Genomic DNA, 72089 nt, shown 5'->3' on the forward strand with positions numbered 1-72089 from the left:
TGGCTAAATGAGCTTTCAACCTGATTAGGTTCAACGTGTCTTTCAATCTGTTGTCTACACAGGTGTGCTGGTATTACAAGAATCTGCCTTCAGCCAGCTGTCTGCTAACACTGAAATTACTAGCCAACCACTGATCAACAGCTGGAAAACACATCAATTTTATAGATGACAAACACTGAAAACAATTAGCAATTCAATTGGGCTTTGCCCCATCTTTTTATTTATTTTTGTATAGAAAATGTTACAAATACAGCATTGGGTACCAACCCAGGTTGTGTATACAATGTTAATATCATTCCAAGAAGCTTGTTCCAGTTCATACATCTTGTATCATTCAGTGTACATTGAATAGTTAATGCTGTGATAAAAACATTTTAAGTCACCACGTCTAGCGTTCTTAGTCTATAAGGGGTATATATGATTTGGACTCTTTATTTCTGCAATGAAAAAAACTTACTTAACAAAATTTTATATATCTTTATTTCATCTTCATGTTTCAGTCAAGGCTCAGATGATAGTGTGCTCTGAAAATATTTTCTCAGGGCCTACATATCAAGAATAATTCTGTTCCTTTTGAAAAGGTGCTTAGCCGTGGTAGAGACAGACATGAAATTCTCTAATATGTTTATTTAATTCCCCTTGCAGTATAATTTAATGGGTGATTCTTAAGTAATTAAGTCAGGTAAGGGAAAAAAAAAGCTGCTTGCTTGCTTGCTCACAGGCATATGCTGATAAAATTTCCTGAGATGAGGATGTAAAGTGATTGTTCTGCTCTGTTTTATGAGGTCAAAGAGACAGATATTAATATCATTCACATTGTATAACAATAAAAGAATTCAATATCCTATTTTTCTTCTGTTTTTGTTTTATTATATTTCAGCCCCTAATTATATCTTCTATATAACTTGCCTGGTGTTGAAATAGCAAACTGAATTACAGGTTTGTAAGGGATTGGATTTCTTTCTTATTACAAGATTAAGCTATAAGCTGTATCAGCTGAACACATTTCTAAAATGAAGTGTTTGCTGGGTTGTTGGTTTTTTTGGGGGTGTTTTTTTTTTAACATAAAAATTTGTATATGAATGTAGTTAAACTATAGAATTAAGTTACACTATAATTTTCCTTATGCTTTTAATTTCCATCATTTCATTAGAATCGTACATTTACAATAAGACCTAATTCGTTTCTTGAAAAAATGTCTATTGCAGTAACAGATGGCAAGAAGAAAAAGAACAACAATATCCTGTTTTGAATATCATCCAATTTGACAAAGAACCAGCTGCTATAATAAGTAGTGTCAACAACGAAGATGTCCTTTAAAATGAAACTCACTTATATCCAATAAATGGGAAATACTTTAAGCAAAATTCATTGCTAATAATAAAAGTTCATGGTATAATCTCTTACATTTGTTCTCCCTATTAATATCTATATTACCTAATGATTGTTAACATTTGCAATGCCAGTGAGGGCAGATAGATGCACAGAAATGCAATTGCTTTTTCCTAACAAAAGAAGATGCCTTTACTGTATGTAATGTAGATGAATATAACCAAAACGATAAACAAATAGTTCCATTTTTCTACAAGCTAATCAGAAGTCATGATACAGCTGCTTTAATAACCAAAACATGAGCATTGCTTTGCATCACAGCAAATGACCTCTCTGAAGTTAGCACTCAAAATTTAAAATTTTGTTGTTATTTCTAATGTATTGTATTATGCTCACTGATACAAGTCTTATTTTCATTAAGGGAAGCTAATGCACATAGTATATTGTTTTTGGATTTACACTGGAGCCCGCTTGCCTGATGAAGCAGATTGCTCTGTTTCTGTTAGGCTTCATTTTGACATTCTTGGGCTCTGTCAGGATGCTGAGAAGTTTGGCCAGAGGGAAATTACATTCATTTTAAAACCAAGAATTATATTATGCCCTTTAAAATACAGCTACACATTGGGAGTTCTGTCCCAGAGGAAGCTCAGGAGTCATAAAAGGCCTCTAATCAAAAAGCAAAAAAGAAAAGAGAAAAAGCTCTGCCTAAGCCCAGGAGAAAGATGGCATTGTTCTGCATAGCAACCTGTCACAGGGCAGAAATGGGAGATCGCTGACAAATACACAAAGATAGACAAACTCCAAACACACTGTGTTGCCCTTTGCAGAAAGAATCACAAATTCACACAGCAGGTCAGCGACAGATTTAGAAAGACAGATCTATTGATTCCCAATTTTAGGAACCGTACGGCATTGATGCTTTTATTTCTCCTTGCTTTTTTTTTTTTTTTTTTTTTTTTTTTGGTAGCACGAGGATTTCATGTGTAAAGAAGGATGCCCTGTTTCCCTCATGCATGTACTGTGGAATGTGGCTTACCTTTAAATTTTTTAATATAAATTGACAACAGCACTCAAGTAAGCATGTCTCTGCTTTTGGATCTTATTAGCTGCCCTGACAGCTGAAGTCATAATCAGAGAGAAGTACTGCCTGAGTGTCCAGGCCCCATCTTCATGGAAAATTGGCAGCAGAATGGAAGCACTGTGTATAAAACAATGACCCCTTTTCCTCCAATCATAAAAATCAGTATCTGACAACATTTCCATAGCAGTTCTTCATAATTTCTTCCTTATATGTCAGTACCAACAGACTGTAATGTAACATCAGCACACTGTATATCATTGGTACAGATCTAGCTGGAAACTTCCAGAGTAATTCATTAAGGATAAAAAATATCGGATTTGGATTATTTTTAATTTAAATTATTCTTGGCAGCTCAGAAGTTGGGGTTTCTGCAGAAGCTCTTTGTCTCTGCTACCCCAAGATGGATACTGCTGTGATGGTTGTAGTGCATTGGCTGTGGGTAACCCTCCTGCCCAGCTACCTCAGCCAGAGACACACTCAGAGGACTCTATTTTCAAAAAATACCAGTCATTCCTGAGTGTTTTTTTTTTTTTTCCCAGATTTTGTTTCAGTCAGATTAAATTTGCATTAGTATTTCTAATGAATCATAATGATATGCACATTGTAATTTAAGAAGGCTAAAGTAGGTTCTTAAGGAGAAGAAAAATATCTCAAGTGTAATAATTGGAATAAAGAATTCAGAAATGGTATATCATGGATAATGCAAAGAATATCTATGTTAGGTTGTAGGACAAGAGAGTACACTGTGGAAAAAAATGGAGAGCACAGAAACTCCTGTGCTAATGCTATCTCGGGCAAGTCCACAGCACGTCCTCCTAAAACCCAAGCACAGTCATAACAGATTTTAACTACTGCTTGGAAATCTCACCCAGGGAAAGGGTGTAGCCAGTGCAGAACATCAGTGCCAGTTGAAAGATGTGCTGGCCACCTAGCAGGGTATCTGCCTGGCACAAGCAGGGAGCTTCGAGTAAACTGATCTTTAACTTCAGTAACAAGTGAGTATTATGGTTTTAACAACTTTCTTGTTTATATGAAATAAATTTCCAGAATGCTTATTTTTGATTTCTTTAATAGCTGTTCAAATTAAATTAAAATGCAGTGTTTCACCAAATCCACATACTCTTAACCAAAGTATTTAGCGTATCAGGTAAAACTAAAAGAAAAGAAAGGATTACTGCAGAACAGAAATAAGTGGTGAAAATTATACGTGAGAGGAAAAAAACCATAAAGTTCTCACTGCTCCGTCTTTTTAGCTGTGAACACAGCATCACCTTCCTTAAGTCTACTCTCAAATGCTCTTAAGTGGTATTACTGACTTTCCTGACAAGTAAGGCAGAAACAGAGGGATTCTTTTAAAGACATGAAATCTCTCTATCAGGGCACTTGGGGAATTCATTACAAAATCCGTGCCTTTCCCTTAATGACAGATTTCCTTCAGGGGAGGGAATCTTTAAGATTGTTGAAATTGTGGTGAGTGACAGATGCTCCATAGATGCCATTTACTCTGGGCCACTAACAGAAATGTACTTTAATCCTTTGTGTTAGTATATTACCACTACTCTTCTAGAGATGTTTTGGATCTCAAGTTAATATTTCAGTAATTATCATCTTCAGTGAAAAACTGGTCACAGTAAATTAATTACTTAAATCTTTACCTGCTGTACAGGAATACATAGAAGTCTCATCTTACTGTTTTCAGTAACAAGTCACAACAAGAAATATCTTTACCATGAATAAAGCACAATGGAAGTGTGCATTGAAAAGTCAGCTTATTATAGCAAATAAAGATTGTACAGAGGACAATTAAATCATCGTAATGCAGGCAGACCCAGTGCATCATCAGTAAGGGAGTGAAAACCACAGTCTTTATTCTGAAACCCCACACTTGTGATCTATCCCCCAGAGTCACAAATCTGTGTACCTTTCTTCAGAGAAATAAGCAGAGCTTTAACACCTCTCTTAATACCCATGTACCTGTTTCCTCCTTTCATGAAGTAGTGTTACAAAACACTGAGGAATTAAGAAACCTGGGAATAATTTCTTTGTTAGTCTGAAGGTACTTCAAATACATATTTACTAACCATATACTGCTCTGACTTCTGGGATGCAGTCTACACTGTCTGCAAGACTCCCTTCCTTTCAAGGTCTGTGCAAACATTCAAAATAAAAGGAATTTTAGAAAAAAAAGGATGATAAAAAAAAATTCTCTGGCTTTGCTACTGATTAATATGTTTATTTACAATTCAAATGAAGTTTTCTAACATGCCATCAATCTTGAAAACAAAAGGTAGATCAAGTCATAGCCACAGTTCTGGTGGCATAAAAATATTGACCATGAAGGCAGTCTGTCAAGCTGTCTCCTAAGTGGCTTTTGCAAGACACATTCTGTACTGGTATACAGAATATACATTATATATATATATATATATATATATATATATATATATATATATATAAAGAAATGCCAAAGTTTTACTTAGGAGGAACCTGATAATAAGCTATTATTAGTTATATTATTCATATATAATATGAACAGAGATGCAAGCTCAGGGTGCATGGGGAACCTGAAAGAAACTGGCAAGTTCTGAAATATTAGCACTCCAAGTCTTGGTCTTCAGTTGGACAGTAGTTTTGAATGAACACTTGTCAGGGAATATTCTGCTGTCTAAACTCATTAAGACCTTCTTTGGGCATGTAAATCTCTTAATGAGTTGACCTTCTCTGTGCTGCTCTGGTAGATCATAATACTACTAGTTCCTAATTTTTAGACAATCCGGAGGTAGGTTTGACAGGGCAGTGTTTTGCCATATTTGCCATATATTAGATTTTTTTTTTTTTTCTCTGCTTATGATGAGTTTTAGAATACTTATAAAAGCTGCTTTCCTAAGAAGTGTGAAAAGGAAATGCTTTACTAAAAGACTTGCTGTAATAAAAAGACATCAGTTTTCATATTCTTAGTATATTTTAAGTGATTCTTAAATCATTCAATGCCTGCTATCACCAGATACTTTGAAATAAATGTTTGTTTTGTTTTCTTTTGTTTTTAAGAGAGGAGCTAACTGTAAGTAGCATTTAAGAAATTAAACTACTCTAGTAAGTCTTGGTCAAATTTAATCAGTGCAACACACCTACATAAAATGATTCAGGTGAAACAAACACCAGACCACCAGACCTGTCTGGGCATAAGGATAAAAAAATGTCAGAAAATGTGTTAAAATACTATAAAAAGAGCAGTTTTATTTAGAACTGAAATGTACCTGAATCTTTCTTAACACATTTATCTTTCAATTCATTCCTTGTTTTTCTACTTTCACATCCATATCTGTATGAATTGCATCATTACAGAATGACCCAATATACTGTTTGTAAAGATGAAGTCTTATATGCTTATGTGTGTGAAAAATAAGTGATCTGTGTAAAGATGACACCCAGTGAAATTTCTATGATTGGATCAGTCTGGGTAGTTTATGTCTGCCTAAAGGACACCAGAAAACTTACAAATGATAGAAAGGAGAAAAAAAGTCCTTGAAGTTGTCAAAATACAAGCAGGCAAAATTCAGAAAAAAAATCATAAGAACAGTACAAGTTCAGAGCTTACAAAGCCAGTCTCAGTGTGACTAATCTACAGGAGTAGCTGACTGCCTTCTGGACCCTGGCTGAGCATCAGAGACTAGTTTTAGTGCCTCCAGCTACCCTCTGCTCTGTTCCTGTTCTGGCCACTCTGCAATCCCAGGTAAGGAAGTCTTAGAAGTAACAAATGTAGATATAGGGAGAGGAGATTAAATACTTGTTTACCATTAATTACAATCTTGAAATAAATAAATAATAAATTAAAAAAAAAAAAAAAGAAGAAAGAAAAAAAAGGAAGAAAGAAGACAACTCACAACTTTTAAGGACATCCATATTCTATAGATCTGTTTTATTAATGAAATTAATTATCATCCTTTCTGAACTGTCATTTTTCATGCAGAAAGTGAGAAAGTGGGCACCAGAGTCATTATCAAAGATCCTTTAATAACCTTACTTTACTAAATTTTTGGAGAAAATTTGCAGGGTAGCATCTTTTTTCCAAATAGAAATCCTTTACTCAGAGGTACAGCTTTTGTATATGAGTGGCTTCATAATGAACAAGACTCTTCTGAATGTTCTCTTCAACTTTCTACATCAGCTAGGCAGTGCTGAGAATTAATTACATCTAAACAAAGAATCATCCATTTTGATTGCAACACTAAAAACCATAAGTACAACAACCTTTAACCATCTGTTTTCACAAAAGTAAATGACTATTTACTATATTCTTTATAATTAATGAAGACCAAGTTACTTACTATGATGAATACCAATAAATACCATCTAATATACAAAAACTTTCCCATCATTTACATTTTAATGAGATTTGAAATGTTAATGAATGAAGGGAATCTACTAATTACCTCGGTGAATATTTCAAATACAACTGAACTTTGTTAAATGAATTAATATTAGTTCCTCATTAGGATGTTCTAATAGCTGCAAATAATTAATGTTTTAGTGAACATGTTGAAAATAAATATTTGTTTGTTTCACAGTTTGACAAATATTTTTAATGATAAAGAATGAACTCATCAGTAATACATGTGACCTTTCAAAGAGTTCCACATATACACCAGATAATTGGATTCCTATCTCACATCTTTTTGTATCATGTCTTTTTATTTTTTTATATTATTATTATTATTATTATTTAAGGAAAAGTTAATATTCATTTGCTTCTTATTTGTTTGCTTGACAGACACCAAACTGAGGCTGTTTACATTCTATTATTTTTATGTAAAGATAAAAAAATCAGTAAGCACAAATATTAACCTAATTATCTTTCTGAGACAGATCTAGTAAGGAAAATAATGCCCAGAATAGTTACCTGTTTTAATTAGCTTTTATTTATGTATTTATTTATTATTAAAATAAAATTTTTAAAAAATTACTTACTGCAGCACTACAGTCTTATCATTTCCACTATGTGGCAACACTGGGGCAATGCAGTCAACAATGGATTTTTTATACCATTCATCCTAGCTCTGGAAATTGAATTGGTAAATGAAAAATACATATTTTTGTTTGATACACTTCCCCCCTCCAAAGGAATTTTTGAAATAAAAAACAGCAGTTCACTATCAGAGAATATTGTTTAATAAACAAACAAACAAACAAAAAACCCCAAAACAAATGAAAAAGCCAAGCAGGTTTTAGTGTAAGCAGTGAATTTGAAGATGGTGGTAGGGTAGAATTTCCAGAACAGCACAAAGTAGTGAACTGAATTGTGGGGGACAGATGTCACAGGCTTTCCTTGTTTGTAAAGAATTTGGTAAAATCCCTATCAATTCCAGGAGCACTATTTCCTAAAGAAAGTTTAAAACACAAAGGTCACATTATGAATACATGAAAAACACACAATTCACTGCCGTATTGAAATAAAACTTCTATTCAGTCTTTTAACCATTTATCTTGGAATAACAGTATGTTTACAGCTAAATGGTATAAATATAAACTGTTCTCTCTACTTCCCCAAGTGAATAAATATGAAATATTTATTTATATTACATATATATTGCAGCAACTGTTGCTTGCAACATCCTATATAATTAATTCCCATAATTTCTCACTTAAAAAGATTTCTGATCCTGAAAATACAGAAATACATGTAGCTCCAAGGAATAGATTGATAGCCATATCTGTCATGTTCTGTCTCTGACCCACGGAAGTGAATCCAGTGGGCTTGTAAGATGTAAAATGCTCTGGAGCACTCAATCCCACTGGCAGTTAACAAATAGTTCCTTCTAAAACAGTTGTACAGAAAGGTCAAAGTATATCTTTCCTGCTTGCTACATTAACCTCATAACTTAGTTTGCTTCTGGTTATGGGAACAAGGAATATATATCATTGTCTCTGGCTGTTTTTCACACTTCAACATGATTAGATAGCTATGTGTAAATGTGTGTGTCCCACAACCAGTTTGATTATTGTACCTCAGGAGTCATAGAGGGCACTTTCAAATTCTGCCACTATGCCACCAAAACAGGTACATAAATCACAAATCTGACATTAAAATGTGCTTTCTCTAATAGGAAGTGTCTCCTGTTGAGTTTATGAAATTACTCAAATTACAGTCTCTGAAAGAAAATTTCTGCTAAAATCTGGCAAGACAGCACTGAAATTATAACAGCCTCAGAAGGATCTTCATATGGTGCTTCTCCAAAATAAATAAATAAAATAAATAAATAAATAATAAAACAGTTCAGGGACACTTTGTTCCTTTTTTCACCTCATGATAATTTACTCTGATCCTGCCCTTCCCAAAATGCCACATTTGCTCTGGAAATCATTCTGAACAGCTGAAACCACTCCAGTATGGCTGCAAATCAGTGTGACAGGCTTGCCTAGGTTTAATGAGTACCAGAAATTTCCAACAGGTAGCCTGTGAAAGTGGGGGCTCTTAACACCATGAGCACAACAGGGATCTGCAGTGCTGAACAAGCAGATGTAGTTGTGTGCATATTCTGCTCTCAAAGAAACAAAATTATTCCCGACAGGCTCTTGGCAATATAAGGCCAAGTGTTCACTGGTAGGCTAATATTCAGATGCAGAAAGAAGAGTTGAACTCCCCTGAGTGGAGAAGGGGCTCTCCAGCTATGCAACACCTCTCTAGAAGCAGGCAAAGTAAAAGACGTTCTCCTTTCAGTGGCTGGCCCTTATATTAGCGTAACCCTTATATTAGCCCACCCCTTCTGGTCACATGATGGAGCACAGGCAAACTTTTTGCAGCTGTACTCCATGGGCCAGCAGCATCCTTTCATCAGGTGCTCAATCACAAATTCAAGCTGAGATGTAGCTGTTCCCCTGCAGTGCAGTTCTCAAGATTTTTGGGAAGTCTGCAAATTGTGGACATTTTCCATCATTTCCATCAGAGGGCCCTGTTTCATGTAGCTACTATGGGCTAGGTGTTGTGATTCCCAGCAATGATTACTGGTGATAAATACTGAATAAACTATGAGCAAATAAGCAAGGGCCTGCTACAATGACAGAGCTTGCATTTTCCCTGCTTATCCTGTGGAAACATTGGTGTGGAACAGACAATTTGGATTGTACAAGAGTATCAAAACACTTCAAATCGTAACAATTGACATGATAATTGTATACTTTGATAATACTTTGGTGTTAAACCTCTTGACTAACTTTCATGTTGGATTCTTCGGAACTTCAAAAGAACCAAAATATGTTAATTCTAGTTAACTTTGGTTAATACAAAAGCTTCTTGACCATGAAGGAGACTAACCTTACATATAACAGTGGCCTGAGAATCAAGACTTCCTACTACCCCTACAAAACAAACAAACAGTCCATCGGCAACATATGCCAAAAAGATTTTGCAGTATTTAAATGAAATCAAACATGTAATCAACATTTACCACAATTTGAAAGAAAAAAAAAAAAAAAAAAAAAAGAAAAAAAAAATGACTGGATATGTAGTAATCATAACAATCACGACTATACTGAACTAAAAACTGTAATCTCTATCCAACTGCATCAGCTTATGATATTTTATGGGGAAAGATGCTTTGCTTTGTTTTGGCTTGAGCTTTAAGGAACATCACTGTGTTATTACTGATATGAAAAAGTGTGACTTGCACCAAATTTTCCACTATGGCTTTCCAACTTATTTATCTATGTTTTCATAAATGTAAAAAATATATGTGGATAACTATAAAAGTCATCTAAATGTTGCAGGGTCAGTCTTGATACATGCCCAGGTTGACTAGACTCTTTGCTACAAATGCAAATATGTAATAGGAATCTTTGAAGGCTTACATAACAAGTTAGCAGCACAATGATGACTTGGCTACTAAAAATAAAACAAAATAAAATAAAATAAAATAAAAATAAAAATCAATCTAGTTTGAAATGTATCACAAATTAGCAGCCTTTCACACACACAGTCACTCCTGTGGTTATATATATGACCTCCTGCATGACCAGAATAGAAAGATTCCCTTTTTTCTGTCTGTCTTTTGTTAAATGCAACATTCCTCCTTTTTCTTCCCTTCCATCTGCCCAACTCTCTGCCTTTCCACTGAGTGATGAAAAGTGTAAATCAAGGAAATTAACAACAGGAAAAGCATGACTAGGAAATATATGGTTCCCCACAGATCCTCCATTTTTTGTCCAAGTTCCTAGATTAACAGCTACTGAATAGAATGAAAAATGTCCACAGTAGAATTGAATGATATTTTGGTGTTGTTGCTTTTAAACTTTTTTCTTATGTGAAAAGTAAAGCAGGACAGTCCAGAAATTCAGGGCATGATCTTTCACATTATTTTATATGTGTCTATTTCCTAAAAGCATTGTATTTTTGCGAAAATCAAGCAATCATGTCCCTTCATTATATGAAATTAAAACAAAGTAATGGGGAAAAAAAAAATAAAAAAAATAATAAAAAAAATCTCTTCATTACTCTTATTTTTACTCACCTGGTTAAAGTGGTGAATAATTCATCTCATCAGTACCTTTCTGGAGACAAAATGTAAGGAGTTACATTCAAAATGTTCTTCATGTGATTGATACTTACAGTAGTCATCCATCTTCAGATAGAGCTGATCTACAGTGAAACAAAGGTAAAGACAGTTTTGATCAGTGGAGAGACACATTAAAACAGAGGTGAAAAGTAACATATATGATAAGGAAAATACATGTTTTTGAGGTTTGCAAAATAATGTATGCCTAAAGCCAGCTTTTGTATTTATTAAATTACAAACCATTTTTTAAATTCTATGAGTGATCTATAAAGATATTCAAATTTTGAACTTCTGAGCCATTCCAAAGCAGTAAAATGCTTTTTCTTCTGGATCTACCCTGCAGATTACATTGTAAATTCAATAATTTCTAGTATTATGTTCCAGAATGATCCATGAAGCATGCAAAAACTCTTTTATGTCTGTAAAAGTTGTTTGCATTTAGTTCCTTTTCCCTCCTCACCATTCTTGTTTACAAAATTCACTCAAACTTTGATTCATAGGACATTTTTTTCATGTCCTCCACTTCCATTAAAGCGGAGGAAGAGGAGAAGCGGAGGACAACATGTTGAGATTTACTGTGTTTACAGGAAACATTTTTTCCCTGCAGACTTGCAGTGACTGATGCTAGTGGGAGAGTAATTTCATTCCCAGTATTTATGTGGTTAGCATAGAAGTTTCTCTGTCAAATATGCTTTACCAAAGTGTGTAGAGAGATTGGAAGAGACAATAAATTCTGTCTTGATCGCTTGGGATTTTGAGTTGTTTTCAAACCCAGTGCAGTTCTTTCATTCTCTTTTTTTTGTCTGTTTGTTTGTTTTTGTTTTTTTTTTGTTTTGTTTTGTTTTTCTTCTTACTCATCTATTCATAAAAACCTTAGCATGTCCTTTTTTTGCATTTCCTAAGAAAATCTAGCACTCCTTCAAGACAAAAATGTCATACGTATGTGTGTATCTTTGTGAAACATGCAGATGTACACAGGTTCCCAACCATGAGAATGCAGTGTCTCTAAAGAAATACTGCCTCCTTTTAAGTTGCCCTTTTCATCTTTAAGTCTTGTCAAATTTGTATACCTATAGATGCTTGAAAGACCAACCAAGGAAATGCTCCTTTTATCAGCATGACTAATTCCACTTACTGAAAACTAATTTATTGAAGACAATAAAATTACCTATGGCTTAATATTTCTATAGTACATGCTATGTAACTGGAAGTTATAAAAATGGGATACAAATTACCAAGCCAAGCAGTTACCAAAATCTGCTGATATGAGATTCTGCATCCTACATATGCTGGCTAATGAAAGAAACATAATGCTACATATTTAGATAGTTCAGAATTAGATCCTAAATAAATATGCAACATATGAAGAATTAAAAGTCTTCCATGCACAGAGCCAGTAGGCATCTTTACACAGCATATAGCAAACCCTAAATTAACTGTGGATGTGCCCTCCAAAGCACTTCCTCAAATAAACTAAATGCTAATGTGACTTTAATAAGTTAAATATACTGACTTCCAACACAGAACAGTTTATTTTTATTTTTATTTTTTATCTTCGCTGTGCATAACCTAAAACGATAAGACAATCCCATTTGTTACAGCGAGTCCCTATTTCATTTCATTTGGGAAATGAAAATATTATCAGGAGCCCACTGACAAATAAGGAATTCTTTCCTATGTGACCAAGACACAAGAAGAAAGCGCAGCTAATTCTGATAAATATCAGAAATCGATAAATATTTCATCTGGAACTGTGATTTCATATATGTATAATTTTTGAGCAATGTAAATTCTCTACAAAGAGAAAGTGTATCTCAGAGAAATTACTTCACACATATTACACTATTTTAATTTCAAGTAGGGATATTAATTCTCTAATATGAAATATATATATATAAAAACCTGCATTTATTTTCAAAAAAACGTTGTTCTTCAAATGACTGAGAATGTTAGCTGTCAGCCAGCCAGTATTCTGGATGTTATACAGTATACAGTCTTCTATTTATTGGTCTTTTAGGTACTGCTTTAGACACTTAAATTAATTGCTAGAATTGTGTTTAGCTGGTGGCTATGCAGTCTGAACACTTCAATAGTGTCTGTAATGCTTTTCCAGATGCAACAGGTGATTAATTAGATTTATCACTTTGCTTTTATCTGTTAGATGATCATCTAGATGATGCTAGATAGATAATATTTATTTTAGAATTTGAAATTCTATATTCTATAATTCTATATTTTAGACTTTGAAATTCTATACCTCCAAATTTGTTGCAAAGCAATGCTATTTTGGTTTATGTTATATGTTAAAAAAGGAAGCTCTTTTACCCTTCCCTCAAATGTATTTTTTTGTAACTTATTTCCAAAATAACTTTACTTCTTCAAATGCAACAGTAAAAATTATTATAAGCAAAATAATAATTAAAAACAATATTTGAACATAAAGATGTTCCAGTTAATTGGAAATACTTTCCACATATTCCTCAACAAATGTCAGAAAAGATGGCATTATATTCAGTATGTATTCAATTTCTAATATTTGAAGACTCCATCAATATCACACAGGAAAGCTTCATTTTTAGCTATTTTCCATGCAGGCGATAACTCTGGAGACAACAACCTCATCACTAGTGGCATGTTGGTCAGCTGGTGATGTTAGCAATGTCTGAAAACAAGCTTTTAAAATTATTTGAAATGAGTCCTGATGTGCCTACAAACATAAAGAAAATCTTTGAAAGTGTGATCTTGTCATGTATCTACAGACCTTGTTAACAAATAAAGGTTCCCTTGCCAAGCCTGTGACAAAATTAAGACATCCTTACTAGATGACTCAGCATTACCTCCTGTCTTTTCTCCATGAGGAATGGGAGGGCTGCAGGAATAAAGCTTAGGAAGCACAAGATAGTATAATTCCAGTTCTGCATAAAAATTCAGAACAAAGTAGGTTCAAAGAATTCTTCAGCATGAAACAACATTTCTTATCTATTTGACCAATAGATCAAACCATCTTTGGCATTCATGTAGGTGGCACGTATTTGCAGTTTTTTCACAAAGATGGGATTCATTCATGATTTGACCTAATCTAACATAGTGGAAGTGTCTTTGTTTTACAAGAAAGAATATAGAAATTCCTCGATGACAGACTTCCTCTGCAGTCATACACAGTACTGCTCCTCTCTCCAACAAATTTAACTATATGAAAATATAATTCCACTGGAGTTATCTCCCAAAAGCAGGACCTCCAGGACAAAGGCCAATCAAAAATAAATGTCAAAATTAAACTGTCAAAATTATGCTACTTATGGGCATCAACCTGGAACCTTGATTCTGAGTTCATTTATAATTCAGCCTTCCCAAAAGACACGGCAGCTGTTCCGTCTTGAAAACTCATTTGCATCACTCTCCTACTCAAAGTCATGCTTCTTTCAGCAAAAATTTGAAGTCCATAGAGATCTGAAATCCAACATGGATGCTGACAATGTAATACTAATATTTCGGTGCAGTATTGCCTCAAATTTTAGGAGCTATGTGTTCCCACAAGTGCTACTGCACACAGCATCTGGCTACAAGAACCACAAAACTACATGCTAACAGTTGTTTTTGGACTAGCAGCATAAATGGGGCAAGCAAAATATCAGCTTAAAACTGCCTTAACATATCCAGAATTATAGTTAGGTTCTAAATGATACATGAAGAAGGGGAAGAAAGCCTTCAGATTTTCAGTAGGATGTCAAGAAAGCAATAGGTATGCTTTTCTTAATCCAATAACACTGTGACTTTTGAAGGAGGAATGTTCTAGTTGACATAATCTCTTGATTATTTATTCAGTTTCCCAGCTAAAGACTTTAAAGCTTTTTCAACATTTATTAACATGTGGTTTTGAGAACAAAGAAGCTAAAGCATTCTAATGTAAAAGGAATAATAATTTTTATTCAAATGTCTTCAAAGAATTGTCAGCTTACACTTTTAAATTTGAATTAATCATTGTTAAAGCACTGACAACTGCTCAACAGGCAGCCACAAGTACTGTGAAAGAGAAGTTGCATTTTCATTTTATTTATGCTGAAGAAGAATTAGAAGGCTTTTAAGATTAGTCTAACTTCCTTATTGAACATAATTACTTAACATATAATGAATGCTATTCGCAATTCTTAAGTTTAAAAACAGGACATAAATAGTATTTGTTTGAGATTATTTACTTTGCTTTAGAGAAAATATTGTAATACTGAGGGTTTCATTCATTATCAAAATTAAGCAGTATATTGGAAATAAATATTAAAGGATGCAAACAAACCTCCAATCATAATTTTCTTGAGATCGTATGCAGTTCTTAATGTATCTTGTATAGATGCTCACAAAGAGTAGAATTTGTTTATACTTCTCATGATATTTTTACAAATGAGATGCTTAATGATCCATTTTGCAGAATACCAACAGTACTGCTAGCACATCAGCCATGGTAGTGTACATTCAGTTAAGTGCTTATGTCGCTTTGTGAATTCCTACTGTCAACTTTACAGCCAATTTCACTGTTTGATGCTATTTGTGCTGGTTTGTATTATAAAATAACACCTATAAATTTGTGTAGGTGGAACTGATGGCTCGAACTAAATCCAAAAGTTATGCAGACACTTAAAGTCCTGTATTACATAATAAATTTTAAATATCAGAGAAGAAATAATGTTCTTGATTTGTAACAGAATATATTATTGAAATAGAATATCATATTTAAAGAAAATCTTCCAAGACACTAGTGACTGGTTCATCTACTTCTCACACTGGGGGAATATCATAATATCTGATAAAATTTTGGTTACTTTAGGTATGTATGTATCCTAGAGCTGTTTTCACCTTGTAGATCCTAGTTATAATCCAGCTAGTGCCAACTTGTGTAAACTGACCCTTTATTTGGCATAATTTAAGTATGTGAAAAGACAGAACAGAATGCACTAAAAAGATTTTTATACAGTTGCACAAGGGCTTCTCTGAAAATAATACCTCCTGGGTTGTTATGTTGGCCAACAACATCAGAGGCAGATGTTAGAACTTCAGCAGTAGAAGCTGAACCTTCAACCAATACTCGTTACATTTTGTTGCTGTGTGACAGATAGCAACAGAGGGGCAGCCTAACAGAATGGCACCTCACATGGAAGTGCAGATGAAGCAAATGGGGTGGAATTGAATTCCTTCATTCAGAAAACACTGCACCCATGGACAGCCATCAATGCTTGCTGAACATTTATACAGACCAAATAGAGGATCTGAGCACAATGAGTTGGTGCGAGGTGCATTTCAGTGACAGTGTGTCACTTCCACTAGTGCAGATTTATCTGAGTGCAGCACACAGGTTTTCATTCATCACTGGCAAAAATGCATAACTCATGATGATAACTATGCTGAAAAACAGTTATCTGTAGATAAGAATGTGCTCTATCAGATAATGCTATTGTGCAGTAGTGTCTTGCTCCAGTTTATAGGAGGGAGAGGAGATTCTTTGATCTATGTATACCTGGCGTGAGATTAAGAAACAACAGTTCAAATTATGGTCCACCAGTTTATTACAAATCTTAATCAGGGAGATGGGGAAGGGGAGGCTGGACACTATTATGAATTCGGGTGATGGGGAAGGGAAGAAGGGTGATAGGATAGCTTCTGGCTCTGGGATCTCAGCAGAAACTTTTCCCATCTTCCAGGCCTTGACAGCAGATAACAGGGAGCAGGGACACTCACCTGCATCCTGTTTTTCAGAGGACAAGATGGTATCATTCCCCAGTTTTCCCATACCAAGCTGGAATTATTTGGTCACAGGCCAGATCTTCTTCCACTAAATACTCCTGGTCTCTGAAGGCAAACAGCTCTGAAGGAAGGTGCTTTCCAGTGTCCACAAAGTGATGTCGATTGTCACATGGTAGCACCTATTACTTGCCTCCTCAATAGATCAGTTAGAGTCTTATCACAAGAAATAACTCAGGAAGCAATCTTAGAGACAGAGAACAAAGAAGGGTTCTCACAGGTAGTTTCCATGGAAATAAATAGGAGGCACTACTTTCAGACCAACATGTGTATATCTGTGCTTAGAAAAATCCACATGCTTTGACATTTCTTAGACGATGCATGCTTTTTGAGATAGGTACAAATGCCAACAAGACACAGAAAACAGCAAAAAGGAGTATTTATTAGAAAAATGAGTCTATAGGGGATTTACCTCTCAGAGCAACTATGAAAGAGAAAGCTCTGAGGTTTCTTTCTTCATTGCCTGAAAATATGCATAGCATGTACAGCTGAAAAATTGCAAGAGGACTGCTCAGTTTTTGAAACAGTAATATGTAGTTCTCAAAGGTAAAGATAAAACACATCACCTTAAATTTGTGGAAAATAATAATAATAATCAGAACATACTTTGTTATTTTGTTTTACTTCATAATTTTTCTCAGTTGGGATGTTATTTTAAGCTTCGGTCCTAGTATTTGGTGTGCAGCTTGTGAATCATGAAGTAATAAAAATAGCAATAGCACTACAGAGTTTGCAACTCCAGTTCCAATGAAAGGACTATCTCCTTAAAGGAAGGAACATGGTTTGTATTTCTACAGATAGACTCTCCCTTTGTCTCATGTTTCTCTCTGAAGGGAAATTCGGAAACTGCAGTTTCAATATTTATCATTATTTCCACACACATTCACAGTGAGCAGATAAATTCACCCTAGCTAGTGGTAGGCACCCCCTAAACTTGGACAGCTCACAGATACCAAAATTATATGCTGAATTATTAAAGATCTTGATGTTTGTCTATCTCCTTTAAATGTCACTGTATGTGTCAAATAGAGTATGAAAATTATGTTCAGCATAGTATAATGATGGGAGTCTCAGTCAAGTATAAAGATTCATATTTAAAAAGAAATGCCAAACAACATTTAGAAATAATTTGTGGAATAAATGTGTTCAATTTATGAGATATATAAATGGGCTATAATGACAATTATAAAATTCTACCTGTAGTTGGAACTTCATTCCAGTCTCTGCTTTCTGAAATAAATCACCATAAAGTAGCCTCAACACGTAAACTTTCACCACACCTTCACTAATCCAAACAACCAATATTTCCTCTAATTATTGAATCCCTGTAACTGTGAGTAACATTTAGCAAGTTTGCATAATCAATATCTTTCCTCTGAGGATATAGACTTATAAAAAGCTTTGCTCTGTACCAAAAGGTCTGAAACATTAAGCTAAATCCCTGTGAAGGCAGAATCACAAGTGAAAATATTTACAGCTCGATACATCGAACCATCCTGTTTTCTGTTGATGAAGCAGGCTATATGCTGCATGTATCCTAAGTTAAACTGTTCTTAGCTTTAAAGCATATCCTTGCAATATCAAATAAAAATCCTATTTTTGTCTCTGTCAACATTAACAATCTAGTAAAATTACACATTCTATGTTAAATAATATGCTTTTCTATTTACCTTTTTTCTGTCATCTATTCCTAAGCGCTATTCTAAAGGCATCAATTTGAAGTTCTATCAAACAAATTTTTTCATAATTTTTGAACTTTAGGATCTAGCTCACTTGGTTCATATTTACAGTCAACATTTGAAATATTTTTATTATTTCAGGAGGCAAGGGCTTTTTCAGACTTCACCACTCTAATTATTTCTTTCCACCTGCTGTGGTTTAGCCTAAAACAGACATTGTGACTCAGGCATTTTTTAAGTAGAATAAATCTTTCTAACTTTTATGAATACTGAATTGCTGACAATTCCAGACTTATCAGTTGCCTACCCTTTAGTAGAGAACAGGATAGGAACCTGGGAACATGCTTTGGAGTGCCATGCATGGCCAGTTTCCAACCGTCCTTCAAAATACAGACCCTCATCTGCCACAGCGGAGTACCTGTAAATGTGAATTATGCGTGATGATCTGACTGGGAAAACGGAATACAGAGCTTCCAAAATGTACATCTTCCAGAGCCTGTTAGATCATCAGCACTTCCAAACTTCACTAGTTTTGGGTGGGTTTATGGGTTTTTTCTTTTATTTTTTTCTGTCAGATAGTTTCATAATGGAATGCTTTTCAGTACCTGGAATCTGAACTGCTTTGCAAGAACATATTTATTTTCCATACAATTTTCACTTAGAAATGTATCTCAAATCCAGAATAAAATTGCAGGACAAAAACAGAGTGCCATTTCCTTTAAGAACTGATAGCATAGTAGTTATCTGCAGAATGAGTGACTGGAATTCATTGGAAGGTAAAGTACTTACAGTCACACACAAATTAACCACAATTTATTTAGCCCTTTAGAAGCCTTATTCTGCAATATAGTATCTTTCAAAATGTTTTGATAGAGAATCCTTGATTTTAGACACTTAACAGTTTGAATGAGTCAAGCCCAAATCATTCTCTTTCCTAACAAGCTGTTTCCTCCAGTATTTTACTGTAATCCTTTTTACTGAAGACATTACAGCTATAAGCTCAGACTCCTCATTAACAAACAAGTCATGATACAACCCATTAGCATATAAAATCTGTTTATTTATATGATTTAATTATTTAAATTCAATAAGACAAAAAAAGATAAGACAAAAGCTTTTTTGTTCTGAGAGTCATGCTTTTGATAGTTCTGATTTTTAAGGACCTAGACGGTTCTGTCTAGTGCATAGCCTCTCTCAGAAGAGGCAAAGGAAGAAAGGCAGAAGAAAAGAAAATGGAAAAATTTCTATGAGACTATACGTCAAAGCTGAAGAGTTCATAAAATCACTATTTTGTCTCTTCTAGAAGAGAGCTCCAGAAATCCATGAGGTGTGTGCTCATACAGTGGTCTGACCACCATCCCTTCCTACCATCCTGTCTTGGTTTCTATGCAGGCAAAGAGGAAGAGAGACATCAGGCAAAATACAGTTTAGATGAAGAAAGGAGAAACTGAGCCTCAAACAAATGAGCTGGGCTTGTAGCTCCTATATCCTGTGACCTTCTCTACCATATGTATGATTCATAAACCCAAACCTTTGTTCCAAATGCAACATATGGGGACTACTCCAGTTTGCAGTGCAGGTCTGCCAATGGCATTCAGTGAGGTCCCATCTGAGTTGGACAATAATAAAACAAGCAGATGAAGCTATTATCTTCTACACTATTGTTCTGCTGTTTAAATACCTTACTCTGTGAAACTGTCCACACTGGTTCTTTGTGCTATGAACTTTTCTGGAAGGGAAGTATCAGAACTCCATTTTAAAGATGGGAGCAGTCATTTTCTTTATCTTAAGGCCCAAAGGCCTCCTTTTCCGTGACAGATTTTCATATAAAAATACTCAAGCACAAGTTAGGGAAAAGCTGAAGATGGCTGGATGGTATTTGGGAGAATTTAAAAATGTGTTGTTCATCTTAAGGAACTATTATTAATACTAATCACAGGTATTCTTTTCAGGGGGAACAGAACAATTTTGTCTAGCTGGTTTGTTTTAAAGAGTATAATTTTCACATTAGAGGAGAAAGCTACCTGTTTCTTTCCAAAGTATTCCAGTGACATTCCACATGTTCTTCTCATTAGCATGATACATTTCGTAGGATACACATAAACATTTTTTCTGCATTTTTCTGCCCAACATTGCAAAACTTACTGATCAATCAGACACTTATACAAGTACACACAGTGCCATGTTTGTATATTAAAATCAAGTTAAATAACCGAACACTTATTATTTGTTTTGATGCTCATCAACCCCCCAAATATGTTAGCATTTTCGGTCAACAGAGTAATACAGATCTTATGAAAAAATTGTTTATTGAATTCCCTGGAGAACAACAAAACACAAGATACAAGAAGCAATCTGATATTGGACATTACTTACTAAGAGAGGATCCTCTTAGGAACAAGCAGATTATAATATGTGCATTTAGAAAATAATTTGTTTACATGCAGGAATGATTTTCTTTTCCATTTTTTTATAAAAAAGAGAAATACTTCATGCAGACAACAGGCCACACATTGAACAGATGAAAAAAGGGACAAAACCATTAGGTTTCATTGCTCCTGAATAAACGTCAGGAAATGCAGAAGTAAAGAAGTAAGAAGAAATTGAGTTAGCAGAAAGAGTTAGGCAGGTTTTCTTCTTCTTCTTCCTTTTTTCTTTTTCTTTTAATTAATACATAACATTTTTTTTTTTTTTCGTTAACACACAGATCCGTTTCCCATGACATAAAAGCTGCACAAACAGGTCTTTTTTTTCCCATGATGTAATGAATCCCTTGTTGATATAACATGATCAAAAGACTAAGATGAAAGCTTTAAACTCTATGATAAAACATTGATAATTGTGCTGTAATATTCAATACTGTGACCCAAAAAAAGTTGTTTTCTTTTCTCAACTCAACCTTAAAGCTTTAAAAATCTGTTTATAATTTTCTGCAAATCTTATTATACCAACAGTTCTATAACCAGCAATTATCTGCATAATATTTTGTGTTAAAACTGTCAATAAAACTTGCAATTCAGGTAGCAATGAAGAATTCAACTCAGATTTAGTAGGAAATATAATTAGTTAAATCAATGATAATTGTTTTAAGCTATCTATAAATGCTTAGAAAGCTTAAATCAGCATTGTCCAGGTCTTTTTCCACGTTTTCAGTTTGATTCTAATTTGTGTAATGTGTCAGTACAATTAGGAAATTCATTAAAATGAATATAAGTTTACGTCCAATCTCTTAATTGTTTGGTTAATTAGCTGATTTAATTCATGTAAAAACCATATTGCTTAAATTAAACAATTAATATTAATTTATGTACTTTTATGCCATTCTGCAGTATATGTTCAATCATAGAACCATGAAACCACAAGGGAAAAAGTGAGGGTTTTTGATAGTTCTTTCTTCTTATACAGTGACAAAATTATGTTTCAGCTAAATGAAGTTAATCAATCATTTTTAATTAACAACCAGAAGTGAGCTGAGATCTAACACAGAACTGATCAGTGACTTCTAAGTTTGTTGTTATCTGCTCTAGGAAAGATTCAGCTTATTGAGTTTGTCTGTTGAGGAAGACTCCTGGATTTGAAAATAGCTTCTGTAATTCTACACCTGAATTAAATCCTTATGAAATGTAGCATTTTGTTTTGTGAAAAGCTAGAAAATGGTTTAATTCTAGTTGTTAAACTTTACATTTGTCTCTGTTGATATCTTAACATTTAGACTTCGGGTTGTATTTTCAAATCTGTGTGTGGGAGATGAGAAATTATATATCTGGATTACATTATTTTCTAACAGGGCTTGAATGCATATATTTTCCCTGAGATCTAATTATACTTCTTTGCAAATGTAGATCAATTAGACAACTTAAAAGGCTGCTCTTTGGGGAAATAACCTGTGAAAATAACTGACAGTTCTTTTTCCTGGAGCACCATAATTATACTAAAAAATTTGCTGTACCACTACTTTCTTGACTACCATTAGCATAGTAAATATATAAATGTTTATAAACCCTCAACTTTCATATGAGTACAGAACTGTAGAACAGAGCCGGAAGAGACCTCAAAAGTCATTTGTTCATCTCTTTGCTTCAGTAAGGAAAGAAGTATAATTATGTACATCTCAGTAGGTATTTCTTACCAGTTCTAAAGGTTTTTCTACAGTGAAGAGTCACCGTCTCTGAAGCTGTCCTGTTAAGCACTCTTCATTAACTTTATAATTTCAACATACAAATTATACTGGTACTTGAAACTATCAGTGATCTATTGTCCTAGCATCACTAATGAGGAAAAGTGATAACTAATACTAGTAAATCTTCAGTTTTCTTTTAAAGAATCAGTCTCAAATGATTTAATCTTCTTTTACTAAATAAATAAATAAATAGACAAATAAATAAATAAATAGAAGTCTCCAAATATATTTTTCTCCTCTGAACTATCTTCAGTATTGGTCTATAATTTTCTTGGTGGATCCATATCACTACCACTACCACAATAGGCTAAGTAGTCTGCATGTTGAAATGAATCACACCTTTTTGAATCATATTTTTTTCTATGTTGTTACATCACAATGCAGATTTGAAACACACTTTCATTTTTATTAGAACAGCATAATAAACATAGTTTCTATTCCATCACCCAAATACCAGCTAAAATTTGTGCTAGAATATTTTGAAAAGCTTTACTTAAAAGCAAAGCTCCTTCCACTGATAATCTCTTTTTCAATACCATATTGTGATCAGTTTTGTTATGACAGTATGGTAGCCTTATCTGCAATGCATCTGTTTAATTATAGAATCTGACAGAAGTCTTGCACAGGTCATGACGGGTAGTAACTGGATTCTCTACCATACATAGAACTGGTTCCTTGATATCAAGAGGAAATATTTATCACATCCAGTTTTGTTTTTATTTCTTTATCTTTTAAACTCTTACAAATAATTTGATTGTTTGTGATAGTATTTGGGAAACAGGGAAGGATAGAACTGAAAAAATCTCCCAGCTTTGGCTTAAATTCCTACTATAATCATATTTTCTATTTTCCAGGCTTCTAACACCTAATTAATTTTTCATGCACCCTCAAAAGTAATGGCCAGAGTTTGTGACATTAGCTTAATTCATTCTTAAAACAGTCTAAAGTAAATAGCACTGGAATCAAAGGATGCGTGTGAATTTATCTCTTCCATGTATGTTTCCACTTATTCTTTCTTCCTTTGACTGTAAGAATTTATCATTGACATCAGCTATGCCAATAATTAAACATTTCAGTGAATACTAAGAGAAAAATCAGGCATTTTTTCCCTTGTTGCTTGTCCATTGCCATTCCTGGCTTTCTTTTTTTTCTCAAACTGTACTTACAGAATGATTTCTCAGTGGTCTTGCATGTCCTTCCTAGCCTTATTATCTTTAACTGTGGTTGTTCAGGTATTGTTTCTCCTGTCTGATCTATCTTTTCCTTCTAGGTTTATATCTGACCTAGTTTCCATAGTCTGTATGTTCCTTTCATGTTTTATGTCATTTGATTTCTTAATAGTCTTCCTATTCTTCCTCTATAATTGGATAGTTTGCACTTATGGCCTGAATGTTGTCTCTTTAGCAATCAGCTGACTCTTTAACTGTTTGTTTGTTTGTTTGTTTGTTTTGTTTGTTTGTTTTTACCCTCAGTAAGATGTGTTTCTAACAGTGTCCTAAGTTTGTTAAAATCCATCCCTTCGATATCTAATATTTTTATTCTGCTTTTGTTCTTCCTATGGATTCTGAACCTCCTACTAAAATCTAAAACAGCTTCATCTCTAATTTTTCTTTTCTCCTCTTCTCTACATTAGGAAATGGACATTCATACATTCTAGGAATACCCTCGTAGACACAAATGCATGTTTCAAGAAACTAATATACCAAGCACAATAATGTTTGAGGCTATGGCATGTTTTCTTATCAGAAATTTAAAAGCTTGAAAAAGAATTCCGATTTTTTTAATTTTTTTTTTTTTCCTAGGAATCTGACCTATTTTTTTCTGATTGTGAATTACCTAGCTTGTATGGGATTACTACATTTTCTACCTCACTTGGAACTCTTGAGAAATTAAGAGATAGTTTTTGGTGACTGGTCTGAAAACATCTCTCTGGCAACACTGTGCAAGTCTACAGATAAGTCTGCAAATACGACAAGAAGCAAATACTTTTTTTATCATAACTCCTGTAGTCATTGTTCAACCATCAGTAATTCATGGCAAGTAAGCATATAATACTCTCAGATCATACTTGTTACATTTTATGAGCATACTGCTCCACTGAAAATTACTACACATTTTGAAGAATAGTGATAAATTGGGTCTCAAGCTTTTAAAATTCTGAGGGTATCCTGGAATAATTTAGTCATAAGTATGCTGTCTGTTTCAAGTTGTAAATTTCATAAAATGACTCCAAGAATATTCTTGGAATATCATTCTATGCCACTAATCATTCCTACCACTGATGTCAGCGGTGCTTTCCACATTAGCATTTCCAAACATAGGCAAAAGGTTCCTGGCTCCACGCCTTTTCAGTGTCAACAGTCTCAAATGATTATGACTATGATCTCATTCCATGTGATGACCTTACACTAAATCAGGGAGTAAAGAACAAGAGATTTGTAAACACCAGTCCAGATAAAAATGGAACATGATAAGTCATTCTCTGAAATGAAATGTAAATTTTGTGTAAGTGGTAAATGTGAAAAAAAAAGCAAAAAAACCAAAACATAAAAAAACAAAAAATCAACAAAAAAAACCATAACAAAACAAAAATAAACAAACAAAACGATGTCAAAAAAATAATATATCAAATGAAAACTGCCAACTTGGGAAGGAGTGGAAGTTCAATGACTTCCAGATGTCTCTATCAAAATTTACAACTTTTTCACTGTTCTTGAGAATCTGAATACCTGCAAGGAATTTACCTTATATCAGCTGCACTAATTAATCAAATAAAGTTTTTAAAACTGAAATGAATATATGCTTTTTTTTATGAAAATCAAATATCAAATGTATTTGTTTCTTATCAAAATTCCTTCCTCTCACAGCCAAATATTCTACATTGGCATTGTTTCCTTTTATGACTTTTATTTGTTATTTTTGACAAGAATGTCTGGGACTGTTTTCCATCTGAGAAGTTTCATACACACATGTATCAACTGTTGGGCAGTTTCTCAATCATCAAGTCATGGTATACTCTAGTATGTGTACTTATGAGGATGGGGCAGGTACCTGGTGCTTTTCTTTTGAATTTGATTTCATAATATTCTACTAAATCCAGGTATTCTATGTTTATTTGAAAGTCACAGACAGCATGATAGAGCTTTAACTGTGTCATACAAAATGTCCCATGTCCCTCAGGGAAACTTAAGGATAGAAAGTCTCTTCTTCAGATAGCAATTACATGGTTGAAACAGAAGACAGTATTGTAACTATTATATCCCTCTGGAATACTGGACCTTAAGCATGAAAGCATCTTAAGCTTTGAACAAGTTGTCTTTATACATAGATGCTCAAATATTTTCCAGAATTTTGAGCTTGAAGATATTGCCACATTTTCCCATCCAAGTCTGATGTTAGTAATTTTGTGTTGCGTGTTTGCTTTATAATATGCATGGAATCACATTAAAGTGAAGCAACAATTCTTAGTAATTACTTAATTCACCATCTCTGAATTCCTTACACTTGGAGACTGGCCCTGTACCAGCACCAGTATAGTGATTCAATTAGGTAAACACATTAATTTAAGTATCTTAAATAGGCTTTGCATGTTCCATTTGGAATTAAAGCACTGCTAATCTGTTAATTAATATTAATTATTGAAACAGGACTGAAGTTTAACAACTGCAGTTAGATTTATTTTATACACTTTTAGCTTTTAGCTGGAATGTGTTTTAGGTTTGAGTGTTATTTATTTTCTGACTTAGTTTTAGATCAATAACTTCAATGGGATGCAGTTTGAACCATGCTGTGAGATAGAAAATGCACTCATGTTCCTGGTATTGCTATAATCTTTTTAATGGCAAATCACTGAGCATTTGTTTCTTTCTGAACTATGTGGAAACAAGAATTCTTTATATTTCTTTTTCTTCTGAAGTGCATATATGAAAACATTATCCATAATGAAAAAATAAATGAGTATATTATCTTAATTGTTCTTTCAGTTGAAAATGTGTAGATGAGTTTTGAGCTGAGTGGAATTTGTCCATCCAGATTTTGCAATTTTGTTGCTCACATCAAATCTGACTGTCATTGGATCTGAATGCACCAGTGGTGGAAAACTGCTGCAAACCAGGTATAAAAGTTGAGAAATTTAAGCTTAATAATTAATGTTTTATTTGGAAAAGAATTATTTGGTTACAGTCTTGCCAGTTAATCCACCATAAAATGAGGTAAAATGCAGTCACATTTTGATTCCTTTGACTCTACAGACTTCTAGCACTTCAAAGTATAACAGATAGAGTGACAGATTGATAATGATTCACTTTACATAGATATATTGTAATTAATTACTTCCAGCCAGCCAGTTTTGTTTGTAAAACACAGATGAACACAGACCACAGCCACATTTTCTTATAATAATTTGCATTTAGCTCAAGTCACTAGATTGTTTCTTGAGGTAGAATACTGACAGTATTTTATTAATGATTCTTTTAATTTTGCTAGTAATCACAGAACAGTTACATGAAAAAGCAAACACATGCTACCAGTCCAGTAAAATGTGACAAACTGCACTACACCATTCAATTTCGAAAGTTGAACAAAACTAAATACCTTAATTATTTACACTTCAGATTGACATTTTGACATAATTGGGTAAGTGCTGTCAACAGTATCTAGGCTATAAGTTATCTGAAAAGATGGCACAGGACATATTCATCTATATTTTGTATCAGGATACTGTCATCTTCACAGTTAGGCTTCAAGCCAGGCTGTTTTTGCTATTTATCTTTAAACTCTGCATACAGAAAACAGTAAACTAATGAAAACAAAATTCCAGAGTTTGGAAATACCGTCCTTAGAGCATGTCAACTACATACAAGCAATCAAGAAAACATGATTCATGATTAAACAGTAACAACTGAAATTTTTAGAGAAGAAACTTTAAAGCAACATTGTCAAGCAAGATATCATTTTCTATTATATGTTAGTTTTAGCTAGGTATTTAAATTGTTTAAGTTTGCCAGAATTCTTCACTAGGGAAAAATAAATAAATAAATAAATAAATAAATAAAATTCAAAGGGGTTCTTAAACATCCCTTGTTTTATTATAGCAACGTTAACTCCCTTTTTAAAACATCGTCCAGAACTTCCATGATTTCAAACATGCTAACGGAGTATATGCAGGTGTGTAAATGATGAATATATCATCTCAATCACACCTCCCTTCTGTACTATAAAGCTATTTACTATTTTAGGAAAACTTCTTTTCAGAAAACTTTACATACATTAACCAGACATCCTCTTCTATGGAATAATAATAAAAACATTTCAAAACAGAAGAGAACAAATGTCCTGGCTTCAGCTGGGACAAAGTTGATTCTCTTCTTAATGACTATTATTATATTATGCTTTGGCTTTAAGTGGATACAGATAACACTCCAATATTTTATTTGTTGTGGAGTAGTGCTGCACAGAGCCAAGGACATTTCTGTTTTTTCAGCTTCTCACACTGTGTCTGGGGTGGGCACAAGGAGCTGGGAAGGTACAGAAAAGGGACAGTGGACCTAAACTAGCCAAAGGGATATTCTATATGATTGCATTATATGAAAGAAAAAAAATAAAAAAAAAAAAATCCAATTGAGGGGAGTTGGCTGGAGGGCTGATGCTGATCAGGGACTGGTTGAACATCAGTCTGTGGGTTGTTTGAATTGTTGCTGTGCACCACTTGTTTTGTAAGTATGTATATATAATTATTATTACTGTTATTTCTCTCTTCTATCTTAATTAATAGCTTTTATCTTAACATATGAGTTTTGTTTTTTTTTTCCTTCTTTTTTTTTTTCCTTCTCTTTTTTTTTTTTTTTTTTTTTTTTTTTTTTTCTGATTCTCTCCCTTGTCCCAGTGGGTGGGGAATAAGTGAGCAAAAGGATGTGTGGTATTCAGTGGTATTCAGATGCTCTCCAGGTTTCGCCACAGTGGTAGAACAGAGCAGAACAGAATAAAATAGAACAGAACAGAACAGATGGGTTTAGTTTTGCAAGTATAATCTTGCCCAACTATCCTACCACTTTAAACCTCACCAAGACTTATATTATATTAATGAAGGCATTCAAATTCCTCTTGAACACTGATAGATATGAAAACCTGATTGCCCCTCTAGGAAGCCAGTTGTAGTAATTCATAGAATGATAGAATGAATCATAGTATGGCTTGAGCTGGAAAGGACCTAATGGATCATCAAGTTCCAACCCTCCTGCCCCAGGCAGGGTAGCCAGCAGCTAGATCAAATACTAGGTCAGATTGCCCAGGGCGCCATCAGTCTGGCCTAGAAATTCTTCAGGGACAGGTCATCCACAACCTGTCTGGGCAACGTGTTCCATCATCTCACCATTCTCTCAGTAAAAAACTCCTCCCGGATATCTAATCCAAATCTCCCCTCCTTTACTTTCAAACCATTTCCCCTTGTCCTGTCATTATCTGCTCATGAAAAAAAACTTGATTTCCCACATGTTCAGTACTGGAAGACTGCAATGAGGTCTCCCTCCAGCCTTCTCTTTTCCATTTTGAACAAGCCCAGTCCTTTTGACCTATCCTCATAGGAGAGGTGCTCCAGCCCTTGGATCATCTTTGTGGCTCTCCTCTGGACACTCTCCAAATGCTCCACATCTTTCCTGTGCTGAGGCCCTAAACTTGGAAGCAGTACTCCAGCTGGGGCCTCACAAGAACATAGTAGAGAGGAACAATCGTTTCCCTCTCCCCGCTGGCCACCCCTCTTCTGAATTTTCCATGGGATGAGTGCATCTGTAGCTTCCTGTTGGATTAAGCCCTGAGGTACAAATACACAAGTAGACACGGTTAAACTATTTCCCATCTTTAGCAGAATCCAGTATTATGTCACCACTAATGAAAGAGTGACCAGTAAGAAAAGATCAGCAACTGACTCAGCTGGGTCAGGGAAATTTTTGCCATCAGCTATAGAGGGATAATAAATCCATTCTCAATGAGCAGAAAAAAAACCAAAACAAACAAACACTAATTGTGTGTGATTGTACCTATCTCTACATTTGACTGCTCTGTTACCCTATGTATTTTTCATAGTGCTTACTACTTTACCACCCCCCTTTACAAATCTGATTCCTTGATGACTTTATAATCAAACTTATATCATAAGTGGTTAGCATGAATGATCGTTTTCGTAAGAATAATCATCTCCTCTACAACAACTTCTATTAAGTTTTGCAATGATTGAAACATCGAAGATGCTAATATAGGCTGCTTGTGTAACTATTACATTTTAAGGTGTTAGCCCTCAAAATTATTATTATTATTTTTATTAATAATAATAATAATAATAATAAAAGAATCTCATGATGAACTGCCATCAGAGCACTCTGATATTAAAGTTTTGCTAAAACATGGGGAACGGACAACAGTTTTGTATTAACCCAAGTTCCAGATAGATAGCATGTATTCCTAAAACATCTGTGAAGAACTTCAGAATTCTTTTAGCCCTCTATTCACCACATCCTCTGGGAATATTTAAATTATATTCTCCTGTTTGTATGGCATCTGTGTGCTCTGTCTAAACACATGAAATTAAAAATCACGCTTTCCCTCAGCTAGAAAAGCTGAAGGTGTTCAACAAATACAAAACAAGATAAGAGTATGGCAAGATGAGAATTGAGTGGCCAAGCTGAATATGTGTTATGATAAAGGTGAATTCCATATTCTCATTACTGTCAAAGCCTATTTCCTGTATCTTGTCTCAAGAGAAATGTATTCCATTGGCGGAAAAATACGGCTTTCTATCTTCTGATTAATGTCATGTTATTCAGTAACTACAGATACTACATTCATCTTCAAACAGAAGCATGGTTTATAATATTTAAGTAGAGGAGCATGAGCAGGCTAGTTAGGGAGAAATGGATGATAAAATTATGACTATTTTAATGGTGATTAAGCAATGTATAAGAGGTTTTTATTTGCCTTTTTATATAATGAAAAGTAGTCTTTTAATGTACAGTTTAAAACTCATTTAAAGATATTCAAACTTACCTAAAACTCCTCAGTCTTCTTTTATTCCCAGTTATACATTAATATATTGTTCCTATTTATTTACAACTTTTATTTTTCCACTGTTATATTATTTTTGCTATATACATGATGCAATGCACAGTGTACTGTGCTAAATACATAAATGAAATTATGATTTGTGCCTTTTCTAGGTGTTTTATCCGTGTTCTTTCACCTAGGACATTTACCAGAAGTCAGATTATATCACAGACTGAAATATCTCTCCTAGAACAACAGTATCTGTAAGAGTAATCCTAGAGTCTACATTTCATGATGGCTGACAAAAGATGACCCACCTCTCTGCAAGGTGATGCATTGCAAGTACTATCTGCTAAACAGTACATAAACTGCTTGTTTACAGGCTGCAGCAGCTGAGATAATGTGCCTTCTTTTCTCAGTGAGCACCTGGCTTGTCATGTCCAGATTCTCACAAGCATTTGTGTGTAGCAGATTTAAAGTTCACAAGGCTACATATTCAGTGAGGTTAAAACCTCATTACTGTCTACAACAGTAAGATTAAGAATTCAACCTCACCCAGCTCTTGCATACATACATGAGTTAAATCTAAAAACACATCTACACGGCAACAAATTATTAATGTTTTGATCTTTGTGTTGTAGACTTAGAGTGAAAATTTCTCAACAACCTTCTACAGCTAACTCCAAGCAATTCTAACCTGATACACATGTTCACAGTTACTCTGTCGAGCACTCTGGGCCACCAGCAGACTCCTTCCTGAGGGACACAGCACAGTTCCCTGACAACCCCCCTTTTTCTGTTAGGCAGGGATGCCCATATCTTGTTCACTCCCTAACTCTTACACATGTGGATGAGACAGCACCCAAGGATGCTCACACATATCTGGAGCTTGCTGCCTGAGATGGGCATTCCTGGGACCCCATCGGACTGCTGTGCTTGTGGGGTGACTGATGGCAGCATCACTGCATAATCAAACTCTCTGCTCCCTTTGTGTTACAACTTGTCCACTGCCATTCCAGCTGGTTCCTCCTTGGCAGTCTTCTGGATAGCTGGTTGATGGTCACCTGAAGCAAACTCCAATGTAATTAAATAAAAGTTTGCAGGCAGCTTTGCTTGTCCCACTTACATACTGACCACATACTTGTGTCACAGGGAAGAAGTAAGGTAAAGACTGCAGAGGTTACCCATGTGTAAACACCCTGAGCTACTTAAAGTAAAATCAATCTTAACTACCAAATTAACCATTAAGTAAAATTTCAGTATAATATATGTTTGTTTTTTCTTGTTATTCAGCACAGATGCAATATATAAATACTCTTACAATGTCACCCTACGCCAGTGAATGAGTTACCACAAAATTAATATGGACCTACTCTGCTTTCTCATTTTAAAGCACTTCCTTTATCAAGCTTAAAAATAAAACTCCTTTCACTTCACACTTAGAGAGGTTTCACTGTACATTCTTTTAATGATTAAATGTAGTTTCTTGTCTGTATACTTTTTTTCCATGGATGGTTACTTCTCTTGTTTAAAATGGCAATGAGAAATTGGAAAATCTGCAAAATTCTGAAAACTCATGTACTATAGCTAGAAAAATAAATAAGTAGATGATTTACACCACCTATTTTTCACCAAATTGAAATAGCAGAAACTTTGAACACCAAACAGAAGCTCAACAGAGACAGCAATATCCTAACCTTTCTTTAACTATTTATTCATGAAGGGCTCTTCACTGTCAAATTTATAATTCCGTGTTGATACTACTTTTGGAATTTGCATTAAATGACATTTTGATTATAGTATTCAAATGCATGTGCCCTTAAAACTTTGCCATTTATTTTGTATGCAAAAATCTTCCAGCTAAATGTCCCCATTTCCATTTTTCTCTGGATTCCACTGAGACTATGCAGGAAAGAATAGCTAAGTTTGTCTTCTGCTTCCTCCCCCCCCCCCCCCCCCCCCCCAAAATTCTTATCAGGTAAAAGAAATTCAAATTACAACAAGCATATTGTGCACCAGATGTTTGATTCTTAGCTCCAAATTAATGTGTGAAGAAATGAGTTGTTTTTCTTTTGATAAAGTTAGATCACTATTTTCTGTTCCATTTGAAATCTAAGTTTGATTCTAATAACCCAGAAAAAATCCTGGGCTGATGTACTTAGACCATATGTGTGCTTATTATGTATATTCACTGACTGTGTCTTTAAGCCATAACCTCTTGAAACCATTGAGACTTTCATCCCAAAGAACTACACACATTCAGTAACAAAGAAATTTCTTAATGCTATTAAACCAGCAACACAATCATAACCTCAGAAAGTTAAGTGAGAAAGGTATGCATCTACACAGCTGGGATCTGGGAAACTATTTATACGCAACAACATGTTCTCTTTCCTTAGGCGTCTATCATGACCACTCTCTGTGATAAGAAATAAGCTAAAATGATCATTCTTGTGAGTAGAATTAAGCATAAGTTTGCATTATGACTTACTAAACATGATTATTCTTTAAACAGAACATTTTGCTTTCACTAAAATTACTCTTTGCAATGAGGAAAAAAGCCAAAACTCAACAAACAAACAAACAAATAAATAAAAACACCCACCACCAGCAAAACCAGCAACATAATAGTACCTGAGTTTGCATTTTGCAAAATGTTTTGCATCTGCAGTAAGCAGTTATCTACCAGCTTGCCTTTCTCAGGTCATAGTGAGCCCAAGAGGCACAGATGAGGAAGATTTAAAAGCACATCCAAAATGCTCATTCACTTATAATAATTACTTTTCCCCACGCAAATACAAAAACTGTGTTTCCAAAGCATATGATGAATATTGTATTTAAAAATCAAATCTTAGTGCTTGGCAACGAAACATTACCTGGGGAGCAGAATATTTAAGGGTTAGCTACCGCAAAGCTTTTGCAAAGTTTTCCAGTTACTGGAAACCAAAGCACCACCGAATTTAAACATACGTTTGAAAAAAAAAAAAATAAATGGGCCAAGATATTGTCATATTCATTTTCCTAAAATTTTGGCTGGACCCAGGTTACACTATATGTTGTCTTTCAAAATCAACACATAGTTAGGACTAATGAGTGAAGCTAAGGTGTACTTCTGTGCCTTACCAGATTTACTGAAAAATTAGTAATATTTTTGCACTTCTCATTTTTTTGACAGGTTGACATAAATAATAATATTGACAATTAAAAAACAAACACAGTAGCAGTGAAGTAAAAATATCAAGTTATTTGATTTTACAAGGAAGAAATAGTTCAAGTTCATATCCCATACAACTTTGGAAGTACAGAGAAAGCAGATAGGTTTTGTGGAAAAATAAATTTTGAAAACTCAAAGACAAGCTTTTAATACTAACAGCAGTTGTTCAAGATTTTATCACAACCTTTCTGGTCAATATTTTAAGGATAACTGATCTGGAGTGTTTTATTTGCTTAGAAGAAAACACAGAAAATTCTGATTGATGATATGATAGACATGCTATAAAAATATGCACTGTAAATCAACCAAATTATAACTGAACACTCCTGCAAGAAGATGAAAAGCTAAGCATGTTTCCCTTAAAGATGTAATTTTTCAAAGTTCTAATTTAGGCTTAAAATACTTTTTTTTTTAAAGACTTCTACACTAATGTTGCCAAAGAACTCACTGTCTTAAATTAATTGCACTAGAAACAATGTACATAAATCAAAACAGATTATATAATTATTGCATAAGTCTAAATATCTGTATTGACATTGTCCTCTAAGAACATCAGCCCGATTGTTTCTCTTTACAATCCCATAACCACCAAGAACAATGAAAAAAATGCCTGAGGTAAAGTCCATAACTATTGGGTAGAAAGAAACCATTGATGTGAGGACTGTAGCCTAGTACATTTGATTTTTCATCTTTCACTACCAAAAGGACACAGATTTTGTATTATCCTGACAACTTTGAGTCTTGGGATTTGTCAAGACTGTACCTTTCTGGTGCACCCCATTCAGACAGATGGAATAAACACATAAATTTTCTGGAAGCAATATGGGTCTTCCGTTACATTTTTTACCATTCACTCAGACAATGTCTTTCTTCTCCTTTGCATTCACACATACTACCCTTCTGAAAAACTGCTATGCCAGAAAATCATATACCACTTTCTCATTTATCATACTGTATCATTGCCAGTCAGGGACAGGCTTCAGATTACTTCCACACCCTAGGGATGAGACAATTTACAATGTTTCTTGTCAAACACTTATATTATTTATATCACAGAACGTTGCCAGCACCTACTGAAATTTACACGTGAGGATTTCTGCCTGGCTAAACAGTGTTACAGCAAGATCAGTGTTAGTTTTAAGGAGTCCCTACATTTCTGACCTGTCAGTATTGATTAGAGGATGTCAGTGAAAAATCAAGCCTGCAGCTAGATCAAAGTGTACTGTTAAATACCATATGTCTAACAACCACCCCTCAAACCTTCTACTGTGCCCTGTAGATCAAGTTAACATTGTCACTAGAGGCAACAGCTTTATTTCATAGGTGCTTTTTTGTTTGCTTGTTTGGTTGGTTGGTTGGTTGTTTTTGTTTTATTTTATTTTATTTATTAATTTATTTTTCTATAGAACACTATAGAGAAGGGAAAAATAGCTGTGCAGGTCTCGCTACTCTCCTGCAAACTCTCCTTTGGCAGTGACAACTCGCATCCTTGTGGCTGATGCTGTGCAGATACACCATGGCTGATACCAGCTTGTGAAGGAACAGACTCAGAAAGAGACTAAATAACAGCTGCATATGCCCTCTCTGCTAGGACAACCAGTATAGGTAGGAACTCCTGCTGGGATAGGACAATAGGCACAAGAAAAACTGGTTGTCCTAAGGTGACAACAGTAGTTTTACCGCTGTCCATAAATGCAGATTCGTGGCTTACTATTGCATCATCTCCTGCTTCATCAACCATGGCTGTGAAGTACTGCTCCATAGTGATGCACTGACAGCTGAATCTGCAGCTCTGAAACAGGGAGTATAGTCAAGATTTTACACTGGAAGAATTTTCAAGGACTCTGGCCCTGAAAATGATTTAGATTACGTGTTTGGGGTGTTGAAAATATGATCAAAAAGCTCAGCAGTTGGGATAGTGACAAGGAGATCACTCACCGGTTACCTTCACAGTCAAAGCAGACTCGGCTTGGGGAATATTAATTTAATTTATTGCCAATTAAAATACAGGCAGATGGTGAGAAAAGCACCTTCCCTTCCACTCAACACCTCCACCTTTTCCCTAAGCCTAACTTCAGCCCTCCATCCCCAATCTCTCCATCTCCAGCCCCCACAGCCTCACTCCACTGTTCCTCACCTCTTCACATCCAGCCCCAACCCAGATGAGGCCTTCCCAGGGGATGAGGTAAAAAAACTGAGTTTCCTGCCCAGAGCTGCTGGAGATCTCTTCTCTCTTAGTGCCTTGAGCTCCTCCTGCCATCCTCCTTCTCTCCCCCAGCTGCAGACAGGTCTGTTTCTCCCCCTGTTTGTGGCTGCTGGTAGCACTGTGCCCTCTCTTCCCCAGGCTCTCTCCAGGTGCCCACCTGTGGCTGTTGGGCACTGTGGTGTGGCTGCTAGAGCCTCACATGGCAGCCCTGCAGCCCCTGGGAGACCTCCTGGCACCCACACCCCATACTGGTTATAAGAAGGATGGACTGTGGCACAATGCACTCAATATAAATTCTGTAGCATAGATGCTAACAAAAATAGTCATCAGTGGAAAGAGAGATAAAGCTGTCTAACATTCTGCAACAAGAAGTTTCCCATCTCATAAATAATTTCAGCTAGAGCTATTTAGGCTAATTTGCTGAATCTTTTGACCACTTCTCAGACCTTCAGCACAAACAGTCTGTAAGTCTTTGAGACTTACAACAGTTAACATGCACCTAGGGTAGGACTAGTTTCTGGTAAGTGCCAGTAATAATGTGACCAAGTTTATAGGTATATGATTGAAAAGGAAAAGGTTTACTTTAATCTTCTCACAGAATCACATCTAGCTTAGTTCATCATTTATTACCAAAGAATGTGCCAATTAATAATAGATAAACAATACAATGGGCTCAAAGCGCCACCATAAAGACAAGCACTGGATGAGGCACTTGGATGTCATAAGCCCAGTACAGATGTCTCCTATATATAATAAAAATATTATGAGAAATAATATTGAAAGACACATACATTTTTTAATTTAAGAGCCAAAATAGAAAAACAGTTTTCTTCTTATGTATATAATTAGAGTCCCTATTATAGAAGCACTGGAATTTATGCCAGTGATTGACAGCCGTGAAATTTTAAGTGACATGCTGAGAACTCTGTCATTTATTTTCCTGCAGTCCTGCTGCATTTAACTAACTGTCCTTCAATTTCTCAATATGAATACATTTAGGCATTAGCTAATGTATCATTCTTGACATCTATTCACCTTCAGCGGTGTATTAAAAAAAACAGACAATAAATTTAAAGCAAAGTCAAGGGGCAGCCTTACTTGATGCACAATAAAATACTGTAATGCCAGCAGCATGAAGTATATGTAAGAGTGAAAGTTTTCAACACTTTTAAGTGTTTATCCCCTTTAATGTGAACTTGTACCAGGGTTTATACTTATTTAAGGACAGTGCTGCAGTACATCATGGGTCTGTACATCTAAAGCATATCCAGTGTACCAGTTCCTTTGGAGTAGACTCTACTCAAGTTCAGCCAGCAAAATTGTCTTTATTTTCACCACCTGCTTTAAATAAGATTAGCTTCACAGCCTGGTGCTAAGTGCTTAAATTTCTTCCAATTTACAAGTGTGTCTGCTTATCCTACTTTAGAATGCGTAGTGTATCACACATTCTCAAAAACTGAGGTGAGAATGTCTGTTGAGTATATTAAGCACGCATGAGCAAAGTTGGTAAGTCACAGAAATAAAATATGGTAATGTTTGCTTTATATAACAATTATGCCTTATCAGATAGGTACCATAAAGTAGGACTTCATAAAGCAAAAGTCAATTACAAATAAAAAAAAAAATAAATTTGACAGAGACACCCATAGCAAAGCTTGTATTATTATTTAGCACACACACAAATTAAGCTTGAGCTGCTGCAGAAGCCTATTTGTCCCATCCTGATCTCTACTCCCTTTGGACTTCTGGACCCAGGTACTGGGTTCCCTTTTGCTTTATTCGAATCATTTCTCTTCCTTCCTAGGTAATATGTGACCTTTTGTCTCTCTCTGTGCCACTGAGGATCTTTGTGTGGCCTTTGGAGGACAGTGACTGCCTCCCGATTGGGAGATAGCCAGGCTATCAGTTTCTCTGAAAATCTGGAAGCAGAGTTAAGTACCTCGGGTCATTAGACAGTTAGCAGAAAATGCCTTAATTCCCCATTCCACTCCCCTCCATTTTTTATTTACTTTTCTTAAGTTTTCACCTGAATTAGAAGGTTGAAGTCACAGCTTGTGTGATGATGTTGCTTTAGTATGATTTTAATGCAAATTATAACCATTCTTAAAGTAATTGTCTCAAAACTGATTCTTGCACAGAATGAGGGACAGCATAGCATTCGATAACATATCAGAGACAGTCCTGGGTAAGACAATAGATAACATTTTCTAAAAACTGCAAGTAACACTAATGTAGACATAAATTTCATATAGATTAACAATAATACTTTGGTCCAATCCCTATTCTTCCCAATTTTTTAGTCTCTTATAATTAATACTTGCAAAAGGCTCATTTACATAGAGAAATTGGTTGTTATAATAAATGGGTAACATTTTATTTTTTAATACTTCCTTACATATGCTTAATAATTTGTCTTTAGCTTAGAGAATAATACGATTCAGAAGACCCTCATATAATTAAAAATAATAATAAAACGTACATATATGGTATCTGTTGTAAAGAAAATACATAGACCATTTCAGACACTGATTTTTTACAAACAGAAAAAAAATCAGGTCCAGCGTAAATGAAGCAGACACACCCTGCTTAAATCTCCTGAATTATATGAAATGTTAATCTAATCTAAATTTGAATCATTTCTTTATATATATATATATATATATTCTTAGTGTCTGCTTACTGATACTTTATTTTCAAAAAAAAAAAAACAAACAAAAACAACCAAACAAAAACAACAAAAAAAGACTGTGAAGATCAGTCTGATATTATGAGGGCTTTCTAAGTGTGTTCCTTTATCAAAATTTAATAACAAATATTACCAAACAACCTATGAGATCAATACTAGTTATTAATATTTTCTGCAGAGTATATGCTTAGAGAAAAATGAGTTGCTTAGAAAAGAATCATTTTATATTTCAAAATAATCACTGACAGTTGGGTAAATGTGGAATAATATTCAAGCCATAAACAATGCACTGCCATGGAAAGAGTTTGAATGGTGATTTATTAACCCTAAGCTTCCCACACTTACTGATTATTTTACAAGTGCTGCCCTGGGTTTTGACACAAAGACCAATATGAATACTGTTAGAGAAAATTATAGCTTTGTATTCAATCATCCTTATAGTTAAGACCCATATCTGGACAGGAATTGAAAACTTTTAATATCATCTGCTCTATATAGCAAGTATTGCAGCACAAATGAGGAATGGTTAGTTTGTGCAAAAAAAGCTAACTAGATTATTCATGGTACAGAAATAATCATAAAGATATGTTTTGGAAGGATTGTGCTGTATAATTAAGCCAATTTATTTTCAGCTTTGTACCTTCTACTCTGACTTGACTTTCAATAAAGGCAGCTCACTCATCTGACAGACAACGCCCCCCAGAAATGAAGAAACACATATATGCTGCACTACATGATTTGGTTCTCTATTTGAAAAACATCTAATCCTACATGCAGAGAAAAAGGTATCTTATTTTCTTAATGAATTACAATTCAAGCAGTTCTTTCCAACTTCATGCTAAAGGGAAGAAAAGGTTCGGGGGGAGAAGTGTTGGAGCTAGGTGATCATTGAGGTCCTTTCCAACTCATACTATTCTTTGAAGACATCTTAGCTATTCTTACATTAGAGATGAGTCTAATCAAAACTTAACATTGTGCCACACCAAAGTTGATAACTCGTTTAGATTACCATCTTACTACCTGGCATCACTTTTATGTAGTGGTAGTTCAGACAGATTTAGTATTTAATGTACCTGATTTTATGGGACATGCTAATCAAATAAGGAGCAGTTTGATCATCTTTTCTTTGTAAATTATAATAAATAAATGACGTTCCTGCTTGTTATTTATCTACCTTCAAAATTTAATGAATATTTCTAGGGCTAATTGTTGATCTTCTATATTTAGAATGAACAGGCACATATGGAGAAAATAGCACAATGTGATATTTATGAGGTGCCAGCTCCCTTATAAATATAGAAATTGAGTAATTAACACTAGAAATATTCATTGAAATTTCAATGCACACTTTGGGATTTGAAACTAAATTGAGCTAAAGTTGATGATCCTTGTCATAAATTAATATTTGGGGATTTTGGAAGTTAACTCATTTCAGATATGCTTTCAGCTACTGAATAATTTAAATAAAAGCAACACTGGACATAGAAAACATTTGGTGAGAGGAATAAGCATCAAAGATCAATTACCACTATTTGACAGTATAGAGTAGCTGTTATCATGTTTTTCAATGCAGTTGTTATTTCCCATTATAGCACTCTATCTCCTCCACTATCTCTAGTAGAAGACAGGTGATTTTAAAAAGACCAAACTTAACATCTTTTCCAGGTCAAGTCAGTACCTATGGAGGTATGATAACAGTTATAAATTACAGTGTATATAAACTAAATACTTTGCTGTTACAGATCGATTTTGAGTTATTCTTTGATCTCCCTAGTAATCTCTTTAACAGCAAATAATACAGAAATGAAGTTGCTTATGAAGATTTAAGTCATGGCGACTTGCACTTTCAAAGAATCAAAGCAAAAAAACCCCTAAACTTTAAAAGAATTCAGTAATAAAAAATTATTTGAAACACAAATAGTTGTATATGAGGAAACACAAAATTCCTGCGCAATACTGATCCTCTTTTAAGTTAGCACAAAGCATAGACAGTAGCAAGAACTCCAGATTCTTCTATCATTTTGGTTGTTGGCATACCAAAGTACACCCAGTGAAGGACCAGTAAGATGTTTAATGGCTTTGAACATTTGACACATGAGCAGAGGCTGAGATGTGGGACTATTTAGCCTTGAAAAGAAAACAGAGAGAAAAAAACCTGAAGATTCTTCTACGTAATGTTTAGTGACAGGGTGAAAGCCAATGGGCATAAACTGAAATACAGTAAATTCCCTCTAAGTGTAAAAAAATCACTTTGAGAGTAGTCAAACATCAGAATAGGTTGTCCAGAGAGGTTTGGAGATTTCATCCTTGGATATCATAAAACACCTAAGGAGCAAAATCCTGAGTAATCTTTTCCCCAGCTGGCCCTGGTTTGAGTAGGGATTTGGACTAGATGAGGCCTTCCAAACTCAGCAACGGTTTTGTGATTCCAATAAATACTTGTATTAAGCTTTCCAGTTTACCCAGGGTATCTCTATGAAATGTGAAGTTGCTATAGGTAGAAGAAATGTAACTAAGAAGCATCTGCAGGTACCACTGGTATACATATATATATATATGTGTGTGTATATATGTAAATATGTATATATGTACATGTATGAATGTAGGTTTTGCATATCTTTCAGGCATTTCAAGCTGTCTATTAATTTATCATGTACCAACAAAAGTACTTGTGCAGATTTCTTATTTTTGTGCTCCATATGCTAGCATAAGCATACCAAATGGATGTTTCTATCTTTTTCATAATATTCATTATTCCTATAAACGCCTGTTTTTATCTATTAAAGTCACTTATTTTGAAAGCCGAAACTGAAGTTTGTGATTGTGTTAGAAAAATAATTGACACTATTATTATAAGGATATATGGATATATTTTTTTAAAATATGAAAATATTTACTTGGCAAAGAACATAAATTAATCACTTCTTGAGTTGCTTGCTTAACTATGTAAAAGTGTAATAAATCATAATGTGATTATTTATGCTAAATAGCTTGGTTTTATAAGGAGCTCATTAAGTGACTCCTTATCTAAGTTAAATGTTTGGGAGCTTTACTTTCATTAAATGTTATCTACATTCACATGAACAAATTCATACATAAATTCTTACTAATCAGTTTAAAATAGATTTTAACAAAAACAATAAACAAACTGAATGAGCAAATGATTTTAATATATACAGTAGTGTTTTAACTGATTAATATTGCCATCCTTAAATGAAAATGGATTAATAAGATGCTAAGTGCATCAGACTAGTGAATAAGTAAAACCAAATTAATTGAAGCTTTGAAGAGTCTTTGCGATTAAAACTGGACCTGAACATTAAGGTGATTTTCTAATTAAAATGAAATTAACAGCCTATATTTCAAGAATGATACTTCAAAATCTAATCATACGGTGTTATAGAAAAAACACATTTTTCTAACATCATTTGGAAGTTTTCATTACATGAAAAGCATATCTTTAGTGCAAAGATTTTGAGTGCAATTTAAAGAAGCAACACATATTTTAAAACCTTAGATATTTGTATACCTTCTGTTTCATGGCTAGCATCCATTTTTACAACTCTTCCATAATAACTGTGCAATGTGGCAATACTATGCAAAAACAGATGTGAAGTCTACCTCTGCAGTGCATTAATCCCATGTTATTATATATTAACTCCTGAATTCCCCATTGTCTGAAAAGAGCTCATCCACAAGTAATTAAAAGAGAACACAGAGCTAGGCCTTACTATGTAAAAATGCAAGGAAATTCCTCATCTACAGACTGTGATGAAGGCTAAAACTATTAAAAACATTTAATAAGTTCTACAATCTCTTAAGTAAAAAATTATTTTACATTTCTCTTATCTTTTTATCAGATGATTTGAAGAACCCGCTAAGATCTCATTGAAAAAAACAAAAACAAAAACAAACAAAAAAAAAACATTCTTTAAACAATATTGTTTTCAAAATCAGTCAAAAATCATCATGAGCCAGAACTAAATTTTCAAAAATAAATATTAAATTCATCACATAAGTGTATAAGCAATAGATTCTCCCAAAATAATAGGTACTTTTGATTTCAGTCTGGCTTTTGCTTCCCATCCTTACAGTAAAATTAAAGAAACCCACTTAAAACATTTGATATTCAACTACAAAACACGTGTAGGCTACTCAAAAATAACACATTCTAATTTATTATGTTGGCCCATTACGTCAGAGGCAGATGGTGGTGGTATAGTGGTAGAGGGTGAATCTTCCTGACAATATTCTGCTACATGCTGTTGCAACAGATGGCAGAAAAGGGGCAGACTGACAGAATGGCACCAGACATGGAAGTGCATATTAGGAAAACATGTGTCATTGAATTCCTCCATGTAGAAAAGAATTCATTAATTGTCTCTTGCTGAATGTTTATGGAGACCAAACAGTGGATGTGAGCACAGTGAGGTCATGGGTGGGGCACTCTAGAAAAGTGAAAGCCAAGTCATGTTCTAGATGGCCATGGAGATTCTGACTAACACAACCTGCAGGATCTTGTTCATCATTGGCAAAAATGAATTGATAATGGTGATTATGTTGAAAAAAAACTTGTGGCTGAGAATTTTCTCTATCAAATAGTATTATCGTGTTCACTGTATCTGTTGCAGTTTCCAAGGTTATAAATAGAAGCACTACTTTCAGTGCAACCTATGCATGATACAAGTGCAGCAGCTAATTAACGCTTGTACAGTGTGGACTGATGCAGGACTAGAGTCATGTGCTGAGCAAGAAGATACTGAGTAGGTGCTGATACTATGTAATCAGCGTATCCTAGAGATATGAACATTAGAAGCTTAAACTGGAGTTATGTTTGTGCTTTACATGCAAGTTTTATTCAGATTATGAGCATTATAGAAAAAAAATCACTTGCTAGTTTAGATGCCAGCCTTAGCACTGCTTTATTCCTTATTATTTTAATGCAATATTTCAGTTTAAAAAAAAATAAAAAAATCTTTGTTATAAATGTTTCTGTCATGTTTCTTAGTATATTGACTCAGGAATATCTGATAATCAAGAAGTTAAAAATCCATAGATACTCAGAAATTAATCCACAACATTATTATGAAAGACTCACGGTTTACATGCGTTATCCATGAAATGGAAAGTGGAAACATTTTTCAGTAATTATTAGATTATTTCTGATACCAGAGAAATTCGGAGGCACTAGAATTAGTACTTCATAAGTCTTATACAGTTTCCCTGTTCTTCACTTTGTCCTTGGCTTGAACCTTTACATCACATTTGCATCTTACATTTTTTCCCTTTTATATCCATTGACACTCCTCTTTCTTCCCCTACCTCTCCTCCCACTCCTCCCTAGCCATAGTTCCAGGACCTGTAGCTGTAGACTGTTTAGCAGAATCAAAAGTAGCAACTCCTCCCTGGCTAACATCTCCACACCCACATCACATGCTGGGTAAAAATGAAGCATGCTTTGGCAAGTTAATGGGTGAAAAAGTATTTGAAGACTAGCAGCCAGTGATGGAATTAGAGTGAGATTATTTTTTCAGCAACAGCACCAATTAATGTCAATTTAAAGATTACTCTGTATCTTCAAAATGTCCTACTATTTCTTCCATAGTCCATATGTCTCTTCCCCATTCATTTTCCTATGCTTAGTCCTTGGATCCTTAGTCTGTCTGTCCCCTCAAGCTCCTCTGGGGTCTAGTTACTCCATTTCCATTCCATCTCAGTGGTCTTTGCACGGCACAGTGGAGAGAAAGTCGTAATTCCTGTGACAGCAACAAGTTGCCTTCACCTCATGCTGAGCTGCAATGACCAACAACTAATTTGCTTCCTATCAGTCCCACCTGCACTCTCAGTCCAAGCTTCTGCCCAGTGCAGACTGAAATCTCAAAATATTTGTTTATCACCTACAATTGTTTATATGCAGAAAATTGTCAAAGTCTTGCACATTAAGTAAATTTGATTGCATTTTTGCATTTTCATTTTTAAAATATAGGAGGAAAAAAAAAAAAAAAAAAAAAAAAAAGCTGACATTTAAATGACTATGTTTTATGTCCTCATATCTAGGCCTAAAAAGATTTATTACAGAAGAGTTCCTGGATTCATTTCTGGGCAAAGCATCTTGTATTTGTCACTTTTCTTCTGAAGAGATATCAAGTCACCCCAGCAAGGCCATCTTATTCAAACACATCAAGAAGTTAAACATGGGAAACATATAGGAGATAAATATGTTTCACAGTGCTATTTTGGGTGACTTTAGACATGACTGACAGCTATTATTTAAAAAAAGAGTAGAAAAAATGCAGGGTATTTAAATAATAAACACAGAACTGTGGAAGATGATAGTATTTTCTGTCAACACACTGTACTTTTTTTAGATAAAAGTGCAACTCTCAACTGCAAGTTTCATATAAAACTAAACTGAGTGTAAAGACAAAGTTAAGTCTAAGGATTTGTCATGGTTCTGAGGCATACCACTCAGCTTCTCTGCCCAGGCCCTTGCACCACCCCCAGCCAGGCCACAGAAGAGCTGGTCTCCAGCTTACTATCACCTTGCCTGCCCATGGACCAAGCCCAGAGAAGCCTGCCTGCAGGGTCATGACTTGTCCTCAGACAAGTGCTTAGAAAGAGTTCTGTGAAGGGTCACAAAGATGATGAAGGGACTACAAATAGCATGGAGGTGAAGAGAGCTGGAACTTGTTTGGCCTCAGGATAGAGAGGGTCTTAATGATGTCTATAAATGCCTGAAGGAATGGATAGAAGACAGAGTCAAGATGATTCAACTGGACAAGAGTCAGTGGGTACAACTGGGAATGCAGGAGGCTCCTTCTGAAAATCCTGAAGTGTTTATTTACTATGCAGGTGCCAGAACAAGTTGACAGAGAGGCTGGGAACTTTTATCTTTCAAGATCTTCAAAGGCCGCCTGGACATAGTCCTAGGCAAGCAGCTCTAGGCGGCCATCAATGAGCATGGATGATCAGATAATCTCCAGAGGTCTCTTGCAACCATTCAGTATACCAAGGATTTATGCTAGCAATATATATTTATATTTATATATATACATTTAATTAAAAGCAGCATGATCCAAACCCATGCTTCCAAAATCCTCACCACAGGTTTTTTCATTAGAATGTTTTTGCCACAGAGTCTTCCACACACAGTCTGAGTCCACCAAGGAGTTCAGGAATCCTACAACAATATGCACTTCTGTAGTTCTGGTCACCTCCAAAAAGTATCTCAACACCAACATAAATTGCTGTCAGTATGCCTGGTCAAAAGGGAAAAATGAATAAATAAATAAATAAAATAATAATAATAATAAAAATTATGCCATGTTGTCTAGCTGTACACAGCAAGCTGATAAATTTAAATTGTAAAAACTCTCTAATAGGTATCAAGAGATGCGCAGACCTCCATTATGACCTGCAACAGCTGGAGCTCAGAGGAGTTCCTCTTCTGTTAATAGAAATCTGCTCTGCTTTCACTTATCCATTCTTAAAACAGAAGGTACCAAAAACCTAAAACACGCACCCAGTGCTCAAGCCTGATTTCAGACTGCAAAATTTACTCCACTCACCAGAAGGGGGGTTGGACTCGATGATCTCTAGAGGTCCCTTTCAACCCCTACAATTCTGTGATTCTGTGATTCTGTGATTCTGTAAAGGCATAAAGGCACCAGTACCTGATGTATTTTTCAAAAGCAGGTATCTTTAATCTGAATGCTTATTAAATTAAAAAGCAGTCGATATATGGGAAACTGGAATATAGCTCTTGGTTTCTTGTTTCAGCTAAGAGAAAAACAAATCATTGCTACGCACAAGACTGCTTCTAGTAGAAATTTATTCTCACCTGTAGGACTTGGGTTTGCTGAGAGACTCTCAGAAGGATTCACTTAACCTCAGTAAAGACAAAATTAATGAAGAAGCAGACATCTCCTGACATATCTTGGCATATCACCTCAACAGGAATTGCTCTGTCTCAACAGTTTCACTGAAATTAATTTAATTAACTTATCAATTAATAATGAATGATCTACAAGATTGAAAATAACCACAGATAATTGAATTTGACTAGAATTTTCCAGAAAGCTGCCACAGAAATGAATATTTTTACTCCAGGGCAGCTTTGCGATACTAAAACTGTATTAGCTGGGGCATGCATAGTTTGCCATCTTAGGTCTACGATATTCAAAAACAAAGCAGAAAAATATGCTCATTCTTTCAGGCAGGAATATAGTGCATCTATCAGGTTGCTAAATCATAAATTTTAATTTACTTTGTCTCAGGCTGTTCTTCAAGTCTGAGGGATTATGAAACTGTGTCAGATTAACTGCAAATTATCAGAAGCTAAGCAGAACTCATGATAACCAGATCAAAAATGTAAATCTCTGACTTGACCTAATCTTCATTCCAGTGGCCATGAATAATGTTAATGGAAATAAATACTGTAAAGACTATTTATTAACAAATCCTAAAGAAGGTTAATAATCAAAATCACAACAATATAGAACTTAAAAGCTATGATCTCTGTGACTAATATTTCATAAGATATGTCAACAACCTCGTTCTGTATCAAAACCACAAACAATTTTAATAATATTTAACATGTGAAAATAAAAACTTTAATTACTAATTTAATGCTAAATCATCTCCCACTAAGCTTCACATTTCTGGTGTCAAGATAATTTATTTCTTCTTATTGTAGCCTATTTTGAGTATAGGCAGGCATTGATTTAATTTTTCTGCTTTCAGGAATTCTCCTGGAAGTTGACAAAATAACTGAGATCCTCTTTGCCTGTAACTGTTATTAATTGCTGTGACAGACTGTCATCAGCTTCTGTCACACTGGGAACTTCACCCAGGGCAAGGGGATGGTCAGGGCACAGATCTTGAAAGGAAAGACACCATAAGAAGCAGCTCATTGCTGTTTTACTGACATAAATTGGGTATCTAAAAGCCAAGGAATTTATTCAAAGAAGCCAAGGTTTCCAAATAAATAGTTTCTGAAAATATTCATTATATAATAAAAACCCGCATAATTGAAATATTAAATAAAATATCACAGATTTAACAGAAACAAATGAATTGTTATTGTAACTTCTGAAGACTGTCAGTTGAGGAATTCCTTAACTCCTTAGATTGCCCACATTTTACAAGTAAACACATAAAACTTTTAGATGTAAACACTGGAGTGAATATGAGGAATATTAGGTCAAATTATTCTATTATTAAATCAATAAAATAAAACTGGTTTAATATTAAATGGAAAAGGAATGACTAATTTATTTCATGCATTTTGAAATATTAGATTCAAATTTCAGTCTGCTTTCATAACGGTAATGTATACTAAAGCAGTCTGATTTTTTTGTACATGATTAGTTCAAGGTATTGCAGTGAAAAGAACACTACTTTTACAGTTACTCTGTTATCCTTTCCTTTGCTTCTACTTTCTGGATATCCTTTTGGACTCCATTTCAGTAAAATATTTTAGTTATCATTTCTTAAGTATAAAACATGATTCTCCAAAGCAACCAATACCATTTTAAATGACTAGGTATGTCTGCTAGCTGGTTTTCAGCTTGTCTAGTTTTAGGAGGCTAGAAATCATCTTATAGATCTGTGTTTTTAGAGTACCTTATGCAGTAGAGCTTTGGTCTTTAACTGGGGTTTCTGGGTGCTGCAGCAGAATGTGAGAAAATGAATATGAATGTTACTTCAATCCGAACAAAAACACTGAGAAAACAGAATGAGGGAAGGAAGGGTCGGAGAGATACAAAAGCACTTTGTGAATTTTCAGTTGGATCTCAAGAAATACAAGGGAAAATGTGGATTAAAAATATATATATATATATATTTTTCTAAGTCTTTGTTATCTCAGGATTAAAGTGGTCTGGAGTTCACAAAAGATAGTGTGATGGTAGGGAAAGCAGCAATAAATTCCTGGAGAAAGAGAATTGTCAGAGACTTTTGTGTTCCCAGGAGGTTATAGTTACTGCTGAGTGCATCTTCCCAAAAAGAAAAAAAAAAAAACACACATTGCTTTCCAGTGAATATAGCAGTATTCTTAGTCCTAGAAATAGAATGATTAGTTGCCAGCCTGTGACAGATGACTTAGAAACACTTAGAATTACATTGTTTTGTGTTTGTGTTTGTTTGTCATTTTTTTTTTGGCTATTTGTTTTGTTTTGTTTTTCTTTCTTGCTTAATTGCTTTTGTGAAGAAAGATGAGGAATACTTCAATAAAATTGGTCTGATGCACAGCTCAAACTCAGCTAGGTTTTCAGACAAATAAAAGGAATACTAATTTATTTTAAAGTGCAGTCAAATGTAGCCTTAGATGTGAGATAGATATTTCTGCTGTTCCTGGACTAGACAGAAAAAATATCGGTGTCTTCAGTACCACTCATTAGCATTCTCTGTGAGGCATGAAGCTCATTCAGTGCTTTGAATGTTAGTTTGCTTTTTGTGAAAAGTGGAAAAGTGCGAACAGAAAAGCACCAACATGAGCTCAGAACTGATCTAATTAAAATAAATAGCTGAAGACAGACATCAGAAGGCATTAATAACCATCACTGTCATGGGTCAGGTGTTTGGTAGACTATTTTGGTATAAAATTAAAAACTAAAATAATAAAATAATAAAAAGCCCCGTTATGAATCACATTCAGATCATCTGCTTTTTCATTCCTTTTTTTGCTTGTTTTTTTGCTCACAGAGAATTGTCATTAATTAAAACTCTCTTCCTACATGCTTTACTTTCATCATCTCTCTCTGACAATTTATTTTTTTCATATTATGTCCACTATATAACTCTATGGAAGCTCAGAGGGTGGACTTCATTTTGTTGCAGCCAATTTGACCAAGGAAGCTGCATTTTAAGAACTTGAAACTTTTACTTATCTCTTGCATTAAGAGCATCCTTCAAAAGGAGTATGAAAAGAGAATATGCTTTGTTCATAATTCATAATGCTGTCAAGTAATAGAATTATTAGTATCTCAAAATTTTATGACGTTTGCAAAAGGGCATTATAAAAATACTTAGAAAATCTGACTTTATTGCATTTCACAAACTCAACTTACATTTGGACTTAAGTAATAATTAGCATTTTTAGTAGCACTGAGCTACTGGAATTATATATGAGATAAAGTAATTTCAAAAGTTCAGCAGTAGTCAAAATTCTAATTTAAACTTTAGGAAAGTATTAAAGCCAGAATTATGAGCAAACCAGTAGAGCAGTATGCCTAAAGCATCAGCCTGTTAACAAAATTAAACCAGTTACCCATTGCATAGAAATGAAACAACACATAGATGCAGTTACCCCAAGTGAGTGTTTGCATACTAGAGAGTCCAAACTTACCCTCTTCTGAATTCTAAATTTAACAATAATCCAGGCAAGACCTTCTTGGAGAAAAATAATAACTTTGCAATGAGTACTTCCTTTCTTCCCCCTGCACCTTGACTTTTCCCTTCTTTATTACCTGGCTTTTTTACTGAGAAAATCATGCCTCCCACCTGCTGGCAATGCTCTTCCTAATGCAGTCCCAGGATGCAGTCAGCTTTCTTTGCTGTGAAAACCTGAACCACTTGAGCTAGTGCCCACTGAGCACTTTTTACCTGGTTATGAGGCCATATCACACTGTACACTTTGCTTTTCAATTCACCACTTCATCATTTGACTGAGTCATCCTCTCCCTCTCTCCATTTCTCATTTAAAATTCTCCTCTCCAGGTGGGCCAGCCCATTGGCATAGGTACATCTTCTGTGTCAAGTCACATGGATCCTGTCTCTTCCTATCAGCCCTTGATCCTCAGAAAGGATTCTGTAATGGTGAAAAATAGACAATAAAACTTTTCTGTCAGTTGTACAAACAGTTGCAGATGCATGGGATTCATCCATTTTTTCTCAAGCCTTTTTCAAGGTTCAAGAATAAAATCACACAATCACCCAAGTCCTTCACACTCACCTCCAGTGCCCTGTAAAAATATTTGATGTGTTCCAGTCTCTCCAGATAGTTTCAATGGTAACTGTGTGGAAAAGCAGTAGAGCATAATAGTCTGAGAGCCAGGAGAAACTCAGAGGGCTCTTTACTGTGTCCCAGATTCAAGGCCCAAAGCAATAAGCTTTCTTAGACAACAGGACAAATCAGCAGAGAAGGGCTTCCATCCAACACAGCACTGAATCTTTCACTGGAGTCAGATGTCCCTTCCTCTTGGTGCTGCTCCAGGGCACAGGCTGAGAGAGCTGACAGATGCTTCACTGAACAAAGAGCCCAGTGCCTCACCTGCTCCAAGTACACTGAGGTTCCTCCATGGGGGGTTAAATGCAAGCAGAGAAGAAGTCTTTCTTTCATTTCAGCAATTCACTGTTTTCCAGCCATGAACCTCTGCTGCCCAAGAACAACAGAACTGTTTAAGGAGATCAGTTTGAGCCTGTTGTTAAAGGATAGAGTTTCTCCTGTTGGTTCTAGGACCTGGTGGCTGCCTCTGTTATTTGCACTCCAAGAGCTTCATTCTAGGCAATGTTAAAGAAGATGCCTGAGCTGAGCGCCTAGTGTTCTTAGACTACTTCTATAAGTATATTTCTGTAAGTTGTTCAAGAAACATAAAACTCCAGCTGGCAATACAGCACACTTTTAATCTTCCGGTGGTTTTTCCATTCCTAAAATGGGTGTAGCCCTCCCCTCTGAACTCTGGGAGGATACTAGAAGAATTGGATTACTGACTTCATTTGGTGACAGGAATGCAAAAGCACTGAGCCCCTGTGTCTTGGCATCATTTTAATTATTAAAAAATGACATTCTGCTAGCTGGAATTATCAACTTTACACCCTCTTACTGATGTGACAGGATATTGTACCTAGCATTCTTGAATTCTACATCTAGCAGCATTGACTGTTCATCCAAAAATGAAATTATTTGCACACATAATATGTTGAACCTACAAAAAGACATAAAGCTATACTCCAGTACACTCATTTCTTTAAAGTGGATAGAGGCATACGCATGTTTAATAATGTGCAAATTGAATCTATCTGCTTGATCTCTTGTAGGCTTCTGTAAATTATTATAAATCTTATCTGCAGGTTTAAATTAATCCCATAATGCTCTATTATTTTCAAATGTTAGAGCAGCTTAATAATTGGTCACTTTGAAATAGGGCTGTTCCTATTCCCTACAGTTCCCATTGTAATGTTTCTACACTAAATATTCAGACTAACAGTGCTGAAATAATCTCACAATGATGAACTGGCACAATCCCTGACTATTCAGAGCAATGATAAAAAGGTTGTAAATCAATGAAGAGGAACAGCAGTTTCTTAAAACATATCCGGATTATATCTTTCCTTCTCTGTAGAACAGAAAAAAAAAAAATGGCATTAAGCATAGGCATCAAAATTCTTTACATTAGATTTGGTGTAGTCTGAATAGCTGACTTGTCTTTCTGGCTACTTTCCTGTTATGGTACACAGTGCCTTTAACATATGGATCCCCTAGCAAGTTCAAGAAATATGGCAAGATTAGACAGATCTAAAACAAAACAGCCTAGAGAGCTGGGACAGAGAGTAAGTTTTCTGGAAAGACAGTTTTATTCTGTGTTATCTTAACACCTACTGTGCCAGTGTAGCAATTCTAAGAAAAATGTGAATATTTCCTTCTGCAGATGGAACATGCAGAAAGGTATATGAATAGTTAACCAAACTGTTAAATTAGAATTCAAGAAACAAAACTACACAAAAGACAATCAGAAATTAATTTCAAACTTTTGTGTGATTTATTGGTTTCAAGACTTAACTAGCATTATTTGTATATTTAATCATTGCTTTTTGTCCCTAAAAAACATAAAATGTTTCTTCTATAAAATGTAGTAAGTTCTTTTTAAAAAGAAATTGCTATTAAGATACCAATGCTCAAGTGTTCAGTAATTTTTGACTATTTTTTAACATGAAGTTGGAGTACTGAAATATTCAGCAGAATGAACACTGATGAACCGGTCCCAAAATTGTACTAACACCATGGGTGAATATACCCACTTGGCACAGTTGTAGAGCACAAATCTGCATATGGATTCTGTATCTAGTCACCTAAAAACTACCTCCTGGGCTTCTAATTCCAGGGTTAATTTGTTTGTTTATCATGAGCTCAAGATTTATGGGGAATTTTAATCACTTGTTTTTTTTTTTTTTTTTATAGTTTGAAAACAATAATCTTGATCTCCAGTGGAAAATACATATACATATAAATTCTAAACAGTAATTGAGGTAAAATTGATTAAAAATACTTTATAGTTTTTATTATTATTATTTGTCAAGAACAGAGATAAACAGAGATAAAACAAATTCACTTTTGTATTTGAGAAACAAACAAAAAAAAAAAAAAAAAAAAAAAAAACTGGGAGGGGAGCCATAGCTGAACTACAACTCCTAAAGCCTGGTCATCAAACAAGGAGCATATCCCCTTGAACCTCTAAGTCTCACTTCATCTAACATTCTTATAAAGATGTGCACTTCTCCAGATCAAGGAGCACATAAGCCTTGCAAGATCAGCCTGTTCTGCAGCTGTGGATTTCTAACTTCTTTTGTAACCTTTCAGTCAGAAACACAGCAGCCTGCAGAGCTCTCAGTTCCTTAGACTTCTTAGCTGATTTCTGGAAGTTCACAGTTCATATTCCCATGGTAAGTTACAGATCTCCAAAAGTCAATAATTTTTTTTTTAATTTTTTTTTTTTAATTATTTATTTATTTATTTGTGGAACTGTATGTTGGAGAGATTCTTCATTTCAGTACCTTGTCACTAACATTTACCTTAAAGATGAAAGTTTTTAAATCCAAAACTCACTAACAACCACTGCTCATGTCATGAAAAGTCCTAAGACATAAGACAACTTTACAAGTGTAAGAGATGCTGGCAAGAGCCTGAAACAGAGTCCCCAACACTGGATATTTCATTTCAAATCTTTTGAACTTAATGCATTTTTAAAGTATCTGATTCCTGTGAATGAATGAAACTTTACGTACAAATCTCTCTCAAGATTGCTCAGAAACATCTGAGGCTGTGAGTTGTAAAGATTCAAAATAGTTTTAAGATATTATTAATTTTTTACACCATCCATTCTTACTTTACGATACTGGAATATTGACACACAGCAATAAACAATGTTGCAGGTTTTTTTTCACTTGAAAATTACGTTTTCAATTACTCACTGTGAATTTCCTATTTCTGAAGTTAAAAGCTACAGCTGATATACATTAGCTTGATTTCTTTTAAATATCACTCCAAAATAGGTACCACAGGCATATATTTTAACAGGTAAACACATTTACTTATTTTAAATTAAGCCTGAAAATTGCAAGGGGGAAAAATATCACCAGATTGCATCTCACTCAGTGATACTTGTATAAAGTTTCCCTGATCTTGTTTTCTGCTTTCAACAACAAACTACATTTAGCAGCTCAAGTTTTTTTGGCTGTGTGCATCTTAAAAATGTTTTGAACGGATTCTCAGTTTCAGACCAGTTTGGGGCTGATCCATAATTAGAATGAATCATTAAGAACTTTATCCTTAAACATTAACCTTTTAAACATAGATGGGCATAGGACATCAGTCACTCCCTAGAAAGCACGTTCCTGTGTCCTGTCTGAACTGACCCTAATGCACCATTGAGCCATTATCATGTTTCCTGATACTACATAGCAGGGAGAAAAGATGAACACCTTCCCCTCCTCACCTGCAGAAACCAATGACATTATCTCTTGGCCTCCTCTTCTCTGGGATAACCCTATGGCCTTCAGCTTATCCTCACAGGAAATGTCTTCCAGCCTTTTTACTAGCTCTGTTGCCTTTGAACTCTTTCAAGGGCCTTAGCAGGGTATGTCTGGGAGCAGGCAGCAGGACTTGGGTAGCAGGTTCAAGAGAGTCTGTCAGCAAGCAGGACTTCCATAGTGAGGGATCTGATGGCAGACACCTTCTTCTTCAGCATGCAGGTCACAGGTCATGAAGAATTTGTTGTCAGAAACCTTCTTGTTCTTCAGCATGCTGGCATCATGTTGTGAGGAATCTGATGTCATAAAACCTAACTTCATGGTCTCTGATCCCTCTTTTATCCTCCTTTTTTTTCCTGCTAATGTGTCATCCCTGGGTGTTTGGGTAAGAGTCATGGACAGCACCCCCTGAGATGGCCATCTTCCTTGAGATAAGTCTTGTTTGAAAAATAAATAATCATCTTTCATTTTGTAATAATACATTAGGGCATTACGGTTAGGCTGCAGTTGGACTTGATGATCTTCAAGGTCTTTTCCAACCTGGGTAATTCTATGATTCTATGGTCATACAAGAGGGAAAATATATTAAAAAATCCACACAAACAAAACACCTTGAAGAACACATCTGCTTTTGAAGAGCAGAATGGAAGCCAGTTAAAATTCATCTCTATTACACAGAAACAAGTATCTCTAGCACATTGTAAAATTCTTGATCTTTTCTACAAAACATTCTCAATACTCAACAATGAAATTTTCTGAAATTCCTGTTTTTATGTTACTTTATTTTAACACAGACACAGCAAAGACAGTCTGCAAAGTGTATCATATATAGTGAAAAACTACTCTTTTCGTCATGTAGGGAAGTAAGAAAAATACATACTTCAAAAGGTCAAATATTCTATTTTCCTATCACAAAACAAAACAGACAATACATCTGCCACAGACATGAAGCAAAATTCTCATGGTGCAACCACTCTATTACAAATAAACAAGGGGACACTGTGCTAAAAATCATAACAAGAGATTTGTATTACCATCTCCTAATCATTTATTTACAAGGGGTGCCAAATTGCTGATGATCTGTTTTGTTTTTCAAAACAAGCAATCATGATTCACAGTAGTTCTGCAAAAGCATTCCCCACAGTGAGAATTATGTATCACATGAGGATACAGTACAGGCATATGAGTATCTCTGGATATTGTGTAGTGTTAAGACCTGAGGTCACAACACAAGGGCTATATATATCAGGCCAAAAAAATAAATAGTCATAGTTGTCATCAGACTGATTGGCAGGGTTTCTGTCTCTCAGCAGTTTGCCTGCCTCTAACATATCCTGCCAATATCGTTTAGGGTTTTGTTGCTGTTTTGCTTTTGATTCTCAACTTGCTCATTTAAAGGCAGCTGTCAGAGAGCAAGGCTAGCACAGAAGTGGAGTTACCCTCCCCTTAAACATACATTAGGTTATTATAACTACACTGAATTCAGAGAGGATTGCTCCCAATTTATACCAGAGAGAAAAAGAACAAGATAAAAAGAAACAGGCTTGATTGACTGCTGTGAAAATTGTTAAACATTTAGGTCTGGCATAGAATAAAATTACTGAAGTTCAATAGCATGTCACTGAATTATCAGAAGCATGGCACTGGTTTTATTGAAGCTTATGTGCTTCTGTGCCACTAGATCAAAGTTTGACACAGCATTTAGTGAAATAAAAGCATTGTATTATTTTTAATATGATAACTGCAAATACAGGTAGATTTCAAGATATGCATGTCCACAAGAAAAGGAATTACAAGGACTTTTTTGTATTAACAGAATTTTCATTAAAGCTGCAGTGAGAAGCAACATTTAAAGTATTAGGTCTGACATTCCTCAAGAGAATAATTCCATTTAAAACACTTAGCAGGAGTTTCCTTATCAGTGTCAGAGTAGGTACAGTTTGAAGTGACAGGTTTAATCATTTCTAAACACAGAATTAACTTCCTTGGCCAAATGGTTCCTATCAGAACTGAAAGGAACATACATGTATTCCTACTGCCCAGAATGTATGATTTTTTTATTATTATTATTATTTTTTTTTTTTTATCACCAGTTCTTTAATAAGTGGGTAGCACTGGGTAAGAGAGGAGGAATAAAAAACACAAGAACTTAACTGGCCACAGGTTCAAGTTATTTATAGTAGTAGTACCTGTACACATCAGCTTGAAAAAATAAATAAATAAAATCTATGGTAGCGATCTCACTCCAGCTTCTTGAACATTCTGCATTTTCAGAATGGGATACCATATTTCAATTTATCAGGTTTGATTACTTCCAATTTATTCTGATGAGAGAATCAGATCTGCAGCTGTTGCCCTGCAAGAACTTCACTGAAGACAAAATGCATCCTGAGAAAGAAGCTGCTCCTCTAAGAAAAGGTGAGGACTGAGGCCCTGCCTGCTTGGGGTGGAGGGGCAAATTAAGATTAAATGGTGAAACTGCCTGGATTAAAGGTGGAGGACAAAATATGGAGTACCTGCTCTAAAACTGCTATATGAGACAACCTTTCTGTGCTATTATTATTATTATTATATTAGTGCTAAGAAGCACTAATGAAGGTGAAAATCACTGTGGAGAATGCCATGGTGACAGTAGAGTTCTGACTGCAGCCATGGCCCAGACTGTTAGATGGGCAAGGACAGCTTTACCTCTGACATAACAGACATTACCGGAACACAGGAGACTCTTCTGTAATGCTGAAGAAACTAAACCCCTCCTCCTTCTTCCAAACTCCTCTTAAAGAGTCTGAGCAGAGGAAACTGCACAAAGACAACATAAAGTTTAGAAGAACCCTATGTGCATCCCAGACCATGGAATATTTCAGGCCAAAGATACCTGCTGTGAGAACTAGTCAGAATTAGTAAAAGGTGGATCTTCAGGATAGTTATGGAGGAATGCAAACTAAAACTGAACAGGCATTTATCTGGTCCTAAATGTAAACTCTTTTGAAAGAATTATTTTGTAGGAAAGCAGCTACTTCTGTTTTCCAGACCACGCTTTTGACTGGCATGAGAGTGTCATTTTTTGAGACCATGGGCCAATTACTTCATGTCAATATATATATCAATTATTACTTAATATAAATATATATAATTAGCAATTGGCATCCTCCCCACTCCCCCTCCAAAATTATATTGGACAGGATTTTCTTATGCAAAATCTATGTGAAGCAACCAATAAGAATATTTCCCCAATATCTAAGGTCTGGTATGATGTTCAATAGAAGCAGAGTGGTTTTATGGCATGGTAAAGTATGTGGACAGTCCACTGAGATGACAGCTGAAGGCTAAATGCTTCTTGTTGAAGGCTTGTGCAATATAATGTGCTTTGTTTTGTTTTGTTTTATTTTTCCCACTTGGAGCAATATGAGCCTTATCCCTTAAAGAGGATCTACAGCTTTCCTGTATGTTTTTGCCTCATCAGCTTTCCATCACATTTCAAATCCCGTCTGAAAGTGCTTTTTATTTTTTCTTCCTAACTTATACTGCTTATTTTCTTTCTTCTTTTTGTTATATTTCCCTATTAAACTTGATAATTGTACCATCAGGGTCTTGATTGGCATAAAAAATTCCATATTGAACATCTTACTTCATCTAACCCCATCATTATGAAAGAAGCCCAAACTCATTTTTACAATGAAGTACAAGAAGGTGAACATTCTGAGCACAAAAATCCCCTAATTTAGGACAGTTCTGAAAGCTTTCCACTACAACTTGTTGATATGCTTATAATAGCCTTTATCCTACTGGTATCAAACTGTCACAAACTTTAGGTCAGATTTGATGCACATGAACAACCAAAACATATATATATATTCTGACCAAAAACCTGCAAGTTTCGAGGAGCAGAGAGAACTAGATGCAACTCGCCACCTGGGGAACGGTCTTTTAGCAAAGCTAACTAGTGAGGCACAGTAACTAAAATCCTCTTCAGTCTTTCTAAATAGATGAGAATCTGCTGCAAAGTTCCTGTGTTGCTGTAGTCCTGTTAGCCAATTATAAATGCCAATACTTTGTGCTCTCTCCTGCTTTTCTTTGAATTCTCAGCTCAGCATTGTACAAACTCGATTCAAACTGCTGTATAATCCTGTTATAAATTCATTGCCTTTTCATTTAAAGCTTTCAGTTTAATTCTTTCCCGGATGGATCTGTCAATTCATTCACACTGAGTAGCCACACAAGAGCTTTATTTCTGGCTTTTTAATGTGCCAGTCACAGATAGATGTAAGATCCAACTGCAGTATCTCAAGTGAGCTTCTACAGTACAAATGTTCACACAACTGCAAGAGTCAAACTTCATTTCACCTGGTGAGGCTTTGGTTGCAACTAAGATTAAGAGCTTAACAAATGCAATGGTCTGCTATGTTACCATTCAAGAGTTTCTTGCTTTATCGTGCTATGAAAGTGAAATGAAGGACTGTCTGACTATCTAACATTTTGTCATCTCTCAAGTTTTATATGTGATCAAAAGACAGGTTGGATGAGGAGGTTTGGGATCAGTCACACAAAATATCCAAACCTAAACCCACAGGAATCTTATCCTTTGTACACCAATGCATCTTCTTTTCAGTCTGCTGCTAAAAATCATCCATTTAATTTCAACCCAATAGAAAACAGACACAATGCTCAGTAAATGTAGCAGTAATTGAGGCAATTTGATCATATTGGAAACTGATCTGATTTTATGTCAATCACTATGATGTCATCATTTTTCTATATCTTGTTCTAGAGCTTAACATCCTTAAAGATGAATCTATTTTGTTTTCTTCTTATTGGAGAACTTTCTTATTTACTTTTTACCCCTGACCACCCTATTTGATCTGAAAGAATAAAATCTTGTCTATTTTTTTCCTTCCTATTTGAGGAAATAGATAGAGGAATGTGTTTCTATGTTGTTGATAAAAGGCAAAAATATAATGCCTCCAGTGAACTGCAACAATTTAAAGTACCAGATACAACACCTTTGTAGAAAATGAAAACAGCAACTATATAGGAGTAAAAAAAAAAATATTTCTGGTCTTATATACCCATGATTAGGATGGTTGTTATTAAAATGTCACATCACATCAATAAGTAAACAAGTGGCTATGCTTAAATCATATTAACTGTTGTCACAGCTGTAAATAGGGCAGTAATGACTCTCCTGAGGGCAACAGAACAGATAAGAAAATGAAGCTTCGTGGGTTTACCTCACATTCACAGGTAATTCTGTAACAAGGTAGACAATCTCTAAAGCAGGAACAGCCTGCTTGACTCAGAGTTGATGTATGTCTAAGCAGCAGTCTGATTTGTAGGATATTGAACTTTCATCAGTAATATAATACTTTATCTCAACCTTGTTTTAAAACAATGCAAATGCAGTAGTCTGTAGAAGAAAGTTTCTTTAAAGGTAAACTATAAAGGGAAAAATCATCAATGTATCTTGATTCTGATACATGGTTTGATGATTTTTTGGAGGTAGGATGGGGCAGGTTTGGTTGCTTTTTATTGGAAAAGGATGGATGCATCCAAAATTATCAGGAATACATAATACAGTTTTCCTCCCCTGCAAATACCTGTGGAGTAAGTACTAAGATGTATTACTATGTGATTATACATTCACAGACCTTTCTTGTTCATTGACTTTCAGCTGGCTAGCACAAATGTCATTCAAGGCATGCTATGTGCACTACATTCAAATAGCCAGAGATGATAATTTCTGAGGCTGCAAGTACAAGTTAGACTTCAGAGTACCAGCCCCTCGAGAACACCACTCATGTCCAGTTGCATACTGGATTTAACTCTGTTCACTCTCCGGTTCTAGCTCCAGACAGTTCTTTACCCAGCAGTTGAATCATGGGAGGTTGATTCTGCTCTCCTTCCCAAACTTCCGGGTCAAGGGGTAGAGTACCCCAAGGATAACTGGTCTGATTACTACAGACATTTGAAGGAGGCATTGAGAACCTCAATCTTTCCCTTATCCTCTGTGGTGTTGCTTTCCATTGCATCCAAAAAATGATGAAGATTTGCCTTAGCTTTTCTTTTACTGTTAATATATTAATAAAAATGTTATTGTTGTCTTTCACTGCAGTGGTCAGGTTGAGCTCATGTTGGTTTTTTTCCTAATTTTCTCCCTGACTATTCTAGCAACTTCTTTGTACTCTCTCCAAGTTTCCACTCCCTTCTTCCACAGGAGGTAGAATCTCTGTTTCTCCCAGGGTCTCAGCAAAAGTATGACCACACTAGTCTTCTTCCTTGCTGGCTCATCATATGGCAAATGGGGACAGCCTGCTCCTGCAGCTTTGAGACTTTCTTCTTAAGGAGCATTCAGCCTTCCTGGAATACCTTGCCCTTCAGGACTGAATCTCCCAAGAGATTCTTCCTACCAATGTCCTGAATTTTTAAAAGTCCACTCTCTGGAAGTCCAAGGTCGCAGTTTTGCTGACCCCCATCCTGACTTCACCAAAAACAGAGAACCCTACCATTTCATGGTCACTCTGTCCAAGACAGCTCCTGACCAGTCCTTCTCTGTGAACAGCATGGTCATTGTTCCACTGGTCTATCTCAAACTCACAATCCCTAATTCTCCTTTATATCTCCATTTCATCCTTGAGCTCTACCACCAGGCCAAACAGATCATCTACCTACTCATACCTCACACAGGTCATATCAGTCCTCCAGGGGCAACAGCAGGCTCACACTCTCCCTGCAGCCAGAGACACAAACAGCTGAATTTTGTGGCGGGAACTCAGTCTGTGTAGCCACATTCTTATTGGCAAGAGTTTTCTGCCTTGTGAAAAGCATGGCTAGATTAACATGTCACATACTTTCAAGATTTTCAGGTAAAACATGGTTGCATGCACTTACATATACTTTATGTCTTCACACACATAAGGAGGATTGTGTTATCTATTTTACAATAATTTCCAGTGCTACTTGACTTGGAGACAGTAGTAGTTCTCCAATAATAGGCTAGTTTCCGCATGCTTACCTGTAAATAATGTAAGTACCTTCTCCAGCATTTACTGGACACTTAGCCATTTGTTTTTCCACTCACAAATGAGCATGTATCTAAATATGCAATGTATCCTCAGATTTAAATGCTGTTCTTTAATTACATTCCTCAGATAATATTCTTAGTTCATACAAAGGTTCAGCCTTTGCCATGCACAAACACCTCTCTCCCTCTGCTTTCCAAACCCTGTGGTGCTGCAAGATTGCCACTGCAGTGCTCAGCCCATCGTGTTCATCTCCTTTCCTCAAGGTTTCCTCTCATGCAGCAGCAGCAGCTGCTCATGCCACTTAATTTGTTTGTTGCTACAGTTAGGTTTATTTGAGGAACTGAACTCATTTTCTGTGTAAATCTCACCTTTTTTTTTTTTTTTTTTTTTTTTTTTTTTTTTTTTTTTTTTTTTTTTTTTTTTTTTTTTTTTTTCCCCTCAGGAAGTAAGTAAAAGCATTAAATCACTTATACTACACTCATCATTCTTAATGACATGAAGGGAAGAAAGGAAGCAAAGGAGTGAGAACACTGAATGCCATGCAAGCCTTCAACTTGACACAACTGGCTATTAGTTCAAAATGTAAGAAGCAGAAAGCGGCAGCACAATTTGGTTTTGTCACTGCTGCCATAAAGTAATGAGTCTCAAGCAGATTTGAACATGTGCAATGGTATTTGGAAATAGGAAACTCTGGGTAAGCACATTTTTATCCCTGCATCTTTTCAATCCTTGCAGAATGCATATAAATCAGTGTAGGTCTCTGCATAGCCTACCACAAACTCTCAGCATGCAGAATTTCATTGCTGACTTAGATTAGAAATCTAGTGACAGGAACAGCCATCAGGGAGGCTGAGAATGTTCCCTTCATGTACAGTGTTTTGAACCAGTTGTCCATTTTTGACATAAACCAGGATAATCTCTTTCCAAGGACAGAGTAGGAATAGTTTAGATGATCTACTCTCAAAATGTCTGTATTTATGTAAAAGCTTCTTGTCCAATCTGTTGTTCTTAGCGATGGTTTCTCTAACTGATGTTCAGACCTTCCATCTCTTACAATGTTTTTTTTCATAACTTCGTAAGATTTTGCACGAGTACTTACATGGAGTAGTAAAAAACACAAACAAACAGTACTACAGCAACTGGAGAAGAAGAAAAAACACAAAATAATTATTGGAAAAGATAAAAGGAGAGAACTGGGGGCATGAGTATGATGGGAAATGTGAAAAGAAAAAAAAAAAAAAAAAAAAAAAAAAAAAAAAAAAAAGAAATACTGAAGTTTCCTTTAAGAGTGGAAACCACAGGTATTTATTCACATATCAGCTGATGGCCTGAAATGTCATAAGCTGAATTAGTAACTACAACAGCACCAGGAGAATTCATACAGTGTGGTGTTTATAAAGTTAAAGATCATATTAATTTCATTGAATAATACAGAGTATCTCAAAACAACACTGAAACATGGCTATTTGTATTTATTATGTTTAATAAGGTAGGTATTCTCTCAGTGACTGTGTAATAAATTGACAATAATTTTCCCCAAATGGTTCCCATTTCTTCATTCTACACAAAATATAAGTCCAAAATGACATTACAGTTTTCAGTTTCCATACATCATCTTATTTCAGGCATTGTGACTCATTACTTAAACTTCCTACACATTCAAAACAAAATTATATACAGTCTTTACCTCTGTGTATTTCTAAATTGTAAAATATTGTCAGCTGGTAATCATATATTTTCATTGAACAGGATAGTGTCTTGAAGCATCTCTTTTACAACTAAACATTGACATTGAGCTGGGTCTATAGATATGTTGTTTAAAACCTAGGTAGGTTATTTCAAATGGAAAAAAAAATATATATATATAAATTATTTCTGCCATTTTAAGTATTATCTTCTGTATTTTCCATTGGAAGTTAGGTAGAAGGATTTAACATATACATTCATAGAATCATAGAATCCTAGGAGTTGGAAGGGACCTCTGAAGGCCAACTACTCCAACTCCCCTGCAATGCACAGGGTCATCACAGCTAGACCAGGTTGCCCAGGACCTTACCCAGCTTCGCCTTCAAAATGTCTCCAGGGACAGGACACTGCTGGACAGCCTGTTCCAGTGTCTCACCACCTCAACTGTAAAAGATTTTTTCCTTATATCTAACCTAAATCTACTCTCTTTGAGCTTGAAACCATTTCCCCTTTTTCTGTCACCAAGGGGTGATACTCTTGTAAGTCAGAAATAATTATGATTTCCATTCAATTATCCAACCCTTTGATGCACAAAAAATACAGATTCAGACTTAAAATAACTGAAACCATCATTGAAGGCAATAGGAATTTGATTGTACAAAGATTTTTTTAGTCCTTTCCCAACTATATATAATTTGAACTGTAAGATCCTTTTAAACATTCCACTTGCTAATTCTGCTGAAAAACCAGAATAGAAGAGGTTAAATATTTAACATTTAAAATGATAATGAGTTTCTTACCTCTTATCCTTTAGTTGGTATGTGATAAAAAACTAAACACGGTTGTCTAGGGAGTGGTGTAAAGCACTCAAAGGAAAATCTACTTGTTAATAATAATTAAAAAACCTGATTAATAAAACTACATCAAAAGGTTCTTCCCTGATACTAATTATAATGTATCCTCTTCATTTACTCCACTAGCTTTCTCACTTCACATATGTATAGCCTTTTATGAAAAATGTATTATGATCAATATATCTGTCATCTAGAAGTTGAGAAATCATAGGCTTGAAAAGAAACCTTAGCCATTAAGGCAAAAATCATTTTTTTAACACCATTTTTCCATAGTTTCTGCAAAATGCTACTGCAATAAAATAACAGAAATTTCAAATTTATAGACAAACCAGAACCTATGCTGCATTTGCAGGGGCAGGAATGCATCACTGCCAAGAAAATCAAGGATTTTCTAAGAGTCATATTTTACTAAATACAAAAGTCTACGTTGTCCTTTTGGCTTTATTTTGTGACCAACTGTATATCTGGAGAAGCATAGCACCTTGCATACTGCAAAAGATGTAAGTCAAGGGTAGATTTTGATATTTGTAATGTAATGTAAAATTACATTATATAAATATTGCAGAGTATATAAATATAATTGTTATGCTCATTGATATTCATATTACTATAACAATTTATTAATGATTAATCACAATTAAGTAATTGTTAACATTTTATTGCTAATACATTAATATACTCAAGTATTTAGTATTTGTATTTTATGTACACGCCACGACTGATCACAGCCTGAACTATTTATACTTCTTTGTGCAAAGCTTAATAGAAGTTATTAACTAGTAGCACTACAGCTACATTTCAGACAGATTGCATATTTCCTCCCATGCTACCCTGTTCAAGGGGAACAAACCCCATCTTTATTTGAATGCAGATAGATGCTGCTGTGATGAATGGACTCTACTCTTCCTCCTAAGTTATGGATTCTACTGACTCCTGATTTAAAAGGTTCTGAAGCATAAGCTTGAAGATCTATCAGTATATGCAAGAGATGTATTAAGTGTCATGCTGAGGTTTCTGACTATGTTTTACATGGAAGTAGACCTTAAGAAATATAAATCATCTTTACACAGTGTTGATTTGCACAGACTGGTATGTTTTCCTGTATTCAGTCTCTCTTCTTTATTCACAGGCACAGTTATTTCCCATTTTTTGTGAAGATCTCATTGCATAACTATGCAGTCCTCCCACAACAAGGATAGGAGTAATTTGGTTGGATATTTTGTAATATTTAGCATCTTGCACAATTAATGCTGAAACTATAATCTTAACTGAAGTTCTCAATTTATATTTCTCTGTCAAAGTTCTGCATCATAATCTGCAAGTAAAATATATGTCATACCTCCCAGCAATATAAAGTCAGCCCACTTGACAGAGTTATTTATTTTTCTGGGTTCGACACTGAGCAGTCTTCATGCTCTCACTATACAGAAACCTTTCCAAGAAAAGGTAAAAATCAGCAAATGAAAAGGTTCTTTAATCTTCTCATAGAAATGTGACTCATAATTAATTGAAGAACATTTAGTTTGATTTTTTTCATCATCTTTCATCATGTGTTTCTTTCTTCTGTGGTTCTTGGTATGAGTCAAAGTAAGAACAGTTGCTCATTACATTGTAAGGTATTGCAGTCTTAACTTGCACTCTACTACTGTCAGCTTTGAAGTACATAATCAAACATGGAAATTCAAGTTGCTTGTTAGTTTTAACAGGTGTAAATCATAAAAAATCAAGACAGGAAGTAGTGTATAGGAGGTAACAAAATGCCACTAACACATTGATTTCATCTTGGTACAGAATATTACTATGACAACTGAGAAGTTTGTTCAAATATTCTTGTTTATAGTCAGTCAGTATTTGTAACTAATTCAGATAAAAATTTCTGGGAGGTCCCTTTCATTCATGAGACATGTTGTAGGCATAAGAATTTTTCATTTGTATGCAGCTATCAGCAGTACATTCTAAAAATTGGTATTCACCTGCATGACATTGTGAACTTTAATTGTAAATTAATTGTGTGAAACACAACATAAACACAACTTCAGGACTCAGTTTTAAGATGATATGACTAAGTGTGTGGTAAATGAAAAATGTAGCTGCTGTAAAGCTACACATCTAGACCACTTTCTGAAATACTGTAGTGAAGCTCTGTAACAACATATTACATTGGAGGCCCTGGAATGTTCCTCTGATCTTGGAGTTATGGCAAGTACATTACAGTACGGTAGGTTACAACAAAATGATAGATAAATTGCTGCATTTATCCTGCATATTAAATTTGCTGATTATCTATGATCCAATATATTCCAGCTTTCTAACCATATGTTAGAAAAACTTTGGAAGTTTCGTTATTAAGCAACAGTTTCATAATTATTCTGAGTCTATATCTAATGTAAATTTTCTCATTTAAATTATAATTTATTGAAAAAGTTTTTAGTTCACTTGATTTTTGCCTAATTGTTTTCAGCCAACATCTGTTATATATGAAATGTCTCATATGTATCAAGGTTCTTCCTGGTATTCAGAAAAAACAGCAAACAACCAGTAGTGGTTGGTGTACACACAGAAAAAGACACTAAACATATTGAGTACCCTCTTCCAGCTGATACAGAGATTTAGCCCAGGGAGCTGTTTACAAATGTATTTGGCTATTTTGCCATCTGTTATTTACTGACACTGAGTTCAGTCCTGCTTCTAGTCATGTGATTCTTTCAAATAGAGTCTATAGGAACAAATTCCCGAGGCATAGCTGGGATCAATTACATTAATCTAACAGTAAGAATTTGAAGATATTTTCAAGAAGCCTGCGAGTATGAAATGCTCAAACCTAGCATAAATAAATAAATAAACAAATAAAAATCCTTTAACACTACCTTTCCTGAAATTAAATACTGTTTTTCCCTGGTGAGATATTTAGTCTTCTTCCTGCAAAGGAAAACTTCTTACAGCTTCTTACTGCTTAAAGCTTTAAGCCTTTGACTAAACATTTACTCTGTAAATGGAACTGTGCTCCATTTATTTTAAAGGAGTTAAAAATTTTCTTCCTGTTGAACAAGCCAGACAGTAGAGAATTGCTGAAGACTGGAAAGAAGTAAGGCTGCATATTTAACTTAACCTGACTGCATGTATGATGTTTTATAAACCATCTTCAGTATTCCTCTGAAACAGATAGCGGAATCCACTTTTCAGGGAGAAAAAAAAAAAAAAAAAAAAAAAAGAAATATTTGCAAGAAATTAGTGACAAGATTGCTTCTAAATATTGTTTGGCTATTACAAATATTCTTACTGGTCATACTGTTATGCTCAGATATTTGTAAGATCAGAAGGAATGAATTATTCAAAATAAATAAAATAAATAAATACAATAAATGCTTAACTTTTCTACAGCAGTACTTACAGGAATCTTGACTCCTATGAAAATGCAAGTAAGTAGTCTTCATAGATTTGAACTATATGTTGAATTGGTTCTGAAGTAAAGTTTAATCTCCTTGGAGATAAGAGAGTAACAAAAAACACCTTTACTCCTATAAGGCTGTATAATATATTCACATATGGGGTAGGAATTTCCCCTTACTGCTCCTGAGATACCAACTGATGCTGCCACCTTAAGGGAGAAATTGTGGTCCTTCTGTCAGCTGCTAGCAAGGTAGAACTGAACTTATAAATGTGTATGCAGATGTAACACGTATGATAAGGAGTTTTATAACCTTAGAATACAGTTCACTTATTATTTGCTATAGAAGTATACTAGTTTGGGCAGAACCACAGGTAAATCTGCATTATTCATCTATAACTATCTTCAAAAGAAATTTCTCTTTTGAGAACAAAATAAATTTCCTTTAAACTGAGAACAGGAGTCAGTTGTAAACTAATTATTGTTCTATAGATAAAGTAAGAAATTTCATTCAGATGTCTAGCAATCTTGCAGGTTCTTATTGAGAGCCTTTTATTCCAATTCAAAGGTTAGGATAAGAATTAAATTAGTATTAAGACCATCTCCCTAGTTAGGACAAAATCAAGAGTATCAGATATCATGAGAAAAATTTCTTTGTGGATCATTAATGTAATTGCAAGGTGAGGCTCACACTACAACTGAAAATGGCTATTTAATTGCAGAGCCTTTATAGCGGCCCAATTAAAACCTCTTTTGTATCACAATGATGCATCTATCTTTAATAAGGCATTAAGGAAATATTCCCAGTTTACTAGTGTGATGACACCATACAATTTCTGTCCTCATAAAACATGAGAAACGCACTAATAGTTCAAGTATTTGTTTTGAGATCATATCTACAGTTCAAACTCAACTGACAAATTTGCTAAAGATTTCTTGCTCTCCAGCATTCTTTAATACTCAATTTCTTGCTATCTGTGTTTTTAAATAAGAAGTCTCCTATGGTCCTAATTACCTTTTAGAGTAAAAGTATGTGCTAAGATTCTGCTTTTCTGTCAGCCTGAATGGAGTATGCAGCTTTCTGGCCATCCAAATTAACATCTTCTCAGTATAAAGAAATACATAGGTAGCTCCAAAAGAAACAGCTCCTATTTATTTCCATGAAAATTACAACAGATACAAATAGCACAATAACTCTATTTAATAGAGGAACTTTTAAACTACAAAACACTGTATTTCAACATAGTCACCATGTACTTTCACCAGTGCTGAAAAGGAATCTGCATGGCTGTCCTGAACATGGCTTGCATTTCATGTTGCTGTCATCACTGTTGAAACACATCAAACACAGCCTATGCTGTTTGGTCTCTAGCACGTGTCAATGTATATCAGTGGGTGCATTAAAAATAATAATAATAATAATAATAATTTCTGCATGGAGGAATTCAGTGACACGTCTTTGCTTCATACACATTTCCATGTCAGACAACAATTTTGTTAGCCTGTGTCTCTGCTGCCATCTGTCACATAGTGACAAAATGCAATGGAATATTGATGGGAAAGTTCACTCTTTGCTGTCATACCACCAGTCTCCATCTCTGAAGTCATGAGCCAACATAATGAAATAGAAGCCATTATTTTTGGAGCAGATCTTGTACATGAGGAGGGCAAAGTATTGCAGGTTTGACTGACTGAAGATGGATAACTGAACATCAGACTGATTAACTGACAAATTTTGTGAAGATTGTAAGCACAAGCTTAAAACAAATGTTTTTAACAGAGCTGAAGTGACTTTCTAATGCTATAACAAGTCTGCAGTCAGAACCCAGGCTTGTTCCATTTCAGCACTTTCTCACTCTCACTCTCTATATATATGTATATATATATTTTTTTCTTCACACAGAATAAAGAATACAGTGGCCAAATAATGTCTTACATCGCTGAACTTATATAAATACAGCTTTTGAAGTCTCTTGCAATCAGTAGTCCAAATAAATATACAGGACATACTTATAAAGCACCTATTTGCACCATGCAGCACTCATTCTGGCTTTCACAGTTGTGGGTAGTTTAGTCATCCCAAGCATATTCTGACAAAATCTCCTTCACAGAGACATACATATTCTCTTTCTCATTTTAAGATAACCTCACCTTTTCATCTGCGAACTTAAAAATAGCATATAATTTTGTGAGTCACACTGAAAATCAGTGTAGCAGCTTCCCCTGCTGGCTGCTGAGGAGATCAGCTATCAGACTTCTCTCACCTCTCATGCTGCCAGCCCTGCTGTTGCTACACCTAGGCATAAAATTAAACTAAGAAGAGCAAAGCAAGGCTGGTAACAAATCAGCATTTTTCACAAGGTAACATTTCATCAGTGAAGACTAAGATGTTTAGCACTTGTCACAGGAAAAGAAAAAAGAAATATGCAATTTGAAATGCCGTTTCGATCTGCTCTGAGGCATTGTGTTGTAGCCATTTTAATATATTGACTACACCTGCATGAGGCATTTAGTTTGTCAGTACATGCCATTATATTTTAGCTATATGAATTGTTATAACAAACTGCTTTCTTCTTTTAGGGTCAAAGACAGCATGTTAAAGTAACTAAAACATCCATATATATTTTAAATACTTTGTTTCAGCAATAAAGTCATTCTAAACCCTCTTCAGAATCATTGGTGAGTATTAAATTATGTAATTCCTACCAAAATTAATGGGAATCATATATCATCATCAGCTGCATAGCTTGGAAAGTATTGTCGTGTCCATACATGGATGTAATTTGACATTGCTGTCTGCAGGACAGTACTCTCTCAACTATTCTGTCTTCTGTAATAAAGCACAGAGCAAATCACCTGTAGGGCAAAAGATAATGGACCCAATGGTGCAAATTGTGATGGTCAAGGCTTTCTCATTTAGCTTAATGGAAAACTGCAGGACCTTAGCAGTCCACAGGAATGGCACTGTATAATATCACATACAAAGTCAGGCCAAACATTTAAGATAGGCTGGGGATTCTGCTGCTATGAAGTTTTTTTTTTTTTTTTTTTTTTTGTTTTTTTTTTTTTTTTTTTTTTTTTTTTGAAGCCTTTGGTAATCATACAAGCAACTGTGAGTAATTGCTCATGATTATTCTACAGGGTTGGGCACCATCCATGTTAATCAGATGATTACCAGAAATCTTTTACTGTTAATTTTAATGTTTATTAGTATATCTTTATGACCCTATTCATTTAAAGCTGCTGACGTTGTGGAGGGAAATGACAGAGCCAGTTATCTGAGTTTCCTGCTGATAAAAATAAGGAGAAAATTGCATTTTTTTTTTTTTTTTTTTTTTTTTAAATGTCATTTCTGCTTTACAGTGCCAAACTCCTCTGAAGCCTTGTTGCTGGTAATACCATTTCAAAGCCACTTTGAATGTAGGAAGGTCCTTGTATTCCCCTCCATCAGCCAGAAGCAATGAAGCATTACAATTCTCTGCCCATTCTATTAATAGACTTGCAACTGAAGCAGAAGAAATTCAAGGACTTTTCTTTCCTGACACATTTTACAATATCTCTAAGCAACATAGTACAAATAAAGGTGCAAAGCTTACATTTCTTTTCTGACCCAGTAGGGCATTTGTTTAAGAAACTGAAAATTAATTACACATATTTCTCAATTCCTCCAGTAATATCTAAGAGTAAAATGGTCTCAAGCATTGCAGCACTTCCCCAGTGCACTAAATATCTCACTCAACATTCAATGACAGAAAAAAAGCAGCAGTTAGTCTTCAGAAATTTAATGTGATCTTGTTCATACTTAAGTGGTGAGATTTTCTGCAAGAGCAAGTAGAGTAAAATGTTGGAGTACAGATATGGTCTCAGAATACAACTCAAAAGAATAGAAATAATGGTGGCTTTCAACAATAAGTTGTAGTGGAACAAACATTCTGGGTGGTTTTTTTTTTTTGGACATTGTAAGACATCCTTACTACCTGTCTGTATGTTAGATACATGCTTGTGATACAGTTTACGACTTTTTATTATAAAGTATTTACAGTGATAGGCAGATGTTCCACCCAGGATGTCACTGTCATCCTATATACATCCTATACGTTTTTCTTTTATTTTTTCTTTTATTTTTTCTTTTATTTTTTGCTGCATCCAACCCCTGAAGTCACTGTCTCCATTTGCAGACACATCTAGGTTTTTATTCTGTTTCCCTTTTTTATTTAGCTATGTTTCAGTTACAGGTGGATTTTAAGGCAACACTATGGATAACTCCAGAGATTCTCATCAATTTCTAATATCTAGGATTTTAAAAGATGTTTATTTGTTTAGTAAATAAATAAATAATAACTAACTAACTAACTAAAAATGATAGATGAATATCTCATTTTGAAACTGAAAAACACAAATATATTTTTATTTAGGCAAGGGTAAATCATGTTTCTGAGAAGATAATGATTTTATCAATTCAAATGAAATTCTGGGAAATTAATACAATTACTGGAGGAAATAATTTGAATAAGAGATCAGTTAAGAACCATGTTTAAATCCCAGGTAATTTTTCAGTATTTCTGTAAATATTTCTTAGTAATGGGCTATTTTAATTTCACCACAAAGCAGTCCTCCCACAGTGCAAACTTAATAAATGAGTTC

This window comes from Excalfactoria chinensis, chromosome 2 (genome assembly GCF_039878825.1).
Source record: "Excalfactoria chinensis isolate bCotChi1 chromosome 2, bCotChi1.hap2, whole genome shotgun sequence".
Lineage (NCBI taxonomy): Eukaryota > Metazoa > Chordata > Aves > Galliformes > Phasianidae > Excalfactoria > Excalfactoria chinensis.